Below are 72,089 nucleotides of genomic sequence, written 5' to 3'. Positions count from 1 at the left end.
GGCTAAAAAGGAGCTTCCACTTTGGGTTCTCTCTGGATGTTAAAAAGTTAAGTAAAAACGTGAAGAATATAGTAAAAATAACCGTGTAGTAGTCTTGATGTTTACATTGACAAACGGTTTTGGACTGACATCTTCAAAGGATGCTGGAAACCTCATGTACTTTAAATTGAGGTGGCATCTGCATCTTGCTGTGACTTCATCATGAGTTTCTGCTGCCATGTACTCATCCTGGCTTTGGGCATTGCCTGGAAGCCAAATCCTGCATGTGTTGGTGGGACCATATGTCTAGCTCACCACAGACTGGAAAGCTTTGAAATTATAGTAAGCAAGTGCCCAGGTGTGACTCAGAACTGATTCGCAAGTTGAGCTTGCCATAAGGCAGACTGGATAACTTGCTTCGGAGTGCAGGTGGCACTGAGCACCACACAGGTAGATGGATATTCAAAATTCAGCACAACAGGTACCACTTTTTAGGACGCTTTTGGTTTCTCCTGTTTTATGTTAAAGCGCCAAGATGCCCAGAAAGCTCCCATGCGGACATCCTCTAAATAGCATTGGACACCATTCAGATACCAGGACCTCTCAGGCAGAACCTCATCCAACAACTCATTATGACAAAATAACTTGGCACGCACTTTTCAGGGCTGTAGATTTTGCCAAGCACTTTTCCTTTGCGACGCACATGCATCGTGCCGCATTTAAACTAATTAAAAAACACTTAATATTCTAAATATTGAGTTTCCCCATTTCCTTTCAAAAAGGCTCTGGCTTTATTAAATCTATATTATTTCCTAAGAAGTCACTTTTTTTAAAAAAAAGATTTACTACAATTCTTAGTTTTTGTATTTTATCCCTACTTTTTCATTGCACCCCACTCCTCCACCTCCCATTTTTTGTGATTTGTGTGTGTATTGAATGTGTCTGTTTGTTCACACCCACCCCATGAATTTAAATTTCCGAACTGGCTTGATATACATCACACAATATAAACCATTCCCCTAATCTGAGAAGAAGCACAGATGAAACAGACCTCTTTCTTGAAACGCTATGATATGGAGGTAGTTTGTAGCCTCTCAGCAATATTTTTACTGTTCTTAAGGGACACACACAATTTCTTCTGCTTGGAGTGTTTATATCACAATATCTGATTGGTGTCTATGAGGCTAGTGTGAGGGAATGTTTCTTGTGATTTCAAACATTTTTAGATTGCATATAAAAGTGTAAACAGATCAGGTTTTCTAAGTTTATGCAGCATAGTCAGAATAGGGCTGGAAGGACCTGTCACTTTTGGTTCTCTCGGTTTCTCATCTTCCCAGTCTTAAATTCAGTTTTCAACATTCTTTCCTTTCCTTTTCCTTCCTTTGAACTCTGGGCTTTCTAAGCACATACAACAATGGGTAGTGTTCTGGCCTTGATTTGTTTTTCAAGCCCAGTGAACAGGTATTGTGTCCCAGCAACTTTCAAATGAGAGTACAGTGGTACCTCGGGTTAAGTACTTAATTCGTTCCGGAGGTCCGTACTTAACCTGAAACTGTTCTTAACCTGAAGCACCACCTTAGTTAATGGGGCCTCCTGCTGCTGCTGCACCACCGGAATTTCTGTTCTCATCCTGAAGCAAAGTTCTTAACCTGAAGCACTATTTCTGGGTTAGTGGAGTCTGTAACCTGAAGCGTATGTAACCTGAAGCGTATGTAACCCGAGGTACCACTGCATTTCCAAGTAGGAAATGAGAACAGCATCCGCAAAGCAAAACCAAGCCAAGCCAAACCAAACCAAACCAAAACCAAAACCAAAACCAAAAACAACAATCTCTCTCTCTCTCTCTCTCTCTCTCTCTCTCTCTCTCACACACACACACAGACAGAAGGGCTTTTTTTCAGCCGTAACTCGCTAGAAAAATAGCACTGCACACAAGCATCTCAAAAGGCAAATGAATTTTTAGCTAGTCTGAGCTGTTAATATACAATGATAACCAAGCCGGAGACAGAAATGAAGTAGATGTCAGCGATGCCTCTTGGGAGCAGGAGTTTATCAGCCTCTTCTCTGGTCCTCCTTTTGCTTTTAGCTATTGCCAAGTTCTGGCCTGGGTAGACTGGCCTTCTCACCCAGTTGCCTTCTTCCACTTCTGCCCCATTCTCCTGGTTTGCAATTTTTTTGAAAAAAAGAAGAAGTCTTCAGGAAAATTGTTCAGTATGTTAGTGTGAATTTCTTCTAAGACACACATTGCTGCGTTAAATTTTTCCTGATATAAACATTTTTGCAAAGCAATTTCCCCTAATATAAAATGATATTGGTTGTTTTTTTATTAATATATGCATTTACACTGGTACCTTGGGTTAAGTACTTAATTCGTTCCAGAGGGCCATACTTAACCTGAAACTGTTCTTAACCTGAAGCACCACTTTAGCTAATGGGGCCTCCTGCTGTCGCCGTGCCGCCGGAGCACAATTTCTCTTCTCATCCTGAGGTAAAGTTCTTAACCCGAGGTACTATTTCTGGGTTAGTGGAGTCTGTAACCTGAAGCATATGTAACCTGAAGTGTATGCAACCTGAGGTACCACTGTATATGAATACTTGACCCTAGTATGCACATTTGGGATCACACAACTTGGCTGGAGAACTACCTTGCAAAATCCGGAAACATTTTGAACGCTGTGTTTGAGTTCACATACAAAGTCTGCCATGTTCATTTTGAATGCAAACTGACTAAAAGATTTCTGCAATATCCTTTCCTAATACCATGACCTAATATTGATGTGTCAGCTGCTTAGCGTGGCTGCCTAGTGTTCTTTAAGTTTATAATTATCTAAACTGAAATTGAAATGGTTAGGCTTAGTAGATGTGAAAATGGCTTGTTTTCCTTGTTTTATTTTTTTCTAGTTTCACTAGGATTGCTTTTTTCTAGCTGATGCTTCTTCCCTCTGGCTGATTCTAGCCAACCACAGATCACACAGTGAAAAACATGATGTCACAATGCTATGTAGCCAATCAGAATGGGCGAGCCAAGTCATTTGAGGAGAAAGGCCATGCTCCCTATATGAGTCACATCTAATCAGGACAGTGGGACGCGGGTGGCACTGTGGTCTAAATCACAGAGCCTAGGGCTTGCTGATCAGAAGGCCGGCGGTTTGAATCCCCGTGACGGGGTGAGCTCCCTTTGCTCAGTCCCTTCTCCTGCCAACCTAGCAGTTCGAAAGCATAAATAGGTACCACTCTGGCGGGAAGGTTAATGGCGTTTCCGTGCGCTGCTCTGGTTCACCAGAAGCGGCTTAGTCATGCTGGCCACGTGACCCGGAAGCTGTACGCCGGCTCCCTTGGCCAATAAAGTGAGATGAGCACCGCAACCCCAGAGTTGTCCGTGACTGGACCTAATGGTCAGGGTTCCCTTTACCTTTTAATCAGGACAACAATACCTCAAGGACTGCCTCTCTCCATATGAACCTTCCCAGACCCTGAGATCATCATCTTGAAGCCCATCTTAGTGTGCCCCCTCCACAAGAAGTCTGGAGGGTGGCAACACGAAAAAGAACCTTTTCTGCAGTGGCTCCCCATCTGTGGAATGCTCTCCCCAGGAAGGCTCGCCTGGTGCCTTCATTATACAACTTTAGGCGAAAAATTTCCTCTTCAACCAGGCCTTTGGCTGATTATAATCCTATACCTTTTAAAATGTGTTTGTGGAAGGGGTTCGTTTGTCCTTGTTTTTATTATGTATGCTGTGTTTTTATCCTTAGCTAGCCCTGGGGATTATCTAAAGCTTATTTCCCCTAAACTGATTTTTGATTTTTGAATTTTATTGTTATTCATGTTTTTATACTGTGTTTTCTGCTGCTTTTATAATTAAGTGTTTTAAATATGTTGTTAGCCGCCCTGAGCCTGGTTTTTGAACCGGGAAGGGTGGGGTATAAGTAAATTATTATTATTATTATTATTATTATTATTATTATTATTATCATCATCATCTTGAATTTTTACATTGTGAAGCACCCTTTAATGAAAGGTGGTATACAAATTTAATAATAATAATAATGATAATAATGATGATAATAATGATGATAATAATAATAATAATAACAACAACAATAACAACCAGGAATCATGCAGTTCATACATGAAGGGTGTTGACTTCCTGGTCATCTCGAACAATACCAATTGAGTTCTTCAATCGCTATGGTGCGCTTTTTAAATATTATTTTCTTTCCTTGTGTTTTGTACTTAGAGAGGACACCTGGTTACAATTATAGACAGCATGCCTCGCTTGGTGTCCGCAACGCAGAATTCTCCCGTGTGAGGAGCCACATTTCCAAAAGCCGTCGCGGCAATACACTTGCTTATTGCAATTCTTGGATTCTTCTTTGAACTCAATAATCATCTGCAGCCTGTTTCCCCCTCCTCCAGATTTGCCCATGATTACTGGAGGGAGCAGGCTTCCTCATCCTTTCTCCATGGTAATTGGTCTCAGTGCAACCAGGAGAGGGGAAGGAGAAGGAAGATTCCTTCTTTTCCTCCTACCTTAAATTGATTCTTTTGTCTCGGAGGCTAAGCAAGCCTCACTTCCTGCGATGCCCCAGGGCTTGGAAGATGGAGGCCGCTTGATTGATAGGCTCAAACAGAGTAATGGGCAGTGGTTATACCAGACATGACACAGACACAAAAAGTAGTCTGCTACAAGCAGCTTCTGATGGATGTCAACATTAATTATTCACCAATCCGGATGTGCGTTCGACAGTAGCTTTAGAGCAGCACGAGAATTTCATAATGAAAATATTCTGGGTTGTTTTTTGGGGGGTGCGTGTGTATGACTGGTGTCCATTTGTTCTTTGCTGTTGTTGTTGTTTAGTCGTGTCCGACTCTTCGTGACCCCATGGACCAGAGCATGCCAGGCACTCCTATCTTCCATTGCCTCCCGCAGTTTGGTCAAACTCATGCTGGTAGCTTCGAGAACACTATCCAACCATCTCGTCCTCTGTCGTCTCCTTCTCCTTGTGCCCTCCATCTTTCCCAACATCAGGGTCTTTTCCAGAGAGTCTTCGCTTCTCATGAAGTGGCCAAAGTATTGGAGCCTCAGCTTCAGGATCTGTCCTTCCAGTGAGCACTCAGGGCTGATTTTCTTCAGAATGGATAGGTTTGATCTTCTTGCAGTCCACTCAAGAGTCTCCTCCAGCACCATAATTCAAAAGCATCAATTCTTCGGCGATCAGCCTTCTTTATGGTCCAGCTCTCACTTACCAGGAGCCAGAAAATAATGTCTTTCTATGGATCCACCATCTGCCTGACGCACAGGGAGCTTCTTAGTGCATTTCTTAGGCATCAGTGGTGGCTGGTGCTGACTAGACCTGGTGCACTGCTCGGAGGTCACAGGGCCATGGCGAACGAGGGGTCACAGGGGTGTGGCCAAGATCTGGCTCCTCCCCCACCTTCCTCCCTTGCAAAGCTACCATGGGCACTTAAGCATTGCAATCTTTCAACTAAACTGAAAAGTGTTTTTCCAGAAGGGGTCCAGACCCTCACAAGTGTCCCTATTTTCCAGGGACAGCTCCGGATTTACAGAAGCCATCCTGGTTTCTGATTGGATCCTGGAATGTCCCGCTTTTCCATTGGACATCCCTATTTTCATCAGAGAAATGTTGACGGCTTCGGTAGGACATCCCTATCTTCTTTGGAGAAATGTTGGAGAGGATGGAGTTACGCGACTCCTGAGCCAAGCAGATAAGTAACCATGCAACCTTTAGAAGAAATCTGAAGGCATCCCTGTACAGTGGTACATCAGGTTACAGACGCTTCAGGTTACAGACTCCACTAACCCAGAAATAGTACCTCTGGTTAAGAACTTTGCTTTAGGATGAGAACAGAAATTGTGCGGTGGCAGCAGGAGGCCCCATTAGATAAATTGGTACCTCAGGTTAAGGACAGTTTCAGGTTAAGAACGGACTTCCAGAACGAATTAAGTTCTTAACCCGAGGTACCACTGTATAGGGAAGATTTTAGAAAAATAAATAATGTTATGATGTTTTTATATGTTGGAAGTTGCCCAGAGTGGTTGGGGCAACCCAGTCAGATTATTATGGAATAGGATGTTCCTATTTTCATTGGAGAAATGTTGGAGGGTATGAGATATAGACACAGACATTTAATGTGGCTGGGGTGACGCAGTCAGATGGGCAGGGTATTATTACTATTATTACTATTATTATTATTATTATTTAGGACACCCCTGTTTTCATCAGGGAAACGTTGGAGGGTGAGGGATCCCTGTTGTTGTAGTTGCAAAAGTTTCTGTAGCCTATACCTGTTCTGGTTTTCACCCAATCTTTCCCCTTTGCACAGAAACAATGGGCACATTCTAACTTCTCTGCTGTCTTCATGTGCTTTTCAAGTGGGAACCTAGAGATGACCCACAATCAGCTGGTTGGAAAAGCAGTGATTCATTCATTTCCCAGAGTCCCTCACTTCATGAGCTTGGATCTTAAGGCTCTCATTCTATTTGGCACCCGCCCATTCTCCCTTGTTGCAAAAAAAATATCATTTTATCAATCTATTTTAACATGCTCTTTCCTGGTTACGAAAGGAAACGTTGATCAGCTGCCGATTACCCTCTCCTCCTGCTCCAGAACCTCCCAAATAAATGTGTTTGGTGGTCAAGGCTGATGTGGAAGTCCAGGCAGGCATAGACATCTATTCACCCAACTATTCATTCCACAAGAAAAGCAAAATTGGAATGCTTATTACAAGGTTGTTGACTAAGCACCCCAGGGGGCAAGCTCTGTGATTCAGTTACAGTCCAAGAGGTCAACCCTCACATAACTGGCTCTAGAGTCATTAGCTGAGTCAATGTGAGAGATAAGTAATTTCCTATTTCTATTCACATGAAAAATGACAGTGAAGTGAATAATAATAATTTTTTATTTATTTATATCCCGCCCTCCCCAGCCGAAGCCGGGCTCAGAGCGGCTAACAACAGTAAAATCATTTCATTCTAAAATCAATTCAAATCAGATTAATGGCAACCATTGGGCTAGAGTTCTGTGAGGATTGCCAGAGGAGGGGGTCAGGCTGTGCCTTGGCCAAAGGCCTGGTGGAACAGCTCTGTCTTGCAGGCCCTGTGGAAAGATGTCAAGTCCCGCAGGGCCCTAGTCTCTTGTGACAGAGCGTTCCACCAGATTGAAGCCACAGCCGAAAAAGCCCTGGCTCTGGTTGAGCCAGCCTAACCTCTCTGTGGCCCGGGACCTCCAAGATGTTTTTGTTTGCAGACCGTAAGGTCCTCCGTGGGGCGCACCAGGAGAGGCGGTCCCGTAGGTATGAGGGTCCTAGGCCGTATAGGGCTTTAAAGGTTAAAACCAGCACCCTAAACCTGATCCTGTACTCCACAGGGAGCCAGTGCAGCTGGTATAGCACTAGGTGAATGTGATCCCGCACCAAGGATCCCGTAAGGAGTTTCTGGGTCAGTCTCAAGGGCAGCCCAACGTAGAGCGAGTTACAATAATCCAGTCTGGAGGTGACCGTCGCATGGATCACAGTGGCTAGGTCAGGGCGAGAGAGGTAAGGAGCCAACTGCTTAGCTTGGCTTTTTTCACTTTTTGGGATGTTCAGTTTGCAGTAAATTCCCCCATTATTATTTTTTAAGCCATTGAACAGCTGATACAGTTGCAAGCAAGTATAAGGTGCAACACAGAAGAGGCTAGTGGGATGAGGTGTGTCAATTTTGTTTCTGATTTATCCATCCATGCTTAAGAAGAGAAGAAGAGTTTGGATTTGATATCCCGCTTTATCACTACCCTAAAGAGTCTTAAAGCGGCTAACAATCTCCTTTTCCCTTCCTCCCCCACAACAAACACTCTGTGAGGTGAGTGGGGCTGAGAGACTTCAGAGAAGTGTGACTGGCCCAAGGTCACCCAGCAGCTGCATGTGGAGGAGCGGAGACGCGAACCCGGTTCACCAGATTACGAGTCTACCGCTCCTAACACCACACTGGCTCTCTAAGAGTTTGGTTCTCCACATTTATACACCCGTTTCCATTTTTAAAAAATCCCTCCCAAAATTCACCAGCGTTTGGGAGAATCCTTCCGACTATACACATTTGTTATGCAATTCTGCCGCATGTATGTTTTCAAAGCAATTGCCCCCTAATATAATGAGTTTGGAGGAAATTTTGATAGTTGGAAGAGGCATTAACTAAGAGTCCTGATTTCATGTCTCAGTACACACTAGTAAAAAAAAAGATAAAGGACCCATGACAGTTAAGTCCAGTCGCAAATGACTCTGGGGTTGCAGTTCTCATCTCGCTTTACTGGCCGAGGGAGCTGGCATTTGTCCGTAGACAGTTTTTCCGGGTCATGTGGCCAGCATGACTAAGCCATTTCTGGCGAAACCAGAACAGCGCACGGAAACGCCGTTTACCTTCCCGCCGGAGTGGTACCTATTTATCTACTAGCACTTTGATGTGCTTTCAAACTGCTAGGTTGGCAGGAGCAGGGACTGAGCAACAGGAGCTCACCCTGTCGCGGGGATTCAAACCACTGACTTTCTGATCGGCAAGCCCTAGGCTCAGTGGTTTAGACTACAGCAGGGGTCAGCAAACTTTTTCAGCAGGGGGCCGATCCATTGTCCCTCAGACCTTGTTGGGGGCCGGACTATATTTTGAAAAAAATAAATGAATGAATTCCTATGCCCCACAAATAACCCAGAGATGCATTTTAAATAAAAGCACACATTCTATTCATGTAAAAACACACTGATTCCCAGACTGTCTGCGGGCCGGATTTAGAAGGCGATTGGGCCAGATCCGGCCCCCAGGCCTTAGTTTGCCTATCCATGGACTACAGCACTAGCCGCATCCCTCTACACACTAGTAAAAAGGTAAAGGTACCCCTGCTCGTACGGGCCAGTCTTGACAGACTCTAGGGTTGTGTGCTCATCTCACTCTAGAGGCCGGGAGCCAGCGCTGTCCGCAGACACTTCCGGGTCACGTGGCCAGCATGACAAGCTGCATCTGGCAAGCCAGCGCAGCACACGGAAACGCCGTTTACCTTCCCGCTATAAAGTGGTCCCTATTTATCTACTTGCACCCGGGGGTGCTTTCGAACTGCTAGGTTGGCAGGCGCTGGGACCGAGTAAAGGGAGCGCACCCCGCCGCAGGGATTTGAACCACCGACCTGATGATCGGCAAGTCCTAGGTGCAGAGGTTTTACCCACAGCGCCACCTGCGTCCCTCTACACACTAGTAGGTATTGGCAAAAACTGTGACACCTGTGGCACAAAACTAGCACAAGACTTTGGCTTCAGTTTCAAGGGGGTGGAACGGCTTTTGGAGTACAGTCCTACCTTGGTTGTCAAATGCCCTGGAACTTCCCGCCGGAGTGGTACCTATTTATTTACTTGCACTTTGATGTGCTTTTGAACTGCTAGGTTGGCAGGAGCTGGGTCCGAGCAACGCTGTAGATCTTTCAGCAACTGAGCAGGCCTTACTGCCTGTTATCATGTGCTGAATGGTCATTCCTAGGTAGAATTTCTATCTCAGCTTAAATTGGTTTCCCTCAGAATAAATTTGTAGATTAGGATCTGTCTGCTCTAAGCTTTTTTGCCCCCCCCCCGGACTGTTTCATCTGCCAGTCAACCAGGCCATAAATAAGTTGCACCATAAGGATGAATGTCTCAAAAACAGATCTAAAGAGCTTGACTCTCTCTCTCGCTTTCTCTTTGGGCCTGCAGATAATTAGAGAGTGGGAGTTAACAACGCATTAGTGAAGAGTGTTTGCCCTCGGGTTAGTTTCTAATGAGTTTTGTCTTTAAGTTCATAGTGTCTGTTTTCTCATGTTGTTGAGAATTTCGCTTTGTCCTAAAACGGTCTCTGCCTTCCTCACTCATCAAGTTTCCACTTGTCCTTTAGTCTGCAGAGAAGCTGCAGCTCATAAGAGAGGAGAAGGCGGGAGATCAGACCAGAAGTCCACCTAGCCTAGTATTCTGTCACTAACAGTGGGCAGCCATCTGGAGAGGATAGTAGAGACAACCACTCCCTGTTGTTTGCCCCGGTGTCTCCTTCACAGTTTCCTCACCTTCTCAGATTCCAGCACAGGTTACTTTGCCAGCCTACTCTAGAGGATGGGCAGCCTTATAATAGGATTGATAGACATGCATGGAACACCATAGTGTAGACTTGCAGAGCTCTTCAATCATGGGTCCCCAGATATTTGATGGACTACAACTCCTATCATCCCCTGCCAGGTTAGCCAATAGCAGGGGTGATGGGTGTAGTTGTACAACATATGGGGACCCAAGGTTGAAGCACTTAGTTTCTAAAATGACATGGCAGGACATTAAATATTCCAGCTGGCACTCTTATTCCTTCTCCCACCTGTGTGTTTACTGCTGGCAATTTCTCGGGGCTGAGGAACAGCACATTCTTCTTTTTCCATATATACATTTTACTTTTAATTTGAATGCAGCCTTTCTATATTGCAACACGCAAGGCAGTTTACAAGCTGAAGAGACAACAAAATAGACAGCAGAGACCACACACCTAATAATCTGATCTAATACAAAAATGTCGTAATAAAAATGTAATTTTAAAATAAACATATCAGATAAAGCAATACAGTGGTGCCCCGCAAGACGAATGCCTCGCAAGACAAAAAATTCGCTAGACGAAAGGGTTTTCCGTTTTTCGAGGTGCTTCGCAAGACGAATTTCCCTATGGGCTTGCTTCGCAAGATGAAAACGTCTTGCGAGGTTGCTTCCTTTTTTATAAAACCGTTAATACCCAGGGAATCCGCTCTCCGCAAGACAAAAAAATCGTAAGACGAAGCAACTCGCGGAACGAATTAATTTCGTCTTGCGAGGCACCACTGTATTCAATAACCCAATAGAATGTAATAGCAAACCGTAAAATACCAGCAAATAATAATTAAACAGTTTTCACTTAACAATTGCAATAAAGAATTACTAAACTACAATCAATAAAAATCACGGCACTTCAAAATGTGTAAAATACAGTTGTATCTTGGAAGTTAAACGGAATCCGTTCCAGAAGTCCATTCGACTTCCAAAATGTTCAGAAATGAAGGCGGAGCTTCCGATTGGCTGCAGGAAGCTCCTGCAGCCAGTCGGAACCCACATTGGACGTTCAGGTTCCAAATAACGTTCGCAAACCAGAACACTCACTTCCGGGTTTCCGGCATTTTGGAGCCAAAACATTCGAGTTGCAAGGCGTTTGACTTCCGAGGTACAACTGTACCACAAAACATACACATCCATGTAAAAGGTTGTCAAATTGAGAAACAAGGGCACACAACTTACATTCTTATTATTATTAATAATAAAAATCCCTGAAGTCCTCTCTTCCCAGCTGCTTCTGCTGTTCCTAAAGCCATGGTCTGGAAAAGTCTCCTAGGGTCGGAGGGTAGGCCAAGGCAGGTTCAAAAGGTCATTGCCTGGTGTCTAGCACAAAGTCTCTCTTCCAGTGCCGGGGTCTGGAACCACAAACTGGTCTCATGACGGAGTCTTGGCTCACATTTAATCTTGTCAACCTCTTAGAATTGATGTGGACAACCTCCTCTGCTTGATGGGGCTACTTCCTTTCCTCCTGTTTCCTACCAGAGGGTGTTGTAAACAAAATCTGCCCTTATAGAGTCTTTCGTAGGTTCTCCATCGGTAGGAGAAAATAACAGAGGCCAACCAGAGAATATTGAGAAGCAAAGCAGCTAGTAAGCCTGATCTTTATTAAAGCTGTTGCAACAGGGTGCTGCCCTCACACACAGGAGAGCGGAGGAGGACCCAGCACAAAGGTGTGCCCGCCTTTACGTATGTAGACATTTTGAAATTCCCTGCCCTGGAGCTCACATCATCCATCCATCCATCCATCCATCACAGAAGAGGTGGTCTACAACAGAAATTTGAATGTTGTTGTTTTTCCTGTCTGCCAGGTTATCTGATAATGTCTTATCTGATTGCCTTTTCTGGTAGTCTGGTCATTCCTTTGAGATGGTAATTACTTAATTCTTGAGAAAATGGGAAGGTTCCCTCACCCCCTCCCTCCTTGCACACAAAATTTGGTCACTTTGGGAATCAAAATGGTTTCAGGCCGGTCTTCCTGTGCTGTCGGGTATAAAAGATAATGAAATTTCTAAAACTTTTATTGTAACATGAAATTGTAATCACAATTTTTTGTCATAATTTTTATCTTAATAACAGATTGTGTAAATTTCATTTTCTTTCCTTTTCCCTCCCCTCTTAATTTGTACCCCGCTTTTCAGTATTGTTTCCTTTTTTTGTATATAATAAGCATGGAAATAAAATAAAATAATAATAATAATAATAATAATAATAATAATAATAATAATAATAATACAAGGGCCTGCTGAAATCAATCCTGTACCTAACCCACCTTTTCTGATGATGGCAAAGGGCCCTCTGAAGTTGCAGCCCCGCCTTTGCCCATGCAGGTGAGGTGAGCCCTACCACATGGAGCTCAGATTCGACTCATCGGCTTGGACGTTTGACTGGAGACTTTTCTTCCCATTACTTTCTTTTGTTGTAGCAATGCTGCTGACTAAGCACCAGTTTATTCTTTGTTCTGTTTCCCCTCCACCCTTGCAGGCTCCTGGGTCATTGCTGAGCAATCAGTCAGACTTGCTAAAAGCCATTGCCTCCATTCCACGTGGCTTTCCTACTTCCAGATGGGGTGAAGAAGGAAGGGGAAAAAAAAAAGCTATTTCCAATGTTTATCAAAGGGCTGAGCTACAGTGTGCAAGCAAACCATCATTGTGCTTTATTGAGTGTGGGGCTCATGGGATTTGACATCACTGCAAATTCACGTCTGGAAGAAAAACCCAGTTAGCGGAGAGAAAAAGGAAAGAAACACACACAAAAGAAACACGCACATCACAGGCTAAGCAATTAGTGTGATGCTTTGAAGCCTCTCAGGATTTTATTTTATTTTTTGTTAATGAGGGGTCAGGAATGGGGCTACAGGGCAGAGCCCTGGGTCTCATCTCTTATGCTACTTTTATGAGCTGCTAGACTAAGAAGTCAGCAAAAATGCAGAGCAGAGCAATCATATCCAGGTACCGCTGGTCCTGGCTGCTGATCTTTCTTATCAGCTTTGTTAAAGGGATAGCTGCACTGCAAACTTAAGCAGGTTTTCCATCAGCTTAATTCTCACAGCTTGCTTCCCCCGCCCCCCGAGAATCCTGGGAATTGTAGTTTAGTGCTAATTATCTGAGAGAGTTGCCTTCAAAGAATCACGACTCCCAAGTTTCTAGGGGGAAAGGGAAGTTGCTATTAAATACAATCCCTATGTCGATTTAAGACTACAAAATCCATTATGCACTGCAATGGTGGATGGAAACATGCATTAAAATATGTATAGTGTTATAAAAGATGCTGTTCTCATTTCCTACTTGGAAATGCTCTCTTTTGAAAGTGGACGGAATAGAATACCTGTTCTCTGGCTATGATTAGTTAAAGGTAAAGGTAAAGGGACCCCTGGCTGTTAGGTCCAGTCGTGGCCGACTCTGGGGTTGCGTGCTCATCTCATTTTATTGGCTGAGGGAGCCGGCGTACAGCTTCCAGGTCATGTGGCCAGCATGACTAAGCCGCTTCTGGCGAACCAGAGCAGCGCATGGAAACGCCGTTTACCTTCCCACCAGAGTGGTACCTATTTATCTACTTGCACTTTGACGTGCTTTCGAACTGCTAGGTTGGCAGGAGCAGGGACCGAGCAATGGGAGCTCACCCCATTGTGGGGATTCGAACCGCCGACCTTCTGATCGGCAAGTCTTAGGCTCTGTGGTTTAACCCACAGCGCCACCCACGTTTAATAACTAAGAAAGGTCTAGCTCAGAGGTTTTCAACCTTTTTGAGTCCCTGGCTCCCTTGACCAACTACATTCTTTCTGCGGCACCCCTGTGGGGCTCAGGAGTCCAGTTATGTCAGCCCTTGCCTGCAGAACCGGCAGCCCCCTGTGGAGCGTTCTCTCAGCCTTCTCTCCTCTCCTCTCTCATTGGGAGTTCTCAGGGCAGCCACAGCTGCCACCCTGGTCCCCTGCCCCAAAGAGAGGTGCCTCCTCACACTGCCCCACAGGGGCTTGGGAAGCACCCGCTAGCCAGCCCCAGAGACACCATTCACCCAGGGAGCTTGTAGCCAGGGCTGCTGCAACAAACCACTGTGCAAGGCTTTGGGAGGCAGAGGCGCAAGAGGGCATCAGAGGAGGGAGGGAAGGAAAGAGGGACAGAGGCCAGTGTTGCCCGCGGAACCCCTGACTATCATTCAAGGCACCCCAGGGTGCCATGGCACACTGGTTAAAAACCACTGGTCTATCTAATACAGCATGGTTTGGGTGTGTTGAGGGTTACATGCAAACCTGGACCTCAAATCCTTTTGTCTGAGAACACCTGCAGGCACTTATTGGCATGTTTTAACCAGCTAAAAAGAGGGAGGAAGGCTTGTGCAGAATGCCATTCCCTCCTCTCCCAAAGAAACCCTAGCTATAATCACTTTCCAGCAACCCAATTTTACCCCTTTCTATTTTGCAAAGCGCCCTGGAATCTGCTTTGACTTATTTAAATGTTAAATCAATATATTCACCTAAGTTAAACGATTCTACCCTCCCCTCCCCTCTGCAATAACCTGTGATTTTTGCTAAACCAAGAAGAAGGGATTTAATTTGAGTCAGGACTCAACAGGATGTGTAGCACCAGAACCTGTTTAGCATGCATTGGCTCTGTTGTCGAACAGGAGCCAGAGCCTGACTGTCTTTCACGGCCGTCCTCCAAAAACAGCCTGCGTGTATTCTTAGTAACAAAACATGAATAGCTCTTTACAAAGCTTAATCTGCCTTTAAGGGAGAAGTACTGTAGTCATATCTGCATCCACCCATTGGCAGCAGCTATATGTATACACACACACACACTCGTATTTGGTAAAGTTTAGCACATCGAACATCTGCACTCTTTAGTGGACCTTTGATTTAATTGTGGCACAGCTGTTATGTTCTTAAGAACAGAGCAGGTACACACCCAAATTGCTCCCAGCGTAAATGAGTCTGAATATATGTTGCGCTTGAGCATGCCAAAGGATGAGGCAAATATATACCAGGGGACCTGCAACAAGAAGTTGCAGCGTGAAGTTCTGGTTTTCAGGATTCCAGCCATTTCGATTCCACCCATAGGCACCAACTCCTAGGAGCTAAGGTCCCTTAGACCTCCCAATAAAATATTTGAGGGGGCTAGGCCCCTCTAAAATTGATAGGCATTGCCATTAAAATTGTGTGCATGTGCCACATCATGTGATCGATTATGTGGGGCAAACCTTAAAGGTAAAGGGACCCCTGACCATTAGGTCCAGTCGCGACCGACTCTGGGGTTGCGGCGCTCATCTCACTTTATTGGCCGAGGGAGTCGGCGTACAGCTTCCGGGTCATGTGGCCAGCATGACTAAGCCGCTTCTGGTGAAACCAGAGCAGCACACGGAGCGGTATTAATTTATCTACTTGCACTTTGACGTGCTTTCGAACTGCTAGCTTGGCAGGAGCAGGGATCGAGCAACGGGAGCTCACCCCATCCCGCGGATTTGAACCACCGACCTTCTGATCGGCAAGTCCTAGGCTGTGTGGTTTAACTCACAGCGCCACCCACGTCCTGGGGCAAAGCTGAACCCCTCCATATTTTATTAAAGTTGGCACCCCTGATTCCACCTCCCCTTGATTCCACTCTTCTCTATTGCCAGTGCTTCCCCATATTTTGTGCTATTTCCAAAAGGACCAAAACAGCGCCTCTCTCTCTCTCTCTCTCTCTCTCTCTCTCTCTCTCTCTCTCTCGTGCCCTGGCAATTTAAATACAGTGGTACCTTGGGTTACATACGCTTCAGTTTACAGACTCCGCTAACCCAGAAATAGTGCTTCAGGTGAAGAACTTTTCTTCAGGATGAGAACAGAAATCGTGCTCCAGCGGTGCAGCGGCAGCAGGAGGCCCCATTAGCTAAAGTGGTGCTTCAGGTTAAGAACAGTTTCAGGTTAAGTACGGACCTCCGGAACGAATTAAGTACTTAACCTGAGGTCCAACTGTACTGACATTCTGAGCACACCTGAACTAGAGTATACGCTTGCACTGGTGGCAGGGCACATATTTTGGGGTGCAATTCAATCACATACAGGCAAATTCCTGTTGCACAATTAAAGTGGATTTGGAACTCTAGCAGAGCGACTCTTTTTCACCCAAAGATTGGACTTGTTGCGAGAAGGGAAGTGACAGGAAAATGGAAAGTTTTAGGATAATACTTGCTCCGCTGCGATGTAGCCTCTAATCTCCCTGAAAACAATGCTAACTAAACTGGTTGTCTGGAACCATCCTGACTTTGGAGTAAGCCCCATTGATCACAGCAGGACTTAGTGTTTAGTAAACATGCTTAGGATCATAGAATCGTAGAATCGGATCACAGTCTATGTCACGTAGAGGAGGAAATGACCATGTATTTGAATGGTAATCCCACCTGAATGCAGTTTTACTCTTCCCATTCCTCAAGCAAAAAAACCCCATTTATCCTCCATAACGATGTGTAATGGGGTTTCTGCTGCAGAAACAGCCAGGGCAGAATTAAGGGACATTCAACACGTTGAAAAATAGGGTTTGCTAAAGAGAGGAAAAGCAAAGCTTGATTGGGAAACACAGCACAACATGTGTTCTGTAGCTTCGCTTTTAGGACAGCAATAAAGACAAATGCAAAGTTATGGGATGGGAAGGCTAAATGCGGCATAATAGCTCCATTTATTTTCCTTTCACCCTGTACACATTAAATGTTGGCACCTAGAGCTGACAGCTAAACAAACTGTGCTCTCTTTTAGAGAAGACTCGGAACAGCATTGCACGTTGTCAGCTTTGCGGGCCAAAAAATAACAAACACAGATGTACGAGACAGAGAGAGAAGAGGTGGGTGGGGGGACAGCCTCTGAAATCGAGAATGAGAGAAAGAAAGAGTCAGGGGGGCTGGGTGTGTAGTGCTGAAATATGGGCATTCCACCTCATTTATTAAAGCTGGTCTAGCTCGGTTGCTGTAAGGCAATGGTGGTCATCGATATACACAAGGAAAAGCCAGCAAATACATTTCGAGGGCTTGTTCACAAACTCCAGCCTGAGAGGTTACTGTCGTAACCTTTGTCTGCACTGCCAAAACAATCAAACTAGGAGTCGGGTTCCAGGGTCTCAGAAGTTGCGTGGGGACCCTGTGGGTCCTTGGTATGGGTGCTTCGTATCTATCTATCTGTCTGTCTGTCTGTCTGTCTGTCTATCTATCTATCTATCTATCTATCTATCTATCTATCATCGTAAAGGTAAAGGGACCCCTGACTATTAGGTCCAGTCGTGACTGACTCTGGGGTTGCGGCGCTCATCTCGCTTTATTGGCCGAGGGAGCCGGCGTACAGCTTCCGGGTCATGTGGCCAGCATGACTAAGCCACTTCTGGCGAACCAGAGCAGCATACGGAAACGCCGTTTACCTTCCCACCAGAGCGGTACCTATTTATCTACTTGCACTTTGACGTGCTTTCGAACTGCTAGGTTGGCAGGAGCAGGGACCGAGCAATGGGTTCTCACCCCGTCGCGGGGATTTGAACCGCCAACCTTCTGATCGGCAAGTCCTAGGCTCTGTGGTTTAACCCACAGTGCCACCTGCGTATCTATCTATCATCTATCTATCTATCTATCTATCTATCTATCTATCTATCTATCTCTATCTATCTATCTATCTATCTATCTATCTATCTATCTATCTATCATCTATCATCTATCTATCTATCTATCTATCTATCTATCTATCTATCTATCTATCTATCATCTATCTATCTATCATCTATCTATCTATCTCTATCTATCTATCTATCTATCTATCTATCTATCTATCTATCTATCTATCTATCTATCTCTATCATCTATCATCTATCTATCTATATCTATCTATCTCTATCTATCTATCTATCTATCTATCTATCTATCTATCTATCTATCTATCATCTATCTATCTATCTATCTATCTATCTATCTATATCTATATCTATCTATCATCTATATCTATCTATCTATCTATCTATCTATCTATCTATATCTATCATCTATCTATATCTATCATCTATCTATCATCTATCATCTATCTATCTATCTATCTATCTATCTATCTATCTATCATCTATCTCTCTCTCTCTCTCTCTCTCTCTCTCTCTATCTCTATCTCTATCTCTATCTCTATCTCTCTATCATCTACCTATCTATCTATCATCTATCTATCTATCTATCTATCTATCTATCTATCTATCTATCTATCTATCATCTATCTATCTATCTATCTATCTATCTATCATCTATCTATCTATCTATCTATCTATCATCTATCTATCTATCTATCTATCTATCATCTATCTATCTATCTATCTATCTATCTATCTATCTATCATCTATCTATATCTATCTATATCTATCTATCTATCTATCTATCTATCTATCTATCTATCTATCTATTATCTATCTAGAAAAAGAGGTGCCAGAACTCACCATGAACGCCTCCTTTGTTCTTGTATAATGGCAGTGGTCCCCACCTGAGAAGTGTCGGAACTGAGTTCCAGTGACTTCCTGCTGAAAAAAAGCCATAGTGCTTGGCCACCCAGAGCCCCCGATGGTTGGAGCCCCTGCCAACTACATCTGAACCATTAAGGAAATGAAAGCCACCCATAGACTATTGACCAGAAATTTGCCAAGTAATGGAATGGTCAGCCAGAGGCCTGAGCTACCTATACCACCTTGAGGTCTGGATAAAACATGCACTAAACCTTTGTTGTTGCACAAATATAGTTGCAAGAGAAATGTAAAGTACTGTAAGCCATAGTGAGCTAGTAAGAAAGTCTGGAATAGAACTTAGCTTTTCTGGCTCCCAGGAGCCATCTCCATATGTTCTTAATCAGAAATTATTTCAGTACAAAAGCACTAGTTAAAAATTATGCGAGGTCTCAAATAGAGCTAAGAAAAATGATGTTAATTAGGAAATCATTGTGGCACAGTTATTTATCCCCAAGTATAAATGCAATTAAAATTTTAATCCCCGCCCTGCTATATTTGCGACACATAACAAATCGCAAGTTGTCCCTTTTTATAATTTACCACCCAGAAGATTCTAAATATTTTACTTAGACCATGCTGAGTCGGAGGTTTCATTTATTTTTTAAATGTATCCTGCCTCTTTCTGGGGGAAAAAGAAAACTAGAAAGAGGGAGGCAGAAAGGAAGGGTTATTTTAACTTCTGAATATGTGTCATCTGGCCCTGATCCTACCTATGTTTACTCAGAAGAGTGGGCAGTAGCCAGTGGAGTCATTCTGCAAGGAGTTAGTCTTCAGACCAGCCCTCTGCTAGGAAGCTGGACAGCTTCTTAACATGGTGATGTCAGACCTTGATGGAAGGTTTAGGTTACAGGCTCCACTGAGCTCACAACTCTTGCCTGGATAATTCCCACATCAGGGCTTGCTGAGACCTTAGCTTCTTAGAAGGAAGTTAGCAGCCAATTCACTGCTGGAAGGTGGGTGGTGACTTGCAGCGGAGCCGGAGATAGTTTAATTGGAGACAACATGTCTCTCATATGTCACTGGACTTTTTAAGACATATGAGGCTGAGGCCAAAAGCAGCAGACGATATCCTATGTATTCTGGTAGAGTACAGAGCGAGTGTTTCACATGTTCTTGGGAATCTTAGGAATAATAATTAGCAGCATTTCTCCCATGCCTACTCAGGCACTGAAGATATTCTCCATGCCAGCTGTTTTCCTGGGGACGTGTCTCTTGACATAATGGGAACAGCTGGTGAAGTCAGAAGCTTATCCACAGAGAACTCCCCAACTAGGGCTCCCCTTCCAGGTTGCATGCTGGGAAAGTCAGTGGTGTTCCATGATGTGTGTGTGTGTGTGTGGGACTAATTTCCTAGAAATGCTCCTCTTAATATCAAGGCATAAACAACAAGGAGCAAGGGGCATTCTCTACCCATTAGAAGATAAAGTTGTACAGTGGTACCTCAGGTTACATATGATTCAGGTTACATATGCTTCAGGTTACAGACTCCGCTAACCCAGAAATAGTGCTTCAGGTTAAGAACTTTGCTTCAGGATGAGAACAGAAATTGTGCTCCAGCGGCGCGGCGGCAGCAAGAGGCCCCATTAGCTAAAGGGTGCTTCAGGTTAAGAACAGTTTCAGGTTAAGAAAGGACCTCCGGAACGAATTAAGTACTTAACCCGAGGTACCACTGTATGTGGATGCTTCCAGATGAATGTTTGTTGTGGAATCAGTGCTACTCATACACATGAGTTTTTCACACCCATCATCAAAATGCCAGCCCACTACTGTGCTATAAGATCCACTATCGTGTAACATTACATATGGTATGTACAGTAGTTTAAGGTTTTTTTTAAATATTATTTTTGCTGAAAAATGTGTGAGATTATGATATTGTATTTATTTGCATTACCTAGAGCCTGTACTACTGATGAAGCCTAGGATGGCGAAATAAGGCTAATATTCCGGAAATCCTTGTCTTAGACTCTGTGAAAAGATTCTGTGGAACTTTAACAACTCTTCATGTGGATTATTGGACTCTATGAACAGACAGGTGGAATAGATACTTATACATGTATGGACCTTATGCGTGAACTGACTAGAAAATGAACTGGGCCTTCTTCTTTTTTCGTTGAACTTTATGAGACTTCCATTGAAATCTACAATCTGATACAATGAATAGTATACCTTATTTATTCAGAAGTACAGCTGGTTACGTCTTGTGTGTTTCTTGAGTATGTTTCACGTAATCATAGGTTTGTTGTTGTTTTGCTGATGTGCCTGAACAGCATGGAGCATGCAGTGGCAAGGAATGACATTTCAGGTACAGCACCCATGCTTTGGGAGATGCACGCTTATGACTCCTGCCTGAATGCTCTCTGGCAGTGAAAGCAGCTCTTCAATGGAGCTGTAACAAAACTGATTCTGTGAGGATGCTTTTGGATTTTTTATTTTTTAATAATCAGTATCCTCCCCTGTAGTCCACATGTATGGAGAGATGGTTGCTTGTCAGGAGATGTGGGCATTTTGCACTCGCTAGCTTTGTTTTTGCAGTTGTCTGCTGTTCACAGAGCCTCCCCGCACCCCTCTGTACGGTCACATTGTCTGTTCGTGCGCAGACAACTGTCTAGACTCCGCAAGGGGAAAAAATATTAATGCATCTGCTACACCGTAGTGAGTCTCACAGGGGGACACAAAGCGCAGGCAGAGATGCATGAAGGCACGGCGTGGAAAAGATGTGCGAAACCCAACAGCTGCAGAGGAAACATGCCGGTGGCCAGGCAAAAGAATAACAGTGCAGCTAGTTAATAATCAGGCCTTGACTTATCCATTAGTCTTTGCTAAGCCGCATTTTTTAGTCAAAGCTTACCTCAGGTATTCCATTTCTGATGATTCACTGTTGGCAAAGAGTCAACAGTGGCAGGGGGTTTTCCCAACGGAGAACCGCTGGGATGTCAAGAGTATCCTATAACATCGGTCCTTTTTCTGTGGTGTTCTGTGGAGGAGCAATGTTTTGTGCTGTGTTGGGAAAAAAGTAGAAAAATTAAGCTGGGATCTGATGCAAGGGCATTGTTACAGGGGCCTAAGCTCTCAGTCTTTGGCACCAGGTCTCCTGCAATTTCCCCTTCCTTCCTTCCTTCCTTCCTTCCTTCCTTCCTTCCTTCCTTCCTTCCTCCCTCCCTCCCTCCCTCCCTCCCTCCCTCCCTCCCTCCCTCCCTTCCTTCCTTCCTTCCTTCCTTCCTTCCTTCCTTCCTTCCTTTTTCCCTAGCATAGAAAGCTACACTGCAAAGTGCAGTCCTGAACAGACATTCACCATATTTCATACAAATTGTTTCACAGCCTGCATAACAATACCTCACAGTGCTCTCGCTGTGGTGACACGCAGGCCACAACCAATTTGGCACCAATCTGGGCATGCGCAGAGTAAGACCTGTATGTGGGGCAAATTTCATTAGCTTAGCGGGTAGCACCGTGGTCTAAACCATTGAGCCATTGAGCCTCTTGGGCGTGCCAATCAGAAGGTCGGCGGTTCGAATCCCTGCGACGGGGTGAGCTCCCGTTGCTCTGTCCCAGCTCCTGCCAACCTAGCAGTTCAAAAGCATACCAGTGCAAGTAGATGAATGCATACTGCTGTGGCGGGAAGGTAAATGGCATTTCTGTGCACTCTGGTTTCTGTCACAGTGTTCCGTTGCGCCAGAAGCGGTTTAGTCATGCTGGTCGCAAGACCTGGAAAGCTGTCTGTGGACAAACACCGGCTCCCTTGGTCTGAAAGCAAGATGAGCGCCGCAAGCCCATACAGTGGAACCTTGAGTTGTGGACGTAATCCATCCCAGAGGCATATCCAGAACTCAAAGCATTCACATCCAGAATCAATGCGTCTGCACACATGTGCAGCATGATTTAGCGCTTCTGTGCATGCGCGAGTGGCGAAACCCGGAAGTAACATTAAGTACTTCCGGGTTGTCGTGGGATGCAACTTGAAAGATGTAACCTGAAGTGGACACAACATGAGGTATGACTGTAGTCGCCTTTGACTGGACTTAACCACCCAGGGGTCCTTTTACCTTAAATGACTATTAAACCAGTTTTCACTTCTACCAATTTTCTAGTGCATAAACAGCACATGTTTTTCATCTCTCTCTCTCTCTCTCTCTCTCTCTCTCTCTCTCTCTCTCTCTCTCTCTCCCCTCCAGGTGAAAGAAGTCTCTCAAACCATCTAGAAAATGCTTTGGTCACTGATACTCTAAAATAAACCCCAAATGTATCCAAACTGTTGCAGTGGGATTAGTCAGATGACCTTCTTAAAACTCCTGACAAGCTCTGTATACTCTTAATCCATGCAGATAAACAGTTCTGGCACCGATTAGATAGCAGTGCCGCTTCCACGAAGAAACGCCCCCCGATCTGGTTTGCCTGTTGGCTTTAGGCCTTGATGAATCAGCAAGAAAGAACACAGCTCCTCTTTATGCACATGTATTCCCACCCCTTCTGTTTTTGCATGCATTGACCTTCTGCACCTTTGGAGTCACAAGATTTATTGCACACTCACATTGCAGCGTTTGGGCGTGTCTGTTTTCTGGCATCCTTCATTCCTTTCGCATAGGGGGAGTCTGGATTTCTGTGACTAGAGAATCTGAATTTTTGGCTTATTTGTGCCGTATAAAGTGTTTTTATTTAGTAAAATAAAACAAGGTTTTTAAAAAACCTGATTTTTCATTTTTATTAAACTACTTGAACACTGGATGTGACCTTGCTTTGGGGCTGCGTATGAGTTGTGAGCCATGAAGTGGCCACTTGGGTATAAAGCCTTTAAGAGTGTTTCTAGCATGATGGTCTAGGGACGCGGGTGGCACTGTGGGTTAAACCACAGAGCCTAGGACTTGCAGATCAGAAGGTCTGCGGTTCGAATCCCCGCAGTGGGGTGAGCTCCCGTTGCTCGGTCCCTGCTCCTGCCAACCTAGCAGTTCGAAAGCACATCAAAGTGCAAGTAGATAAATAGGTACCGCTCCGGCGGGAAGGTAAACGGTGTTCCGTGCGCTGTTCTGGTTCACTAGAAGCAGCTTAGTCATGCTGGCCACGACCCGGAAGCTGTCTGCGGACAAACACCGGCTCCCTCGGCCAATAATGCGAGATGAGCGCCGCAACCCCAGAGTCGGTCACGACTGGACCTAATGGTCAGGGATACCTTTACGTTTACTTTAGCATGATGGTAATGAGCCAGCAGTGGAAAGTGGGAAATGGGGACTGCTGAAAGTAGAAGCTGGGATTGGGGTACACCAGGTCGCCATGTGCCCCACCTTATAGAGGACAATCCTCTGTTTGAAGATGCCCTCTATTTGAAGGTCTGTCCAGTCCAAGTCCAGATTTTACCTTTAATCTGGATGGTGCTGGTATAGCTCAGTTGGTAGAGCATGAGATCTCAGAGTTGTGGGCTCAAGCCCCACCTTGGGCAAAAGATTCCTGCATTGCAGGGGGTTGGACTAGATGACCCTCGTGGTCCCTCCCAGTTCTATGATTCCTTCAAGCCAGACCAGGAAGGGTCTTGAAGTTGCCCATTGACGGTTAGCACATGAATGAACAGCAGACTGAATGGGTGCACAAGTCATCTAGTCAAAGTCTTTCAGTGAAGCTGAGATGTGCAATATTTCCACTGCAATGATAGATATCAAGGTTATTTCTACCTTTGCAGTTGTACATGAAAATTAGCGTACAGTCATACCTTGTGTTGCGTCTGCTTCATGTTGCGTCTTTTCGCGTTACATCCTGCGGCAACCTGGAACGGGTTACTTCCGGGTTTCACCGCTTGCGCATGCGCAAAGTGCTTAATCGCGCCATGCACCTGCGCAAAGCGCAGTGCTTCGAGCTGCGGGCATTTCACAATATGGACAGGCCTCTGGAACAGGGTCCCATCTGTAACAGGAGGTACCACTGTAAGCAGATTTCATGTAAATCACGGTCCTCCTTTTGGGAGATACATTAAGTGGCTACTGTAGGGAAGTGCAGGATAGTACTGTTTGGTCATGGCAGCAGAAGTGTGAGAATGCAGAGATGGATCTTCAACCAAGGAACAATTTCAAATTTCATTGGTAATTTCCCTTAGCAAGCTGTTAAATAGCAATATGTTTGACTTGATCTCCATCCTCTGGTTCTCTCCTGCATCTCTCTGCTCTGGATACTTCCCCCTGTCCTCTCCTCACCTGGGCTATTTGGCTGCCCACTGGCTCAGCAGCTCATCACACGGTAGCTCACAGTGCCACCTGTCTGTGGCCAAGCGAACTGCAGCGTGGCGACATCCTTATGATTTTTTTATATATATTAGAGAGACATTGGCAAGGAAGTGTTGCTACTCTTATAGGTATGCCAATGTTATTAAAAAAAAAAATCCTTATTGTTTGCTTCTTTCCTTTTATTGACATCTCTACTGGAAAAAAGAGAAAAGATGACGCTGTTTTTCCCTTCTCCCCTGCCCTTCTCTTTGGTTTCTATTCCTTTGTTCTTTGAAATAAAAGATTAAAAATTAACCCCAGTAGTCTTTAGAGCTGAATATGGAATATTGTATGATTATACCTTAAAAAAAAATTTTTTTTATTGATACAGCAAGAAAAAAGAAAAAACACAACTACCAAATTACACATAATTTTCTTAACAGACAAACATATATTGGTCTTAACACTAAAGACCCAACCTCCCGTCTATTCCATATTTCAATTTCATATTACTTATTGCCAATACACACTTTTATAATAATTAAACTTTTTCTTAATATATCTAATTTCTTATATCTACCTTGCAACTATTACTGAAGTTCCTCGAATGCTGCAACAGAACTTAAACTACTATATTTATTTTTCAAATATTCTTTGAAAACCTTCCATTTTGAAACAAATTGCTGTTTTGATTTATTCTTTATTTTTTCTGATAGATCGTCTAATTCGGCATATTCTGTCAGCTTTTGGATCCAATCTTTTATTATACCCATTTTATTGGAACAAAGGGAAATTTGAGTTTCAACAGATTGCTGTTGGCTGTGATTCAGCAGTAAAGAGCTAGGTTTTGTGGGGAAAGCACCAGGGCAGAAAAAGAAAAGTGCTCAGATAGAGAGCTTTAAAGTGCTGTTCTATGCCTAGAAGCACCGAGCAAAGATAAAGGTGGATGAGCCCATCTGTGCAAGCCATATTCTATGATTGCACTATATTTGCTGCTTCTAGCTGCTGCATCAAGCATTAAGTGACACACTCGTGATGAAATCTTTGCTTTCCAAAGTTCATATGAAATTTGAACTATTGACCACATATATCCACACATTGAGGATGCTGTATGTCACCCGTGTTATGCAATGCAGTAATAACTGGAAATTCCCTAGAATTACTGCATCGGACAGATCCATCAATCTTTGGAAATATCCAAGGATTTCAACAGTCTCTGCACCGTTGTAGCTTATTCAGTTCCTCAACTAATGCAGTTAGAAACTGGAATCACCACCGGTTGATTTTCTTGAATTTCTGTCTAAGGCTTAGAAGATGCTTTGAATTTAGAGGACCTTTCTGATGAGAGAAAACTCTAGATTTTATTTAGACACAATATGTCCTTAAAATCACAAAGCCTCTGGGTAAGACCTTTAATGGCAGCAAAACTGTTTATAGCCACCAAATGGGGCAAAAATTGTTACAGCCACCAATATATCTTTTCATTCTGGCCTTCAGAACTTCTTGAGGTTGTCACCAGATTTGATCTGTGGAGCAGTCTATGGAATTGTTCCCTTGTTGCTGTTTTAGGATTGAAGACGGTTTTATGGTTTTCTTTTTGTCTGTTATGGACTGTGTGATTGCTGAATCACTCTGGGAATATTTTTTTTTTAATTTAAGGCTCGTCTATAAATGCATTTCATACATAGAAATAAATAAAATATCTAGCATCCCAACATTAAAGGAATGGATTAATAGTAAAATTCCTTCAGTGGTAAAGCTAACAGAATTTGTTTATGTGAAAGTAGACAATAACCACTCACACCTCTGACTGTGGGCGCCATTTGCGAACCAGCGCACAGCACCTCCGATGCCCCTTGTGACATGACAGGTTTGTTGGAGCTGGCCTGCCTTCCCAGTGCCACAGACCATTGGGGTTCCCGCCAAACCCCCATTCAAATGAGCCAATCTGTGGCACCGCTGGGGGCAAGGCCAGGTGAGAGGACCAAAAATGAGTCAGCTTCACTCCGCTCCGCTCCAGGGATTTATAAGCGAGGCAGAGAAACAAAAAGTTGCGCAACTATGCCTGCCATTTACAGTGGTACCTCGTGTTGCGTAACTTCCAGGTTACTGAATCTTCAGGTTATGGCTGCAGCAAACCCAGAAGTGTATACTTCCAGGTTTTGCCGCATGCGCAGAAGTGCTCTGCGCATCATGCACTTACACAGAAGCACTCTGCATGCCGTGTGTGCACATAGAAGCACTCTATCACGCCAAACGCATGCATAGAAGCAGCGCCTCTAGTTATGGATTTTTCTGGGTGCACACAGCACCCCAGAATGGATTAAATCCGTAACCAGAGGTACCAATGTATTTAGCATATGAAACAGCTCTGTAATGTGGATATTTATAAAATAAGTTGAGCTTTCGCCCTCCTAGTATGATCTGGTTGCTAACATAACAGCTTAATGAGTCATCTGTATATCTAATTGTCTACATGCAAATTGAGTAGGTAGCACCCATTGGTGTTAACTTCCTTTATGACTATTACCCAATATCGTTATATACTGTGCATTATATATAGTTACAGGTATCACCATGCTATGACATTAGCCTATGGTGTGCCTACAGATTTAGAATATTGCGGTCAGCTGGATGACCGTCTCAACATGGATGTTGAGGATTTAGAAGAGATCATGGAAAAGGATGACAAAAATGATTAAGGGATTGGAGCATCTTCCCTTTGGGAACTGCAACGGTTTTGAATCGGAATAAAAAACTGTGTCAGCCAAGGAAGAAAGAAGGAGTAATGGGGAAATTTACAGCTTCATGCTATATTATCTTGCATTCAGTATCCTTAGATTCTATACGAGAGAAAGAAAAAGGAGATGCAGGAATGTTTTTTTTGGCTACAGCCTTGCATGTCCTATTAAATTTAATTCATCAGCTTTGGAATGTGCAAGTTCATAGTACAAAGTGCTTATTGGTAGCATAAGACTGGGAGGGGTCTGTACAAAGACAGTTAACAGAGCCAGATGTACTGCTGTATTAATATGTATTAAGATTCCCTTTATAGTTCTGGTAAAGTTGCCAAGTACTTCTTTTCTTTAGGAGATTGGCTGATAGGTCTCAATAGTTGGATCTTCATCAGGTCATCTGAATATTCTGTTATCATGCAAGCTGTTTCTCCCACAGCAGAAATCAAAGGCAAAGGACCCCTGGATAGTTAAGTCCAGTCAAAGGCGACTATGGGGTTGCGGTGCTCATCTCACTTTCAGGCCGAGGGAGTCAGTGTTTGTCCACAGACAGCTTTCCAGGTCACGTGGCCAACATGACTAAACTGCTTCTGCTGCAACGGGACACCGTGACGGAAACCAGAGTGCACGGAAATGCCGTTTACCTTCCCGCCGCAGTGGTACCTATTTATCTACTCGCACTGGCATGCTTTCAAACTGCTAGGTTGGCAGGAACTGGGACAGAGCAATGGGAGCTCACTCCATTGCGGGGATTCGAACTGCTGACCTTTTGATTGGCAAGCCCAAGAGACCGCAGCGCCACCCGTGTTCTGGAACACAGCTGGCTGGTGGGAATTTAGCTCAATGGGAGCAATGGGAGCAATGGGAACCATTCCCCACTGTACCCTTGGCTCTGTTCTCCTGGAGCACAGGATCTCGCCCACAAACTGGCACCCCTTCCTTTTTTTTTAAAGTTCTATTTATTAAGCTTTTACAAAATACATTATACAGAAAAAGAAACAACAACACACATTTTAAAAGACAAAGACAAGGTAAAAAGAGAAAAAAGAAAACAAAGAAGAATTCAGAGAAAGCAAAAAGAAAAGAGACTGAAGAACAAAACAAAACAAAAAAAAGAAAAAGAAAAAAACACACTCACATTTCGCCATAAAACAAGCATATTTACAAACTGGCACCCCTTCCAACGCGGGTGGCGCTGTGTGTTAAAGCCTCAGCGCCTAGGGCTTGCCGATCGAAAGGTCGGCGGTTTGAATCCCTGCGGCGGGGTGCGCTCCCGTCGCTCAGTCCCAGCGCCTGCCAACCTAGCAGTTCGAAAGCACCTCCGGGTGCAAGTAGATAAATAGGGACCGCTTACTGGCGGGAAGGTAAACGGCGTTTCCGTGTGCAGCTCTGGCTCGCCAGAGCAGCGATATCACACTGGCCACGTGACCCGGAAGTGTCTTCGGACAGCGCTGGCCCCTGGCCTCTTGAGTGAGATGGGCGCACAACCCCAGAGTCTGTCAAGACTGGCCCGTACGGGCAGGGGTACCTTTACCTTTACCTTTACCCCTTCCAATATCAAAGGAGCACAGCATGAGTGACTTCAGATCATTTAGTCAAGTATTGGAGTGTCCTTGTAAAGTATTCAGGGAGCAGAAGAGTGAGACCACTGCTTCCCGACAAATGGAGTTTTATTGAGAATGAATAACAAAACAGCAATTTGATCGGTAACTGCAAAGGCTGTCCTAGAGATCGAAGGGAAATCTGGAGAAATGTGGAGTGAGGCAGCTGCTGGCCATAGAGGCCGCTTGGTGGGTTGTTTCCAGGGAAGAAGAAGGGGAGAATTGATGCTGAAATTAAAAGCTGACCAAAGTGATTGTTGGGGGGCGGTGGTGGCGAGCTGTACCTTTCCTTCTATATGCTGTGTCCACACAGCAGAGGGTCTGAGGATCCTTTGTATCAGAGTGAAGAAAAAGAAGATAACCAACCAATCAACCAAACCCATTTGTTTCTGAGAGTATTATCAAGTGCAGTTCATTGGAAGTGGGAATGCAAAATGTAGCATGTTGGGTTGAAATAAACGACAGACGAATGACAAGTGTCATATGGGAGGCATCTCTTGAGCATGTCTTGGGGAGTTTCTTTTATTGAATATTACAGCATTGCCACATATGTGCTTGTTGCTGATTGGTTAACACAAATACAATGCAAAGGTTACATACAGGCATTAATCATCAATAGATTAAAGGTTGGGAAAGGGAACACAGAATTGGACAGGTATGAAAACCTCCTTATTAAACTATTACTAGTGATTGATATAGCAAAACTTAAAAGAACATAACTATCGCATTCCGTAGATGTGGTCAACCATGCATTAAGAACAGGTCAGGGTACGATGTTTCATGAACTCAATGTGAACTGAACATTCTAGGGTGGGTGAGGAAGGAATGCTTCAGCTTAGAGCGGTTTGCCAGAGTCATGTGCAGAAGCAAAACTTCCTTTTTTTAAAAAAAAAAAATTATTGAAGTTTTTAAACAATAAACAACATACATAAAAACATAATCTTTTTCAGTAACCACATTTCATTCTCATCTTTGGACTTCCTCACATCTCTTGTTCCTGCAAGCTGACCTCATAAATTTTTCTAGCAAATTATTTACTTATTTCAATTTATATCATATAGTTATCCAATATTATTTCTCCAATTTTAGAATTTAAAGCACTCTTTTAAGAACTTAATTTTAAGATATAATATATCCAAAATTTGTCTTTCCTTTCAACTACATTTAAATTTGTATTCCTTATACTAATTTGTTGGAGCCATATTAATACAGATCTTACATCTTTCTTAACATTCATACAATTTACAGTGTTTTTGTAAGTAGTCCTTAAATTTCTTCCAATCCTCCTCCACCAGTTCTTCTCCCAGGTCTCGGATTCTGCTAGTCATCTCTGCCAGTTCCATATAGTCCATCAGTTGCATCTGCCATTCTTCCACTGTGGGCAAATCTTGAGTTTTCCAGCCTTTAGCAATGAGTATCCTTGCTGCTGTTGTGGCATACATAAAAAAAGTTCGGTCCTTCTTTTGCACACTCTGGCCAACGATGCCCAAAAGGAAGGCCTCTGGTTTCTTAGGCAAGGTATACTTAAATACCTTTTTCAGCTCATTATATATCATTTCCCAGAAAGCCTTCACTCTAGGACAGGACCACCAGAGGTGAAAGAATGTTCCATCAGCTTCTTTACACTTCCAACATTTATTATCAGGCAAATGGTATATCTTTGCAAGCTTGACTGGGGTTATGTACCACCTGTAAATCATTTTCATAATATTTTCTTTCAAGGCATTACATGCCGTAAATCTCAAACCTGTGGTCCATAACTTTTCCCAGTCAGCAAACATAATGTTATACCCTATGTCCTGTGCCCATTTTATCATAGCTGTTTTAACCGTTTCATCCTGTGTATTCCATTTTAGCAGCAAGTTATACATTCTTGAGAGTATCTTAGAGCTGGGTTCTAACAATTCTGTTTCTAACTTTGATTTTTCCACCTGGAATCCTACCTTTTTATCCAACTTAAAAACTTCTTTAATCTGAGCATAATGTAACCAATCTTCCCATCAGTAGCACTCAGAGCCAGGGGTGTAAAGTCAGTCTGGCTGAGTTGATCCCGGCAAGAGCTTTCCAAAATCAGTTTGGGGGTTCAGAGTTGCAAGAACAGGTATCCAGCCAGAAAGTCTAAAAAATTAGGCCGAGTGTGTGCCAGCAAACAAAGGACACGTGGGGGAAACTTGGGGGAAAGAGAGTAGTGGACGCCTCAAGGGAGACTCTGAGCTCAGGAGTTCTGGGTCTACAGTGGTACCTCGGGTTACATACGCTTCAGGTTACATATGCTTCAGGTTACAGACTCTGCTAACCCAAAAATAGTGCTTCAGGTTAAGAACTTTGCTTCAGGATGAGAACAGAAATTGTGCTCCGGGGGCGCGGCGGCAGCAGGAGGCCCCATTAGCTAAAGTGGTGCATCAGGTTAAGAACGGACCTCCAGAACAAATTAAGTACTTAACCCGAGGTACCACTGTATTGAGGGACGCAGGTGGCGCTGTGGGTAAAACCTCAGCACCTAGGACTTGCCGATCATCAGGTCGGCGGTTCGAATCCCCATGGCGGGGTGCGCTCCCGTTGCTCGGTCCCAGCGCCTGCCAACCTAGCAGTTCGAAAGCACCCCCGGGTGCAAGTAGATAAATAGGGACCGCTTACTAGCGAGAAGGTAAACGGCGTTTCCGTGTGCTGCGCTGGCTCACCAGCTGCAGCTTCGTCACGCTGGCCACGTGACCCGGAAGTATCTGCGGACAGCGCTGGCTCCTGGCCTATAGAGTGAGATGAGCGCACAACCCTAGAGTCTGTCAAGACTGGCCCGTACAGGCAGGGGTACCTTTACCTTTACTTTACTACCACTGTATTGAGAAAGACTCTCAAAATATCAGGACTCTCCATAGACAATTGATATATAATTGCTTTGATCAGATGAGGAACGATTTCAGGAGGTCCAGTGCTTCACAGTTTGGACAGGAAACATTCAAAGTGCATTTTGTCTCTGTTTGTTAGATCCTTTCTAGACTAATTAACTTTTCCAGAGGAAATGCAGGCTTCTGAGCCAAGATGCTCATAAGGGGATGCCCAAGATAGTTGCAGAATAGTGCTCTGGCAACTTCTTTCCAAAGAAATTAAACCTGAGACAGAGCTGGACCCCAGGAATCTCTCACCGCTTGGAAAAGTGGTTCAAGCATAACAGTATATTGAGATTCTGTAGCTAGTGAGGGTTTAAGTCATGATAGGCAAGCTAAGGCCCAGGGGCTGGTTTGCCTTCTAAATCTGGCCCACGGACGGTCCAGGAATCAGCGTGTTTTTACATGAGTGGAACGTGTCCTTTTATTTAAAATGCATCTCTGGGTTACTTGTGGGGCCTGCCTGGTGTTTTTACATGAGTAGAATGTGTGCTTTTATTTAAAATGCATCTCTGGTTTTTTTGTGGGGCATAGAAATTCATTCATTCCCCCCCCCCAAAAAAAATAGTCTGGCCCCCCACAAGGTCTGAGGGACAGTGGACTGGCCCCCTGCTGAAAAAGTTTGCTGACCCCTGGTTTAAGTCAACCAGTGGATCCATGGAAGAGTTAAAGCACACCACAGTTGATTGGCGAAATAAAATTTAAATGGGTCGGTGACAATTTAATAATAACATTAAAAAATGGCACCTTTAATGGTTTTCCCCAGGATTCCTTATTTTTCTCTGCGAACAAGGAGAAATAGACACGGTTTGCTGCTATTTGCCAGAAGAGCTCTGAAGGGGCTGGCTGTTCCTTACTAAGTCTGACTAAGCCAAGCATTCCTGTACTGTCATTTATGCAACCTTTGGGAATGGAAGCGGATGGCCCTCCAATGGTGTCGTTCAGTAGATGTAGCACCTTTCCCTGTACAAATAACAAGCCGAAAACCTGGCACAGTAAAAGTGAGATATGCCGAGCTGACCCCAAGTCCTTATTATGCAACATGACTTGATCTGGATGTTGCTGAGCTGCACTGTTAAAGAGAGCAGAGAGGGACCTCTGGAACAAATTAGCAGTTCGCATCCCAGCTCCCAGTTCCCAGAAATGCTGCAGCGGCATCCCAGCTCCCCTTAAAGGGGACATTTGCACGCTTCCCCCTTTGATAGGCCAGATGTTAAGGCTGCGAATCTGAGTCGTGCAGATAGCCAGGTTGCCAAGGCCCGTCGCGAGTCTCATAATATCATTCATGGTTTTCCCTTGTTGGAGCCCGGTTCACTGAGTCATGCGAAAAAAATCTCTCGGCTTTCAGGCACTTCCTAGTTTCCATGGCTCAGGAGGCTAAATAAATATGAATCCTCAAAGCTCTCAAATCATGGTTAAAAAATAAAAATTAAAAAAAGCTAACTGCACCAAATAGAGCCAGGTTTCCTGTCGTAGAGCAAAGTACGGTTTGCTGAAATGGAGCTATGCAGCAGCAAGTCATGTTTGCTAATCCTGCACAGCAGTGCTATGCAGACCAGATTTATGCAGCTCAGGTGGGTCAGCTGGAGCCCCGTGCAAAACAGTGACTCAGGGGAGCGGACGTGGATGTTTGCTGGAACACTTTACCAGCTGTGCTCCAGCAGTCCCAGTAGCTTCAGGTCTTTATCAAAGCTCCGAAGACCTGTAGCAAGAAAAATGGATGAGTTATGCAGAATTGACTAAATTGACATATAAACTGCCTGATAAGGACAAAGCCACTTCCGAGCTCGAGAGGAGGGGGCATTGCGGACCATCCCCTTTCCCACGCACATGGGGGCTGGGTTTAGCCCCCGCGAGAAGAGGGAATCCCCGGGAGTGCCCGAGACCTGGCCCACCAATCGGCGGGCTGGGGAGGCGTGGCCTGGCCTCATTTAAGGCCAGGGCGCCTGGGGACCGCCCTCTTTTCCCCTGATCCTGCTGCCCGGTTTTCCCATCCCACCCACCCTTTAGGTTTAGCTAGCCTTGACCTTGCTATGGACTTCGGTTGGTCGCTGCAAGGGGCCTGGTAGGAATTTTTCCAACTTGGCGCACTTTTAGCCTTTTGGTTTTTTCGCCTACCTCTTAGCAATCGTCACAACTTCGGTATTGGCGGTTAGGCATTGGCAGGGGTAATTGTTATGCAAATGAAGGGGGAAGGAAGCGCCATCACCTTCCCCCAATGGAAAGGGGTAGTCCGGTAGAGGACTCAGGGGGCGTTGCCTTGTCCGAAACCTAGGGAGGTAAGGGCCTCCAGCACGCCCCCAAATGGTGACACCCGTGGGATCCTAGTTGGCGTATTTCAACAGGACCCCCACGGCTTGTGGATAACCCTTCCCAGTCTCCATGCTGGGTAGTCGATAGGAGCCAATGCCTAAGGCCAATACCTTCCAATTCCTGTAATCAATAAAGTTGTGGCCTTTTTGTGCCCATTAACCTTATATAACGTGTCCTGTGTCTTCATTTCTTGCGGGGAGGGGTTTCGCTACGCAACTGTGACTTTAAGGGACAATGGGAACTTTTTACAAATTACACTGAAAGCAGTCAGCATGTTGTTGACAAGTTCTGCGTAGTTTCTGGCCTTATTGTTGCCCAGAAAGTTCTTCACTACCAGAACTAATGCCTTCCACCCTTCCAGTTCCACTTCGTTCATTGAGTTTCTGAACTCTGGATCTCTGATGAGCTGACGGATCTGAGGACCATCAAAGATGCCAGCTTTCAACTTCTCCATGGTCAATCCTGGAAAAGCCTGGCACAAGTAAGTGAAGCAGTCACCATCCTTGTCCAGAGCCTTGGTGAACTGCTTGATTAAGCCGAGCTTGATGTGCAGCAGTGGGAAGAGTATTCTGTCTCTGTCCACCAGAGGGTCGTTGATGACATTCCTTTCTTTGCAAGGCACCAATTCCTCCCGCACAGGCCAGTCCTTCTTTGTGTAATGCTGAGCACGGTCCCTACTATCCCACATGCACAGAAAACATGGGTACTTGGTGAAGCCAGACTGTTGTCCCAACAAAAAGTTCACCATCTTCAGGTCAACACAAATAAACCACTTATGCTGATCATAACCAATTTTCTCCAGCACATACTTCACCGTTTCATAGTTCTCCTTCAGTGTACCCGAGTGTGCCAGGGGTATAGAGGCAAACTGGTTGCCGTTGTGTAGCAGAACACATTTCAGTGATCACTTGCTGCTGTCAATGAACAGTCTCCAATCTTTGGGTTCGTACTGTGGCACTCCAAGCTTGAGCAGAAGCTGGGCAATATCTGCACAGTACACCAAGTCCTTCTCTTCCAAGAAAAACAAAGGTACTCTTGATGCCTGTTGCGGAAGAAGCTGATGCGAGCACTGTCAGAGAGGAGGTTTTTTCCCCTTCAATCTGGATGCAAACAGTTCGGCAGAGTCCTTTGACAAGCTGAGGTCACGAACTAGATCATTCAACTCCTTTTGGGAAAATGGATGTGGAGCATCATCTTCAAGAATGACTTCTTCTTCATGTCCTTCAACACTGGAGGCATCTTCGTCACTAATGTCAGGAAGTTCTCCGAAGATAGGCACTGGAATTTCATCACAATGAGCTACAGGACGACGTGCTGATTGAAGATCAGGATACTTCGTGGGGCGGCTGCCCCATTAACTTAGTTTTGATCCCCCAACTTTATGCTTTGCCGCACCAATTTATGGAAGATTTTGAGGTTTTATGACTTCAAACCGATCCCTTTTCGGCATAATCACCCAGAACTATTGGACCTGAATACTTCTTGTCATTAAAATAATCATTTCCAATCAAAACAATTATTCGACATGGCATTTTACCTCCACCAACTTCTTCTAAAATGCTCCACACAAGCATACATGTGAACAAAAACGTAAAAAAACGACATGTGGCCATAGCTCAAAAACTTGACCTGATTGAGCAAAACCAATGTGAATTTTGGATTCAGCGCATCAGATTCGTCCTAAATCAACTGAATAAAATGCAGACAACAAATTTGTTGTTGACCAGTGTTATCTAAAAAGACAACAAAATGAACTGGACTCCTTGGCAGGTTTTGAATAAACATACACAAATGTATGGTTGATTACATGATAGATAAGGCAAGGATATATATAATTTTATAACATGCAGAGAACAATATGTGCAGAGAAATCAGAGAGAGGAGCTGAGGGAAGTCTTGGGGGGGGAGGGAGGGATTGAAGGGGGGAAAGGGGGAAAATAATGTATGTGATTATATGGATTGACAATTTGTTATGTTGGAATTGTTTAATAATATTTTTTTTTAAAAGAAGCTCTGAAGATCCCATTGTGTTTGTCTGCTTTTTTCTTGAGTTGTGTTCTGCTGACAGTTTATTATTATTATTATTATTATCATCATCATCATCATCATCATTTTTGTAGCTACGTACTGCATTTTTCTATTGTCTGGGCTGCATGCTTACGTTTTATTTCTACTGGCTTTTATGGGTTTGAATATCGTGGCTGTATTTTAATGGTGCACTGCCTTAGGAGCGTCTCCCCCCCCCTTAAAGTCGGCGTGAAAATATTTTAAATAATTAAGCAAAATACAGTTAGACTGTACTTAAAAGTGAGCCCGACTGTGTTCCAATAGGGTTGCACACTTGAATGGGTAAGATCTATTGAGCGAAGAGGCATTTGCTTCTGAGAAAACATGCTTAGGATTGCACTGTGAGAATTAATGAATAGGGTCGTCTGAGACATTCTTGGTCCCAGGAATTTGTTTTCAGCATGAGAGCTGACCTCACAACATTTTTCATGTAGAGAGCGCCATTCCCAGTCACTCCACAAAATGATAACACATTTTGAAGCAGAAATGCCACCTCTGGCGGAATGATCAGCAACAGAGAGATGATGGCCAGGGAGGGGCACAAAACCCTTTATACAACCCAAGCTGTTTCCCTTCCCATGGGGATTTAAACAGAGAAACACATTAAAAACCACCGCAGGGTAGTAGTGTGGCTCACTTGTTTGAGTTTGAGGCATCTGCTGGTACTTTGTAGTGCAGTGCACCTTTGTGTGTCTGTATTGCACTTCTCCTCTGTGTTAAAAATACTGTACAGCATCAATTTAAAAGTATCATATATCAAAAGGGCAGAAGCATATTTGCTAGGAATTTTGAGTAAGGATATCCCCAAAGACAAAATTAACATCTTTCTGTATGCAACAACAGCAGTGAGAATGTTGGTAGCCAGTCATTGGAAAGGAAATTATATCTCAACGAAAGGGGGAATGGTTAAGTAAACTATGTGAGTACCTGGAGTTAGCAAAATTGATGGATTTAATAAGGCATAAATCCAAAACTACAGTTCAGAAACAATGAGAATGCTTAAATGAATATTTATTCAAGCAGGGCTCAGATATGGAAGTTTGGTTGTGCTTAGACTAACCTTGTGAAGAATATAGAGAACATAAAGATTTGACTGATTATGAAAGAACCTAAGGAAGGGAAATGATTGAAGAACAGGTGGAAAGGCGAGCAAGATAACTAAGAGATATGCGGTGAATGCAGTCTTTTATAATATTTTAATTAGGATTTATATATTGTAAAGTTTGAAGCATGAATTTGGTAATATTATTGGTTATGAAAAGTATATTTTTTCCTTTTCTTTTGACTTTTGTCTTTTTTTTTAGTTTGCATTTTGGAAAAGATGTATATAAATGTGTTTACAGTGTTATGTATTGTTCTTTGTTTTTCTCTTTCTCTTTTTCTTCTTGTAAAATTCAATAAAAATAAATTTTTAAAAAGCACCAATTATGTGGGTTAATCAAGGCCAGGAGACTTGTATTTGCAGCATCACATTTTTGGAGAATGCCTTTCCTGGCCTGCTTTTGTTAATTTTTTAAAAATAGGACCACACTGTTGTAACTGTACTTCTGCAACCTTCTGCACCCTTGCTTGCTACTCACTCCCCAGGAGTAAGTTCCACTGAACTCAGTGGAATTTACTTCTGATGGAAAAGGACTGAGCAACACTATGGACAGTTCACTATACCATATAGATGCTGCTTCATGTCAATATATGTGGCGGCATTCTCACCCCCTGTAAACAAGCCAAATATTGAGACTTTACTTTTTTGGGCTCCATGATCATTGTAGATGGTGACAGCAGTCACGAAATTAAAAGACGCCTGCTCCTTGGGAGAAAGGCGATGGCAAACCTAGACAGCATCTTAAAAAGCAGAGACATCACCTTGCCAACAAAGGTCCATATAGTAAAAGCTATGATATTCCCAGTAGTGATGTATGGAAGCGAGAGCTGGACCATAAAGAAGGCTGATCGTCAAAGAATTGATGCTTTTGAATTGTGGTGCTGGAGGAGACTCTTGAGAGTCCCATGGACTGCAAGAAGATCAAACCTATCCATTCTTAAGGAAATCAGCCCTGAGTGCTCATTGGAAGGACAGATCCTGAAGCTGAGGCTCCAATACTTTGGCCACCTCATGAGAAGAGAAGACTCCCTGGAAAAGACCCTGATGCTGGGAAAGATGGAGGGCACAAGGAGAAGGGGACGACAGAGGACGAGATGGTTGGACAGTGTCCTGAAGCTACCAACATGAGTCTGACCCAACTGCGGGAGGCAGTGGAAGACAGGAGTGCCTGGCATGCTCTGGTCCATGGGGTCACAAAGAGTCGGACACGACTAAACAACAACAACATTACTGGTACAGAACAGGATATTTCACAATGTCGGGTTAATTGCTTGCAGTCATCTCTCATCTGTTTGCTCAATGAAAATTCTGCTCCTACCTCACCGGTTCCCTTTGCTCCCCCAAAGCTGTTTTGAGTGTCCCCCAAACCTCTAGAACAGAATTGGGGGGGGGCATGAAATGAGAGTAGCAGAAGGGGAAATTCCATTGCACAAATGGAAGTCCTTGTCTGAATGGGAGCGCCTTTGCTGGCTGCAATGCAGTACAAAACCCATGGGAACCCACACCTGTATTTTACCATATATACCCAGAATGGGAACCCAAAATGAGCTGCAGCTTCAAAAGGTGTGATCGCTTGCTGTATGCATAGCTGTAACTGTCCCTGACTGATAGTGTACACAAGGGTTTGATAAAGGTACCTATTTATCTACTTGCGCTGGTGTGCTTTCGAACTGCTAGGCTGGCAGGAGCTGGGAAAGAGCAACGGGAGCTCGCACCGTTGCGGGGATTTGAACTGCCGACCTTCCGATTGGCAAGTCCAAGGGGCTCAGTGATTTAGGTCACAGTGCCACCCACTCCCTAACATGGGTTTGAAATTATTTATTTATTTACATCCTTTCCAAACTGCTTAATATATTAAAAATACCCCTAAGTGGTGTACAGAAAACTGAAGCCACAACTGACAACTTATAACAAAATATTGGAATTACAGTCGTACCTCGGAAGTCAAGCGGAATCCATTCCAGAAGTCCGTTCAACTTCCAAAACCAAAGGGCAGCTTCTGATTGGATGCAGGAAGCTCCTGCAGCCAATTGGAAGCTGCAGAAGACCTATCAGGCATTCGGCTTCCAAAAATAGTTTGCAAACCGGAACAGTCACTTTTGGGTTTGCTGCGTTTGGGAGCCAAAATGTTTGAGAACTAAACTGTTTGAAAACCAAGGTACGACTATATTACGTAAGTACATAGATACAAATAAAAACAAATAAAAAATATTTATTATTTACTAATAAATAAAAACTGACTATTGATTCCTTCTCTTTTAGCCACACCCCCCCTCTCAGCCTGCTGGCTCTTATCCAGGCTCTAAAAGAACTCTCAGCTCACCCACAAATGTCTTACAAAGGGAAGGGTTCCTGGAAACTGTTGACATCTCTCTGGTTTCTCTAGGCTTGGTTTAATGGGCAGACACAAGGTGAATGGAGCTTCCTTAAACTGCCCAGCTATGTCCCAGTCAACTGCACTTTCCACACCCATTTCCATGTGCAGTAGGTGTGGGGAGTGTCCTAGGGGTCCCCAAGGATGGGTAAAGCCCTAAACATCCCTGGTCCTGTATACCTGAAGGAGCATCTCCACCCCCATCGTTCTGCCCGGACACTGAGATCCAGCTCTGAAGGCTTTTTGGCAGTTCCCTCACTGCGAGAAGCCAGGTTACAGGGAGCCAGGCAGAGGGCCTTCTCGCTAGTGGCACCCTCCCTGTGGAACGCCCTCCCACCAAATGTCAAGGAAATGAACAACTATCTGACTTTTAGAAGATATCTGAAGGCAGCCCTGTTTAGGGAACTTTTTAATGTTTGATGTTTTATTGTGTTTTTAATATTCTGTTGGGAGCTGCCCAGAGCAGCTGGGGAAATCCAGCCAGATGGGCGGGGTATAAATAAATTATTATTATTATTATTATTATTATTATTATTATTATTATTATTATTATTAACACCTCCACTTATAGTTTTTTCTCCAACCTCTGACCTCTCCTCCTTCTCCAGTTGCTGATATGACTTCTTACACTTGTGAGCTGTAGAAATAATGCAGCATATGACTTCTGAAAACTCATGAGGCTACCACCTTGTAGCAGCTGAGCAGATATGGATCTGGTCATTGACTGGACCTTATCCACGTGTATGCTACCTTGTGTTCTATGGTGGAAGAAAGGTGAAACATAATGTAAGATAATAAATAGTAAATTCATGTATGTAAAATAAGTTGAGACCTTGGGTGTCCTTTTGAGGAGAGCTCTGTGATTATAGTACAGTCAAATCTGTGCAGGGCAATTAGAGATGTAAAGGCCTGGTAAAAAAAGCCAGAAATTTGGGAGTGGGGGTGGTCCTCTCCCTATTTTTCCATTCCCTCCCCCCACCCCGGTCCTTCACACCTCCAAGACCAATAGATAATTTCAAAATCAAAGGGTGAGTTTCTTTGCTCATTTCATGCACCAACATACACATTTCATTTTAGGGGCATTCCAACCTTCTTTGCAATGTAACAGGAGCTCTCCAAAGTGCTGATTACCCCCACAAGGTAACCAAACACCACCGTAGGCTGCCAGGACTTAATGATTTGCAAAGTAACAATGTAAACAAGGCAAATGTCAATCTGGGGAAGTGATAATCTTCCCTTTGAAGCTGTCAGCTGTGCAGCAACACACAGAAGCAGATTTTTAAAACCTGGTCAGCTTAATTGATGCTAAAGAGAACCGAAAAGATTTCCGAATTCTAGGAAGCACTTAAAAAACGTTTAAAGGAAAAATACAATGTAGGTTGGATGCTCACATAGCCATAAGTCCCCACTAGGATATAAGGGAGCAGGTCTTAATATTTCTGTATATATCTTGGTGGTCCCTTCCATTGCTGTTCCTTCTCTCATTTGGTGCCTAGAGAGGGACATAAAACTGAGTTCACTGTAGTATGACCAAGAAACCAAACCTAGTGTTGTGCTGGGCAGAGAAAGGGGTGGGGCTATGCAAATAACTGAACACTTAATTGGATGCAGACACCAAGGGCAGGGAGTCAGTTTAGTCCCAGTGTACAGGGTATTCTTAAGCACTCATATCATAACATCCATATAAATGGATACCACTCACTGCTTTAGTAAAGGTAAAGGGAGCCCTGACCATTAGGTCCAGTCGTGGCCAACTCTGGGGTTGCGGCGCTCATCTCGCTTTATTGGCCGAGGGAGCCAGTGTACAGCTTCTGGGTCATGTGGCCAGCATGACTAAGCCGCTTCTGCCGAACCAGAGCAGCGCACGGAAATGCCATTTACCTTCCCTGGAGTGGTATCTATTTATCTACTTGCACTTTGACGTGCTTTCAAACTGCTAGGTTGGCAGGAGCAGGGACTGAGCAACGGGAGCTCACCCTGTCACGGGGATTCGAACCGCCAACCTTCTGATCAGCAAGTCCTAGGCTCTGTGGTTTAACCCACAGCACCACCCACGTTCCATTCACTGCTTTAGGGGATAGTAAAATGTGACACTTGGAGCAATGTTGTTGTAGAAAGAAAAATGCACTCTACCTTTGACTCTAGGTTTGAGCTCCATTATAGAGACCCTATCCTGGTCACGTAACACACAAAGATGCACAGCATCCCAACAGTTTTTGTGATACAGAAGCCTGCCACCCATGGGCATTTTGCTGGTATAATATTAAATGGACACCATCCCATTGTATTAGTGGATAACATGAGAATGTACGGGCATCAATGCAGTTTTAAAAATGCTATCACAATGAAACTCAGAGGGTTGTTTACCACTCTTTCCAGGTCATGCTACGGTACCCCATGTGTACCGTGTGACACAGATTGCATGGGATCCTTTCCCACTTAAAAGGGGGGAATAAATTATAGAGGTTGTCCTGGATCCCACCCCAAACACAAGCAGACAGAGGCTCTTAAAGGTAAAGGTAAAGGTACCCCTGCCCGTACGGGCCAGTCTTGACAGACTCTGGGGTTGTGCGCCCATCTCACTCTAGAGGCCAGGGGCCAGCGCTGTCCGGAGACACTTCCGGGTCACGTGGCCAGCGTGACATCGCTGCTCTGGCGAGCCAGAGCCGCACACGGAAATGCCGTTTACCTTCCCGCTGGTAAGCGGTCCCTATTTATCTACTTGCATCCGGAGGTGCTTTCGAACTGCTAGGTTGGCAGGCGCTGGGACCGAGCAGCGGGAGCGCACCCCGCCGCAGGGATTCGAACCGCCGACCTTTCGATCGGCAAGTCCTAGGCGCTGAGGCTTTAACCCACAGCGCCACCTGTGTCCCTTACTTGTAAGTAAAAAGGAGTTCTTTATTCAGGCAAGTCTTGGTACAGGTCTGGCAATAAACACTGTGTTAAGGAATCACGATTCAGGTGTTGGGGAGGGGAGGGCAAGTAGTTTGGAACTGGATGGAGATGACAAAGACGTCCCAATAAGTTTCCCTGACCCTCCTGCCAAGCGTTTGAAGATGAGGCACATTGCAGTCACTCACGAGGCTCGCTCGCCTTGCGGGAATACTGAGATTACAAATGGATGCTCTGTTGGGGTGAGAAGGTCTGAACCCATCTGAGAAGGTGGCAATTGGTTCTCGGCAACAAACTTGCACCCTCCGGTTTAGACACTTGTTCAGATACTGCCACCTCCAGCTTCCCCCCTTCAGCTGACCAAAGTCCTCCCCAGCCCACATTGCTTTGCAGGAAGGTTGGAGGAGAGAGCTGGCATGAAGTCAGTATGGAAAGAGGAGATACCCATCTCTTCCATCCACCATTGAATCCCGACCCCCTGTTTCTTGTTCCTCCTCCTCCTGTGTCAGAGCCTGCCAATCAAAGCCCGACCCCAGCAGCACTGTGGGGCTCATGGCACACATGTGTGCACATGTACCTTGTCCCGTTGGTTGCATTGGTCACATGGTGGTGGTCACCCTAGTGGTGGTACCCTCAGTGGCGTAGTGCGAGGGGCCCACAGGGGTGGTTTCCCCGGGTGCAAAATTGTTGGGGCGCAAAATTTCAACACCCAGTGCTGCTGCTCACTTCCATTGCTGGGCTGCATTGCAAATGGCTTCCCCATGCAAACCAGGAAGCGACCTCTCCAGACTATGGAATGACTCTTCTTTTCTTATCTCTGTGGCTGTGATTTCCTGGGTGACATGGACTCTGTTAGGCAATGGAATGTGCTTGTGTACTCTGTCTGTTTCCCACCCACCCCCTTCTGCACTGCCCCGGGTACTGTCAACCCACGCTACACCCATGGATACACTCACACCCTGCATCCAAAGCGTCTAATGCAATAAATGTCTGAACCCCAATGTAAGCCAGTGAACAGGTGGGCTGCTCATTCCACAGGTGACTGCTGTTTCATCTGCCCTCTTATTCCATCTTGTTGGTGAGTTTCAACGAGGAAATCAGCATTCAACAGGAGTCCAAAGTTACTCTTCTCATAAAAAGGTCCTTTCAATGACAGGCACGTCATTATTCTATTTATGTGGATGACTAACCGTCCTAAAATCCAATTGTAGGAATTTGGTGTTTTTTTTTATTCCTTGAAATCTAACACCATTTGCGCCTGTAAATCAGCACGGCTGCATTTACATAATATTGCTCATCCTTCGCCTCCTCTTGACTTTGCTACTGAATCACCCAGCAATGCTCTGAACTGTGTATCACACTCGTCTGCCTCGTATATTTGTCAAGGTGAAGAAATAAGAACTTGAACTTTGGCTGATCTGGAAGACCTTGAGATGGGAATTTCTTGATTCTCAAGTGAGGAGTTCGGAAATATATATTCATTCTCTACAATGGATGAATACTCTCCCGTTGATGCTGAATATTCATGCGGCTTGTGGAAACCTACCAAGATGTGCTACAAAGTCTTCCGTTAATATATTTATGGGTCAAAAACATGCTGCTGCTGTCAGTTTCGCATCAAGCAAGCACCGACACTCGAAAACTGGATACTCAGCTTTCATATTAAGGGCTTTTACATAGATCCTTGAAACAGACAGCGCAAAGAGCTGTCTAAGAGAAGACTAATGGTCAGAATGACAGGCAGAACCCAGCTGGCTGTGATGCAGAAGCCAGCAGCTGGATTGGTTGATGGGAGTCAGAGAGACATCCCATGGTCAAAAGACACAAGCAAAGGTCAATGTCAAGGAAAACAGCTGTGCGGCAGTCATAGAGGCAAGGGAAGCTAGATACTAAAGGCTATGAGAAAAAACAAGTGAATGGGCTATTTATTTAGTAAATTTATTATTAAGAACATTCCCACCACTGATTTATTAATCACATTTTATCCAACCATCTTAAAATGATGTGTAATAAAACAACTAGAAACAGAAAAAACAGGTGTGTTTTTTTAAAAAAACAACAACATTGAAAACTATATACTACATTTTTTCAGCTGTGGAACTCAAGGCAGCATACATGTGATCAGTGCTTTTTTTCAGCAGGAACTCACTTGAACTCAGTTCCAGCACCTCTCCTGACTGGCTTGAGGACTCCTGAGGACTTGCTGAAGCTAAACACCTCAGACACTCATCAGTTTCTGAATGGGAGATTACAGTACTTGGGAATCACATGTGGTGCTGTTTTTCTAGAAAAAGAGGTGCTAGAACTCACCACGAACGCTTCCTTGTTCTCTTATAATGCCTTCTTTCCTTGCCTTCCGACATATTGGTTAGGGGGCGCAGAACCAGTGCTGCATGGGGCCTCTGGGTTTGGGGGTTGGCTGCCCCACACATACCAACTTAATTATTCTGCACACTTTGTGAGTAACTGCACTGTGTGTGTGTGTGTGTGTGTATTTAAAAGTTTAATTTGTACCTGTTCCCAAATCCCACCACACATTTTAAACATTGCAGATCCTGCCGAGCAGAATAGCGTTTCGAAAAACAGCAACCTGTCTCTTTTTTGAACTCTCTACAGCCTCGTGGAATCTATCATTGCCTCTTGCCATGGTCCCGTTCCTTTCACGAAGAGGAGTTGTGTCAGATTTTCTCGTTAGGGAAACCGAAATTCGCCCTCTGAAGCGAGAGACTAAACTCCTTTTTCTTTTTGCTTGTTCCTTTGCACTTTGGCCCACACCAGCTGAACTGGTCAGGACGAGACATTCCATTTCACTGAGATTAATTACAGTGCTGGCATGCATATTTGGAAAAGTTGGAGCAGGAGGGATGTTTTCAGCCACCAAACCTGCTTGTCACTTGACTCCCTTCCCTCAACTGGTTCACCAGGAGGGAAAAAACACACACACTTACCATCAGATCTTCTTCGGATATCGGTTACAAGCCAGTGGCTGTGAGTATTTCGAGGGCTTTTAATGGCCAACCAAGAACCCCCAGAGTAGAACCTCATTAGCGAAGGCAATACTGCAAGCGCCACTTAATGAATAACCTGCATGCCATTAAAGTGTCAGGAAGCAGATGCTCCGAGGCAGGTGCTGAGAAGCAGATTGCATTACATTTTAGCAGTTTATTAATACAGTCTCCTGATGTAACGTCGAGGGAAGGCTTCCATAACTCTCCCTGTTCCTGACAACAGATGGGGACTGAGCGATGAGAACACAGTGGATCTCTTTTCATTCTCATTGTCTCCGGGGAGTATTCAGTAGCATAATATGAACTGTACAGTTGCTGCAAGCATTTGAAATCTGGAGAATGCTATACGTCCCTGTAAGCAGGAGCGCAACCCAGCAAGATAATAATCTTCCCTTGTTTCTACGGGGCTTCGAAGGAAACTGCCTCAAAGGGTCAAGATATGGGTTTCCCTCTGACACACTCTTTCCTGGACACCATCCCAGCCCCTTTTAAAAAGTTGCTGTAGCTGTCACTGTCATTGATGCTGTATAACCTAAGACATGGGTAGGCAAACTAAGGCCCGGGGGCCTGATCTGGCCCAATAGCCTTCTAAATCCGGCCCATGAACGGTCTGGGAATCAGTGTGTTTTTACATGAGTAGAATGTGTCCTTTTATTTAAAATGCATATCTGGGTTGTTTGTGGGGCCTTCCTGGTGTTTTTACATGAGTGCAATTGTGCTTTTATTTAAAATGCATCTCTGGGTCATTTGTGGGGCATAGGAATTCATTTATCCCCTCCACAAATATAGTCTGGCCCCCCACAAGGTCTGAGGGACAGTGGGCCGGCCCCCTGCTGAAAAAGTTTGCCTGACCTAAGATGTAACCTGAGATCCATGGGCTTGCTCTGAGCTCATTACCATAATTCTGAATTTTTGCTCCCTGTTTGCTGAAGCTTATCCAGAAGGAATGCTGGCATGGCTTGGAGGAACTTCAAAGTCAACAATTATGGGAAAGTGGTCATGGTATGCCATAGGGGAGGTGCTTGCTGCTATTGTCGCTGTTTATGGTGATTCCACACTGCCTGGCAACAGAGAACAGCATTCGTTCCACCAATCTTCTTTTTTTTAACAAAAAAGTTTTTATACTTTTCAAGTCTAAACATTTCATTAGTTTTACAATAAATTTAACATTTCAAAGTTTGACTTTCTTCCCCCTCTTTCTGTGGTTCCTTAAATTTATTTTTAAAGATCTTCTGCATATCCAAATTCATTTAATTTGCTCATTTAATTATCTACTTTAAATATACTCTTATGAAGCGGCGGGTTATTACAATAACCCTGCCAATGTTTTTATCTGTTTGCAATTTATATGTAAATATTCAATAAACCATTTCCATTCCTTTATAAAAAGTTTGTTATTTTGATTTCTTATTTTTCTGGTAAGTTTTGCCATTTCTGCATATTCTGTACGTTTTTGTATCCATTCTTCCTTTGCTGGGACTTTTGGGCAAGTAGCATTCTTGCTGCTGCAGTCTATAGAATAAATTTCTGTATATGTAGTCTATAGAAAAGTCTATATGTAGCCTATAGAATAAATCTATAGAATAAATTTCTATACAATTTAGGTTGTTCTGTCCCTATAATTCCCCAAAAGAAAAGCTTCTTTTTTTGGGTTTTTTTAATATATAAAAGTTATTTTGAACATCCTTTTCAATTCATTGTATACCATTTCCCAGTAAGCTTTAACCTTGCTACAAGACCACCATCCACCAGTCTTCTTATTAGATACCTGTATTGGAACACATAAGAAATACAATGGAACCTCAGGTTACATACCTTCCTCCTTATGAACGCTTCAGGTAACAAGCTCTGCTAACCTGGAAGTAGATGCTCCCGGTAGCGAACTTTGCCACGGGATGAGAGTGGAAATCATGCGCCGGCGGCCTGGTGGCAGCAGGAAACCCCATTAGTGAAAGCGCGCCTCAGGTTAAGAATGGTTTTGGGGTAAGAACGGACCTCCGGAATGAATTAAGTTCGTAACCGGAGGTACCACTGTATTTAAAAACTGTACCAGCAAAACAAAAAAAATTCCTTCCAGTAGCACCTTAAAGACCAACTAAGTTAGTTCTTGGTATGAGCTTTCGTGTGCATGCACACTTCTTCAGATACACACATGTACAGATACACACAGATACACATGTGTATCTGAAGAAGTGTGCATGCACACGAAAGCTCATACCAAGAACTAACTTAGTTGGTCTTTAAGGTGCTACTGGAAGGAATTTTTTTTGTTTTGACTATGGCAGACCAACACGGCTACCTATCTGTAACTGTACCAGCAAAGGAAGAGTGGCAGGTGAAAATGATGGACTTTGCGGAGCTGGTGAAGCTGATGGGAAAAATCTGAAACTAGCACGATCAAAAAGACTGGAGTAAAATTATACAAAATAGTGGTACCTTGGTTTGCATATGTTTTGGATTACAAACACGTCAAACTCGGAAGTGCGTGTCCCGGTTTGCAACCTTTTTTTTTTGGATTACAACCCATTTTTGGGGGATTATGAACAAATTTTTTTGGGAGGCCCCATTGACGAAAGCGCGCCTTGGGTTACAACCTGTTTTGGTTTACAAACGGACCTCCGGAACGGATTATGGTTGTAAACCAAGGTACCACTGTATTTGAAAGATCATTGTGAGCAACTAACAACACTAGTAGGGTTATCTGAAGACTTGTAATGAGAATTTTTTTACCTTTCTATATTTATTTAAATTTTCTATATTTATTTAAATTTTGAGGGATTTAGTAATGAGTTATATTAGAATTGGGAAATATATATAATGCTGTGATATAAAGGTTAGTTTTGAAAGCCAAGAGGTGGGAGGGAAGGAAGTCGACAGGCTCTAAAGAGCCAACGAAGTAAGGTCGATAATAATTATGTGATTATATGTGTTTAAATGGAAAATTAATAATTTTTTTTAAAAAAAATGAAAAAAGAAAAGAAATATCTAAAAACTACTGAAATGTGGGATGCACTGTATGCAGAAACAGATACCAATAAAAAAACAAAACACTAATACAACTGTGCAATATACTTATGTATATGTGTGGGCCCCCTCCATATGTACTGCATATATGTATATTGTTATAAATTTGAGGGGAGCCCCCTAAACCCTATACCACATTGGTTCTCTAATTAGGTTGGGCCATGTATCCGATGCTGCAGTTCCATTGGCCCAAGGGACTGCTATTCATACAACAGTTTCCTCTTCCTCTCCTGTTCCCTCCCCCACCCCTATTTATTTATTTATTTATTTATTTATTTATTTATTTATGTATGTATGTATTTATTTATTTATATCCTGCCCTCCCTGGCTAGAGCTAGGCTCAGGGCGGCTAACTCCAGTAAAATTACAATAAAAACATAATAGCGGGGGGGGGGGGGGGGAAACAATTTAAAATACGGGTTAAAATACAATTTAAAATGCAGCCTCATTTTAATAGTAGCCCATAGATCAAAACCATAAGGGGAGGGAAACATAAGGGTCAGACTGAATCCAAACCAAAGGCCAGGTGGAACAGCTCCGTCTTGCAGGCCCTGCGGAAAGATGTCAAGTCCTGCAGGGCCCTAGTCTTTTGCAACAGAGCATTCCACGAAGTCGGGGCCACTAATGAAAAGGCCCTGGCCCTAGTTGAGACCAATCTAACCACCTTGCAACTTGGGACCTCCAAAGTGTTGTCATTTGTGGACCTTAAGGTCCTCTGTGGGGCATACCAGGAGAGGCAGTCCGGTAGGTACGTGGGTCCTAGGCCGCATATGTAGCTTCATCCTGCCCTGTTCATCCTCTTGCCCACTCCGCCTGCTGAGAACAGAAGTGGACCTCTCTTTGCTACACCAGAGGGGTCTAGGAAGGCTGTGGGTCAGAGGAGCAGTGCCATATTTAATTTCTTAACCCCTTAAGTTTGGAGACTCACAAGAACTGTTCAGCGACAAGATTTCCTATGGTAAATAAGGTGGTACCTCTGCCTTGCCAAATAAGAAGAAATTGATGACCAGAAAGGAGGACACAGAGGTGCATAAGACTTGCATCTGCTTGTTTGTATGAATAGGTACAAATTTGGAACTGATTACTCTACTTTAAATAGAAAGACAGTGCTGCTCTTCAGATACTGCTGGACTACTAAAAAAGTTGGAGAGCCATCAGGTTGGGGGAAGTCTGCCTTAAGGAATGAGGTTTCACCTGTCTTCTGAATGGCAACATGTACTTCCAGGCTGCTCTGACACCAGTAGTTTGAGGACAGGACATCAAAATGATCCATGGCTTCCCTTTGCTTTGCCACTAGAGGGGAAAAAAACCTGATTGCTGTGCGAAACCAACCGGTTCTGTTTTCTGAAATAGATTTTGGGACCCAACCCAACGTAGCAGTTCTCCAAGCTGAATGGGATACGCTGGGAATGCTTTGCGAAGCAAAGTTCCCAGGCTGTGTGCAGAAGATTTACCACTCTTTTAATTCAACCTGAATGAAAACGCAGTGAGCCAAGTTACTTAGGAGACTTGTTTCTGGAGGGACATTTGATCCCTTTAACTGTGCACGGAAATTTTAGACGGAGATTTGGCTTGGGGCAGGTGGGTGGCTTTCCAGATGCAGCTTTTTCAGATAAGAAAGACGCAGTCGTTGCGTGGGATCCAGAACTTTTGGGAAATTCTTGCTTCTGCTCAGAATTAAATAAAACACAACAGTCACTTCCAGACAACTGATTTATTGAACATTTATCCTCAAGGCCAGTTCATCTACGGTGCAAGTTGAGTAATGTACTCAGGGACCATACCTGCAAAGGGGCCCAGAATCTGAGCTTCCGTTATTTTCTTTTTTAGAAAGGTGAGTCTCTATGCCTTCCAGAAGGTGAGTTAAACTCTCATTGGAATCAGCTGAGCCCAAAGTGTGTGGGGTTATGGTTGCAGCCTAAATATTTGAGAATCTGAGTAATTTACAGTATGAAAAAAAATGACATTCTATCTGCGTTTAGTTCTCAGACTTGCTCTTGGGTGGATCATTTTTATTTCTTGTTCTGGGTCTGAAGCAAGCAAGCATGCAACTTTTGGTTGTAGAAGGTGGGGCTGTTGGAGCAATGATCAAAACATGTGCTCTTTTGCCCTCCTACCTGCCCGTTCGACCTGTTTCCTGCTGTTGTGCAATGTACTGGACACATTTTCTTGTTTACTAGGGAAGGTGAGGCAATCTGCTCTATTTGTCAATAGCTCCCCCTCTCAATGTGTGTGTGATAAAATGACCATGCCAGAATGTAAAGATAAAGGTAAAGGGACCCCTGACCATTAGCTCCAGTCATAACCGACTCTGGGGTTGAGGTGCTCATCTCACTTTATTGGCCGAGGGAGCCGGCGTACAGCTTCCGGGTCACGTGGCCAGCATGACTAAGCCGCTTCTGGCGAACCAGAGCAGTGCACTGAAATGCCGTTTACCTTCCTGCTCTGGGGTTGCGGCACTCATCTCGCTTTATTGGCCAAGGGAGCCGGCGTTTGTCCGCAGACAGCTTCCGGGTCATGTGGCCAGCATGACTAAGCTGCCTCTAGCAAACCAGTGCATGGAACACTGTTTACCTTCCCGCCGGAGCGGTACCTATTTATCTACTTGCACTTTGATGTGCTTTCAAACTGCTAGGTTGGCAGGAGCAGGGACTGAGCAATGGGAGCTCACTCCGTCGTGTGAACTTCTGATCAGCAAGTCCTAGGCTCTGTGGTTTAACCCACAGTGCCACCCACGTCCCTATGCCAGAATGTACAATTGTGTAAATGTTTAGACTACCACAGTAGTTACATAAGTGGCAGCCTTGGAAGATGGTCCAGAAGCTTCACTTAATCCAGAATGCAACTGCCAGGAGACCAACAGGGGCCAATTGTTGGGAATATACCTCACTGGTGTCACAGGTTTCCTTTCTACTCCGGAGCTGCCTTCAAGATGCTGGTGCTTACCTACATTTGTAGGTAGTAAAAACCGGCAACTGGGAAACACTGGCCTGCGAGCTCTCCAATTGGAGAACAGCCTTGACCAAAGGTGTCATGGGCTTTGAAGATGCTCAAACTCAGAACAAAAGGGAGAAACGTGCTAAGAGGAAGGCATGCTTGGCAAACCCTCACTGTGATCAACTCCTGCCCGGAAACCTATGTCCACACTGTGGAAGGACGTGTGGATCCATAATTGGCCCCCACAGTTACTTACTGACTCACAGTTAAAACTGTGTTCACGGAAGACAATCTTACTTGGCTATGAGTGATTGAAGAAGAAGAAGAGGAGGAGGAGGAGGAGAAGGAAGAGGAAGAAGAAGCTTACCTACAAAGCCCTACGTCAGCAGGGGTGGGGGACCTATGACGCTCCAGATGTTGTTGGACTACAATGCCCATCAGCCCCGGCCAGCATGACCAGTGGTCAGGGATGATGGGACCTGTAGTCCATCAACATCTAGAAGGCCATAGTTGCTTGGGGAAGATGAACTGACAGTTGTCGGTTCCTTACAAGCTCTTTGTTGGCTGCAGAGTTTTCTTGTTCTGTTCTCTCTTAGTATAACCAAACAGACCTTCCAGGGCCGTGTCTTACTACTAGCATGCAAATCATTCTCTCTCCTCCCACCTGGCCTTGTGTGCAGGGATGTGCCAAAAACACATGCCAAAACACAGTCTTCCCATTGACTTCATTCACTTTGGGATGAGGCAAAGTTAATGCATTCTCTGTAGGGGCTACATTATAAATCAGAAACCCAATAAATATCTTTCAACAATGGGGCTGATTGAGGGGAGGGGAATGCCAGGAGTGAGTACAATAGGCTCACAGTGTCGTCCACACAAATGGTTTTGACTCCTACAAAGCCTTACACAGAGAAACCCTCAGTCAAGTCTTGGGCCTGTATTATGTTTTGCTACTTGACTACCGTACCAATAGGTAACTTGCTCGCTGCAGCTCTTTCACAGATGTTATGTGAACCAGTTGGTCTTTCACCACAAATCTGGTACTACTTCACCTGCTGTTCTGGCAGCGATCTCCTCTCAGTGCTTGAAGTTCTTGGATCGAATGCCTATCCTGGTGACTTCTCACCAGGCTGCATTGTATTGGGGCGACATCACCAGGCCTCTGACCCCTCGAGATTGGGGGAGGGGCCCTGAGCCCCATCCCAATGGACATTGGGGGCCTTCTCGGTAGTGATGACTGCCCTGTGGAAAAGGACAACAGGTCACTATCTGACTTTTAGAAGACGTCTGAAGGCAGCCCTGTTTAGGGAAGTTTTAATGTTTGATGTTGTTGCTTTAATAATAATAATAATAATAATAATAATAATAATAATAATATACTGTTGGAAGCCACCCAACAGTATAATTATTATTATTATTATTATTATTATTAGTAGTAGTAGTAGTAGTAGTAGTAGTAGAGGCCTTAGCCACATAGAGTTGTCACGCCTGCTACTGAGGTAACCCACTGCCTAGACTTGTGCTGTTTGCTGTTCAGAGTCAACTTCCACTAGGAGTGCATTGAAATAGCTTGTTTGCATTAGCTCTTTGGGGCTCATTGGTCCTTAGAACTTTTGCCTGGATCTTAGGCTCTGAGGAGCTGCCGCTCACCTCCCCATGCAAATACCAAAATGTCCAGAGTCTTATTAACGTCCTTCCCACTCTCTTGTTCTCCATTAACGGCCTCGTCAGCCTCAACTGTAAAATTTGACATGTGGTTTAAAAATAGCTGCTCCAGAAGAGCTGAGAGTTCCTCAGCACAGTTTGCCGTGGGGGGGGGGGGGAAGGGAGGAGGAAACCCTGGGCAACTTTGCAGCGCTAAAGGTTTCCAAAATTAATTTTCCATGTCATGGACTCCTCTTCCTTCCCCCTCTGCTGTTTAAACAGCCGTGGAACAGGGGACAATGAAAACAACCCACATTTTCAAATTGTTATGGGAAGAGAGGTGGTCGCTGATCTGGTCTCCAGTCCAGAAATGCACTGATTGAGATCTATTTATCTTAGTATAAAGGCAATGTACGCTTTATACACAAAGTTTAAAGTGGGAGGGGTATTTGTGGAGAGGTTGGCACTAGAAGGGCAGGGAGAGTTCTGGGAATTTCTGGAGAGCTCTGGGGGCCTCTGTGTGTGTCAGAAGTTGTCCTGAGAAGTGATGTCATTAAAAGACAGGTCATACCCACACTATATATTTACAGCACATTTAAAGTACATTACCTCCCCTAAGGAATCCTGGCAACAGTAGTTTGTAAAGGGTGCTGGAAACTGTAGCTTTGGGAGGGGTAAGCTATAGTTCCCAGATTTTTCTTTGGAGGGCATGCACTATAAAAGTGTGGTGCGACCTTTGCTGGGGAATGGAAGAATTTCAGGTCTCTCTTGGGAGAAAGAACTGCTGTTTCTTGTCTTGTCTTGAGCAACTTTCTGAAACTGGGGGGGGGGGATCATAGAGGGGAGAGAAATGTTATAATGATCCCAACCTCCATGACAAAGCAATTCAGTGGTTGAGCGGTTGGAGGATGGATGGTGGCTAACAGATGGAGGTTGAATTCTGACAAGAAGAAGTACTGGTTTTGGGGGTCAGGGGGTGGGTGGGGTGGAGGACGCCCTGGTCCTGAATGGGGTAACTGTGCCCCTGAAGGACCAGGTGCGCAGCCTGGGAGTCATTTTGGACTCACAGCTGTACATGGAGGCGCAGCTCAATTCTGTAGCCAGGGCAACTGTCTACCAGTTCCATCTGGTATGCAGGCCGAGACCCTACCTGCCCATGGACTGTCTCAGCAGAGTGGTGCATGCTTTGTTTGTCTCCCGCTTGGACTACTGCAATGTGCTCTGCGTGGGGCTACCTTTGAAGGTGACCTGGAAACTACAAGTAATCCAGAATGTGGCAGCAAGACTGGTGTCTGGGAGTGGCTGCTGAGACCATATAACACCGGTCTTGAAAGACCTACACTGGCTCCCAGTACATCTCTGAGCACAATTCAAAGTGCTGGCTGACCGTTAAAACCTTAAACAGCCTCAGCCCAGTATACCTGAAGGAGCGTCTCCACCCCCATCGTTCAGCCCAGAAACTGAGGTCCATCTCCGAGGGCCTTCTGGTGGTAACCTCACTGCAAGAAGTGAGGTTACAGGGAACCAGGCAGAGGGCCTTCTCGGTAGTGCCTTCCTGTGGAACGCCCTCTCACCAGATGTCAAGGAAATAAACAGCTATCAGACTTTTAGAAGACATCTGAAGGCAGCCCTGTTTAGGGAAGTTTTTAATGTTTGTTATTTTTTGTGTGTTTTTAATATCCTGTTGGAAGCTGCCCAGAGTGGCTGTGGAGGCCTGGCCGGATGGGCAGGGTATAAGTAGTAGTAGTAGTAGTAGTAGTAGTAGTAGTAGTAGTAGTTGTTGTTGTTGTTGTTGTTGTTGTTGTTGTTGTTGTTGTTGTTGTTGTTGTTGTTGTTGTTATTATTATTATTATTATTATTATTATCCACCCACTGCTTTCTATGTGGATCAGCTATTGTGCTACAACCCATGAAATGCTTATGTTTGGTAGGGAAGCCACAGTTCCCAGGATTCTTTGGGGCAACCCTTGACTGTCAAAGTGGTATAAATGTTCTTTAAATATATGGTGTGGATGTGAATATAAAGAGGCCTGGACTGCATAAACAGAAGTTAATAAATAAAGTGTCTGTTGTTTTTCTTAAACTGGGTCACTGCCTTTTTCACTGCCTTTTCCGGATGATACCGACCTTGCTGAGTTGCTGGTAGAGGTGTCCAAGATTTAGGGCGGTGGCTGGATCTACACAGATGTAAAAAGCGCTATAAAAAAGCTATTAAAAAAAGAGAGCTCCCAATGGAAATTTGCATTGACTTCGGATTGCTGCTCTATAGCGCTGTCTGGTGTCACATTTTTATAATGCATTTATAATGTTGTGAATTTCAATAATTCATATTGGAGTACTACAATATATCCAAAACAATGGGAGAAATTGGAAGGATATCAAAAGAGAAGATAGACAGGGACTGGAAGGTGTTTAAAGGATACTTGCAAAACCATATTGAAAAATCAGAACTCCTATTAGAATAAACAAGTTCTGTTTTAAATACTGGAATACTAAATAAGATGGATAACAATGTGTAATAGAAAAAGAAGTATGAAATTAGGTTAAAGGTGTGTGAAAGAAAGTAATAGAAGTGGAAAGAAATTGCAATTGAGTAGATTGGAAGTCTAACACAAGGTGGGGTGAGGGATGGTGATGGGAAAAGGAATTATCTGTGGGACTGAATGTAGGTATATTTGAACATTTTAAAGAATTGTATGAAATGTATGTTTGTATATTCACAATATGTGTGTATTAATGCTGAATTATTTTAACAATAAAACTTTTCTAAAATAAAAATAATAAAAATATAATGTTATGAATTGACCTGTATAGCTGAGTTTAGTGTTTGCCAAACTTGGGTCTCCAGCTGTTTTTGGACTACAGTTCCCATCATCCCTGACCACCGGCTAGGGATGATGGGAGTTATAGTCCAAAAACAGCTGGAGACCCATTTTTTTCAAACACTGCTTTAGGGTGTGCACAGGGGAGAACTTTCTGTTGTGCAAAGAGAAACCCTTGGACTGATGGAACAAAAGATTTAGAGCTATGTTGGAATCCACCCAGAAAACCACAAGCTATTTGCAGTTTGGAAAGTGATGGCGAAATGGGCTGAAAAGTAGAGGATGAATGGAAAGATGCGTTATGCTCATATAACTACCGTGTCAACAAATCAGGGTGAAAGCTGAACAAAATCAGATTGTCTGGCGGAGCCCTTGGGAAGGTTTTCATGCCTTTTAATAACCGAACAGGAGTGAAGAATTCAGGTGTGGCATCTCCTGTTGTGGTAATGGGGGAACCACACCCGACAAACATCTCCCTACCTCTCTGCTGTTAGGGCAAGAAAAGAATTCAAGGAAAGGAACTGGCAACCCAAAGACTCGCGCCTCTCCCTCCCTCTCCCTCCACCCTTGCAACTGTATTGTGGTCATGAGAAGTACAGTGTGTGAAATGGTATCGTAATAAAGTTCTTTCATGCACATTTTTGAATCTCCTCCAGTCCGAAGCCTGAAAATTCTCCTGTTCCTGTGAGGAATGTTCTGCCCTGCAGGTTGCATTCAAGCTAAGCAACGCCAAATTCCGACGCAACACTCCCTTCCCATGGGAAACTTGGGAATCAGAAAGATCCTGGACTTGTTGGCACCTCACATTTGGAATGGACTTCTGCCCACATTCTCTCCAGCAGGCGGAACTATAGTATAGCATCTATATCAAGGGAAGGAATAGTGCCACTGTATTCTGCTCTGGTCAGACCTCACCTGGAGTACTGTGTCCAGTTCTGGGCACCACAGTTCAAGAAGGACACTGACAAACTGGAATGTGTCCAGAGGAGGGCAACCAAAATGGTCAAAGGCCTGGAAACGATGCCTTATGAGGAACGGCTAAGGGAGCTGGGCATGTTTAGCCTGGAGAAGAGGAGGTTAAGGGGTGATATGATAGCCATGTTCAAATATATAAAAGGATGTCACAGAGAGGAGGGAGAAAGGTTGTTTTCTGCTGCTCCAGAGAAGCGGACACGGAGCAATGGATCCAAACTACAAGAAAGAAGATTCCACCTAAACATTAGGAAGAACTTCCTGACAGTAAGAGCTGTTCGACAGTGGAATTTGCTGCCAAGGAGTGTGGTGGAGTCTCCTTCTTTGGAGGTCTTTAAGCAGAGGCTTGACAACCATATGTCAGGAGTGCTCTGATGGTGTTTCCTGCTTGGCAGGGGGTTGGACTCGATGGCCCTTGTGGTCTCTTCCAACTCTATGATTCTATGATTCTATGATTCTAACTGCCATGTTGAAATTTTCCGTTCTGTCCTACAGGCGTCTCTGGTGTTTGTGCATCTTCAAAACCATCTAGCTCCTTCTCTGTGTAACTTTCTGCTTGTAAGAGATGGGGGGTGGAGGAGGCTGGTGCAAGCAAGCTTGAGACTTCCAACAAGGCAGGGGTGGGGGACTCATAGATCCCCAGATGTGGAGGGACCATAGGTACAGCACATGCAAGATGGTCCCAGCTCCGATCGCTGGCATCTCCAGGCACATCTGGGAAGCCTTGGAGAGCAGCTGCTGGTTAGCGTAGACAATACTGCGCTAGATGGATCATTGGTCTGACTCCAGTGTGGTGTAGTGGTTAAGAGCGGTGGACTCGTAATCTGGTGAACCGGGTTCAATTCCCTGCTCCTCCACCTGCAGCTGCTGGGTGACCTTGGGCCAGTCACAATTCTCCGAAGTCTCTCAGCCTCACTCACCTCACAGAGTGTTTGTTGTGAGGGAGGAAGGGAAAAGGAGAATGTTGGCCGCTTTGAGACTCCTTCAGGTAGTGATAAAGCAGAATATCAAATCCAAACTCTTCTTCTTCTTCAATGCAAGGCAGCTCCTGTTAAGTTCCTCCTCAGAGCACTAAACCAAGGAACAGGTGCTCCGTAACCTTGCAGGCCTTGTATCCATGACTAAAACGGATTTTTAAAAAAATGTTTTGAAAAAGACATTGAATTTGGCATAGCTCACTTTTGCCATCTAGTGTCACATTTGTATATTTCACTTTACAATACATTTAAAACTTTTTATTTGAAGCTGTATAGCTGAGTCCAATTTCTCACTTGAAGATCATAACAGAGTGCAAAGAGATAGTGGGATTCTGGGAAAATATCTATAACGAACTGAAAAAGATGTTTAGGTTTTTGTTTCCTTTCCCGGGAAAATCAGAGGCTCATTATGTCAGGTTCCTATTGGAAGACCGGATAAATGCTAGAACATTAGCAGTGGCGAAGTTTTTATCGGTGATTGGAAGAACCAATGATCCCTGTCTTTAAGTCTGAACAAATGCTTGTTTAATCTGGAGGTAGGCTGTCTGAATTGTGCATTGCTTTGTAACAATTTGTTGGTTCTCTGGACCGTAATAAAGATTGATTGATTGATTTGAAAAAACAAAACCAGAACCCTTTCTCCTAGGTATCATGTCAGAGGAAATAAAAAGAATGGTCAGACCAATATTTATGTATGCAACTATGGCGGCAAGGTTATTGATTGCCAAAAATTGGAAAAGCAGCAGCGTCCCAACCAAAACAGACTGGTTATCTAAAATGATGGAATACTTCCATACTGCCGAACTAACAGGGAGGATAAGAGGAGATATGGTACAAAAAGTGAATAAGGAGTGGGCTATCTTTAAGGAATACATCAAAATCTAGGTGGGAAAAGTAGAATTTCTGACAGATTTTGAGTGAATCCAGAAAATGAGTGAAAGGACAGTAAAGTCGAGATAGAAGAAGAGATTAAAGAAATAATGAAATGTGTTTAAGATAGTGGGAAAAATAAAGTAGCGTAACAAGAATGGCTGGAAGTCAAGTCACTTGGTGGGTGTCTGTGTGGGGTAGGAGTGTAGGTATGTTGATATGTATAGTATAGGTAGGTATTATATAGAGTAATGTAGGTATGTTTTATGTTACAATAATAAGGTAGTGTGTTGTGTATGTGTATTGTGTAAATGTATATGTATGTGTTTTGTGTGTGTGTGTGTGTGTGTGTGTGTATATATTTAAATGAAGATCATAACGGGCGAGGAAATTGAGAAGGGAGGATCGCCTAGGAAACACCAAATCACAGTACTTTTATATGTAGGGAAACAAAACAAAATGTCCTGGGATGTCTCAGTAGGTATCTGTGGACAGGAGTGTGGATAAGGTATGCACTGCAGAGCTCTTGATTTATTGGACTAGAAATAATAATTAAAAATTATTTACTTTCATTTTAATTTACACCCCCCCCTTTTAGTATACTTTATTGTCTGCCAATCCTATATTGTGTCAGTTTGTTTCTATGAAGTGCATAATTGTTTTGACAGCTCGATATTTTTTCTGTTTCTTTTTTCCCTGTGTTTTAAAATTTAATAAAGATTAATTTAAAACCAAAAATGATTGTCATTAGCCAGAAAGCTAAGAAAGAAGGACGTTCAGCATCAAGTTAAGACACATCTTTTCCTTTAGGCTTATGAAGATGGATGATTGATGTGTGTGTGTGTGTGCAGCTGGATTGCTTTTTTATGGTATTTATTGGTTTTGGGGTTTTATATTAGGAGTTAAAATGTTGTATTTTAAGGAATTGTTTGTGTATTACCCTGGGAGCCTTCGGGTAGAAGGGCAGGATGATGATGATGATGATGATGATATGATTCTAGATGTGGAAACTGGGCACAAAAACCTTCGACAATGATGATCTCTTGAGTGCCATATCTGATTTCAAGCCTGTGGCTGGTCCAGTAAACCACAGTAACAGAGGGGACACAATTCAGCTGAGATTAATGCTTTGTTGCATCGAAACAAGAATGTACAGGACAGGTGAGAAGTTTTGGTTTTCACATGTTTCAGGCTGAAATCTGCCTGTTTGATGAAGGAGAACAGTTTTTGAGCATCTAAGCAAAGTGCATTAAATAATAAGATGTCACAGCTTAGCGAAGCCTCTGAAATTTGGAGCAAAGGAGCTGTGAAGCCCTGATAATATCTATGTTATGTACTGAAGTTCTCACCCTGAGCCAGCAGGGGGATACTGCAGATAGTTTTCACTTAGGTCCACATATGCAAATAAGGGATTGAAAGTGACATCCAGTGATTGGATAGTTACAGGAAGTTGTTACAGTTGCGTTGTACTGGAGCTCTTATATAAGCAGACTGGCTGAACCCTTTAGTTCAGTTCTGTTCTGGCCTGTGAATAAACAAGAGCTGTTTGAAGAATTGCTGTGTCGTCTGATATGTTCACCCACAACTTAACAATCTAAGTTTAGGAAAACTCCCGAAATGAATTTCTTTGTGGGTGGGGCTGGGGTGGAGCTGTTACCAGTCACATGAGCTGGGCAAGGCTTACAGGAAGTACAGATCCTCCAAGCGTCCTGGATTTACAGTCCTGGATTTACAGAAGCTGTCCCAGTTTCTGATTTGATCCTGGAATGACCCGCTTTTGCTTAGGACATCCCTATTTTCACTGGAGAAATGTTGGAGGGTATGGAGTTATGCGACCTCTGAGCCAAGGAGATAAGTAACTATACAACCTTTAGAAGACATCTGAAGGCAGCACTGAATAGGAAAGTATATTTTTAATGTTTAATGTTTTATTATGCTAAATATGTTGGAATCCGCTTAGAGTGGCTGGGGCAACCCAGTCAGATAGGTGGGGTATCATCATGATGGAATAACTCATCCCTATTTTCATTGCAGAAATGTTGGAGGGTATGGAAGTACAGTGGTACCACCTCAGTTTTCAAACATAATCTGTTCTGGAAGTCTGTTCGAGTTCTGAAATGTTCAGAAACCGAAAACTCTATAGCCGACGGCTTGGCACAGGATCTTGTACTCAGTGGAAGCCACGTGGTATGTTTGACTTCTGAGGTGTGTTCGAAAACCGGGTTTATGGCAGCCTTGTTTAGGGAAGCTTTTAATGTTTAATAGACTTTTGTATTTTAATATTCTGTTGGAAGCCCCCCAGAGTGGCTGGAGAAACTATTATTATTATTATTATTATTATTATTATTATTATTATTATTATTATTATGGCGTTTGAAAACTGAAATGTTCATCAATGGAGACGTTCGAAAACTGAGGTACCACTGTATATAAATGGGAAGCTCTTGTCCAGATCTTGGACAAAAGAAGATGCATTTCAACAAAGAAAGGAAGTGAAAATGAAAGAGAAACTGCTTTGGTTCCACTTTGGTCTACAGATCCTCCTTCAGGGTCCTAGGGTTAACTCACCCTTGTTTGCTTTCCGGTGACAGCGACCATTAATTTGTACCATGAACGTTATTGAGGGCACACTGACCTACATGAAGCTATTTAGATGAGAATCTAGTTTCTCTGCAGACAACAGACTCCGATTCTCCCTCGCTCCACCCTACAGCGACACAAGGACATAGCAGCACATCATCAACAGGAAGAAGAAGAAGAAGAGTTTGGATTTGATATCCCGCCTTTCACTCCCTTTAAGGAGTCTCAAAGCGGCTAACATTCTCCTTTCCCTTCCTTCCCCACAACAAACACTCTGTGAGGTGAGTGAGGCTGAGAGACTTCAGAGAAGTGTGACTGGCCCAAGGTCACCCAGCAGCTGCATGTCGAGGAGCGGGGAATCAAACCTGGTTCACCAGATTATGAGTCCATCACTCTTAACCACTACACCACACTGGCTTTCATTTGATTTTATAGACAGGGATCATAGGAATATTAAATGATACAAACAAACAGACCAAGTTTTCAATGCCATTTGTACATCACAAAAATAGCACAACAAATCTGCAGTAATAGCGACAACATATTGTTCATTACTAGTGCTCAGTGTACAGGGTCTTGCTTCATGGAGTTGTTTAAATAAAAACAATAGCAAAGGGGAAACGGAATAGAATGGAGTTAACAGATCGCATTCAACGCTGCATAGCTAAACAGCTAAATCAGCAGCCCTTGTGGTTGTGCTTCGAATAAGCATGAGTAATAGTCATGTTTCCTCTTGTGTTACCAATGAAACAATGTAAAGTGCTGGCACATTGATGAATTTGGGAAGGTGGTTCCAAGTGAAGATAATAAATTTAGACCAACCAGATTGAGCCAAATGCTGATGGCAGGGATAGTTCATTTTCTGGAAAACTGGCATATGTTATGAAATTAAACCACAATATCTTTCTTGATCTGTCCACATGCCAACTGTAGCGTATTTGTTAAGGAGAACTATTTCCCAAAGTGTTTTGTACCAATTGTCTACCGTTGTGCCAGAAAGGTCTTTCCGGTGTCTGGTTATGTTGAAGACTGCACTTTTGACATGATCAACAGCAATTCCAGAAGGTTATGTCCATATTTATCCCCCTTATCTCTCCTTTGGTGTAGCTGAATAATATTTTTAATGGAGCTGTGGATGTTGCTGTTTAATGTCAAAGACATTGTCATTAGCCAGAAAGCTAAGAAAGAAGAAGGTGGAACAGATAAACGCTGATATCCCCTCATCTGTTTCAAACATACCTATGAATACAGATTAATATAATACCATTAAATATGCCTCTTCGCATCATGTTGATTGGAAATGTCTTCATGAACCCCTTTCAAATAACTCATGCACTTAGGAACAAAGAGCAGCAATTCATCCAATACAGCAAGGAACTTGCATAGGATACCTCGGTACCTGATAAATATGTGTGGTTTTTATAAATAGTATATGTTCTGAGAAGGGCACTCCAATTTTCATTGTGATGCCACACATAATACCAGGACACACATCTGACACCCTGTGTTGCTTCCTTCATTGTCTACCATGTGAGATCTCAGAGATTTGCACCCCGCCCCCGAATCTCAGTTCCTTAGCTACTTCCAGCATCACCAGCAATTTCCTCTCCCCTTTCCGTTCCCAACGGAATTCTCCAACATCACACCCTCCAACATTTCTCTGATGAAAATAGGAGGTCCTATTCCATCACCACCCTAATTTTCTTACATATACCCTGCCCATCCACCCAACCACTCTGGGCACCTTCCAACATATATAAAGGTAAAGGTATAGGGACCCCTGACCATTAGGTCCAGTCGTGGCCGACTCTGGGGTTGCGGCGCTCATCTCGCTTTATTGGCCGAGGGAGCCGGCGTACAGTTTCCGGGTCATGTGGCCAGCATGACTAAACCGCTTCTGGTGAACCAGAGCAGTGCACGGAAACGCTGTTTACCTTCTCGCCGGAGTGGTACCTATTGATCTACTTGCACTTTGATGTGCTTTTGAACTGCTAGGTTGGCAGGAGCAGAGACCGAGCAACGGGAGCTCATCCCTTTGCGGTGATTCGAACCGCTGACCTTCTGATTAGCAAGTCCTAGGCTCTGTGGTTTAACCCACAGTGCCACCCGCGTCCCTCCAGCATATATAAAAAAAAGTTTAATGTTTTTATATTATTTTTATATTATTATAAAAACATTAAACATTTTTTTAAAAGCTTCCCTAAACAGGGCTGCCTTCAGATGTCATCTAAAGGTTGCACAGTTACTTATCTCCTTGGTTTGGGGGTCACATGACTCCGCACCCTCCCACATTCCTCCTATGAAAATAGGGACATCCTTAGGAAAAGCAGGACATTCTGGGATCTAATCAGAAACCAGGCTGGCTTCTGTTAATGCAAAACTGTCCTTGGAAAATAGGGACACTTGGAAGGTCTGAAACATCCTTAAGCCCTGTTTTGCTGCAGCTGTGCGTGGTGCGAAGCTTCAGCTTGCGTACCTGGCTTGAATGGGAGCGAAACATCAGCGGATGTAGCAGATTCTTGCTCCGGCAACCAGCAAACATCAAGAGTATCTGGGGGCATGTCAGGTTAGAAGGTGACACGCCTTTTCCAGGGCCACTGGTGGCTGCTCTGGCATGGAGCTACTTGCCAGCATTCTGAACTGGCTCCATCCCTCTATGAGGTTATTGTGCGGGCAAAACAAGACAATAACTATTCAATGTACTTCAGGCTGTAAAGTGCAGCAGAACAGATTGAGCACATCTTGTAATGGGCCAGCGCCACCTTGGATTGAAAATGCTAATAATAATAATAATAATAATAATTATTATTATTATTATTATTATTATTATTATTTATACCCTGCCCATCTGGCTGAGTTTCCCCAGCCACTCTGGGCGGCTTCCAATCAAGTGTTAAAAACAGTACAGCGTTAAATATTAAAAACTTCCCTGAACAGGGCTGCCTTCAGATGTCTTTTAAAGATAGGATAGCTGCTTATTTCCTTCACATCTGAAGGGAGGGTGTTCCACAGGGTGGGCGCCACTACCGAGAAGTCCCTCTGCCAGGTTCCCTGTAACTTGGCTTCTCTCAGTGAGGGAACTGCCAGAAGGTCCTTGGTGCTGGATCTCAGTGTCTGGGCTGAACGATGGGGGTGGAGACACTCCTTCACGTATACAGGACTGAGGCCGTTTAGGGCTTTAAAGGTCAGCACCAACACTTTGAATTGTGCTCGGAAACGTACTGGGAGCCAATGCAGATCTCTCAGAACCAGTCTTATGTGGTCTTTGCGGCCGCTCCCAGTCACCAGTCTAGCTGCCGCATTCTGGATTAATTGCACTTTACGGGTCACCTTCAAAGGTAGCCCCACGTAGAGCACATTGCAGTAGTCCAAATCCAGCTCCCGTTCCCCTCTCTACTTTCGATTGCATGTGGTGGAATCAGGACAAGAAAGAAATGAAAGGCGTATAGAAAACTATATTTGCTTTTCTTCGCAGAGGCAACACTGACTCGCTTAGTTCCCGACACATTCGGTCTATGAAGGACTTTGGTCTCCTGCCAGGTTTAATACACTGATCTGTCGCCGGCAGTGTGGGCAATTTTAAACAAAAAGTTTACATTGCCGGCTCTATTACATGTTACATCGCTAGGCTGGGGGAAGTGGTTTTCAATTACCCAGTGTTCTGTAGTTGTGACCGCGGTTAGTCCGGGGGAACAGCCTCCTCTTAATGACACACTTGAGCTAAGTTTTGAAAGCAATTTGGAGAGCAGCGCAGCAGTAAGACCAGCCCTTCCATCTGCGCTACTGTGAAAGCAGGGCAGGAGAGAGGCACCATTTTGGTGGCGGTGGGGATTAAGCTGTTTGTTTTATGGATAAGTATAGTTACAGCTATTTCCTGCACATTCCAGCTACACAGAAGTCGCCCCCCCCCCCAATCACATCCCACAGTCTGCCCTGGCCAATTTGCTCTTGACATATTTACAGACAGAGAAAGCCACCTCTGGTCTAGTTCTTGCAAACATCGTGATCTGTTATGAAAATGTTCCTGAGGGGGCAAGGGCTTTGGGATACGGACAAAATATATTTCTCTGTCTCGCATGGCGAGAGCCAGAGAATATGCTCCAGCTCCACATTGGGGATAAACTGGATTAATCCTACAGCTTGCTTTTGTTCTTTTCAAAAGAGGCTGTGCTACACGTCCATTTGTGAGAAAACACACACACACACACACACACACACACACACACGGTTTTTCATTGGCATAACAGAAACCAGAGTCCTGGCTGGTTCTCTTCAGCTGGTGTCCAAAATGAGATTAAATGATTAATATTTCCAAGGAGGAATCAGCTTCAGAGAGGCCTTGGGTATGCGTTTCCTTTCCTAACAATGGATGCCTGGAGTCTGTAATGAAATCAACTTGTGCGTAGGGGCAGCGCCTGCACATGGATTTGTGGCACGGAGGAGAAGATGCACTCACTCAGCGCGTCTCCTGTTGGCTCCCCCACCAAAAAAGAGGGTTTTGGTGGGGCCAATAGGGGCCAGGGCACCTTTATTTATTCATTTGACAAGATTTATAAACTGTTTAATCAACAAAAGCCTCTCGGCCTCCCTCGGCCAATAAAGCGAGATGAGCGCCGCAACCCCAAAGTCGGCCACGACTGGACCTAATGGTCAGGGGACCCTTTACCTTTTTACAGTAGACCCTCGGGTTACGTTACTCTTGAGTAATGTAAACTTTGGGATGCGAAAGCGGCAAACCCGGAAGTATTTCTCTGGATTTTGCTGCATGTTCATCTGCAGAAGCGCTCTACTGAGCTGCGTGAGTGCGCAGAAGTGCACCTCTGGATACAGATTTTTGTGGGTGCACACGGACCTCCAGAATGAATTAAATTCGTATCCACTATAACTGAGAATGGATTTTTGTGTGGAAGGACTGTGAGTTCAGTTTGGTTCTTCTTTTTTAAAAAAATATTATTAAAACACATTTATTCTAAAGTTGCAGTACAACTTTGTCCACAAAATGGTCTCAATTCCTCATCACTGTCATTTTGGCTTGCCAAATACCCTCACTAGGAACCCAATTATCAATCTGGTTTGCTAGACATCTGCTTTGCTAGACATTTTCAATGTGGAGGGGATGCATTGATTGGAAATGCCCAGTTAAGTTCTGATATTCAGAATAAATCCCTGTGCTCAGCAGATGCTCACAGGCACTGTGTTCTTTCATTTTCAGAGTATGTCTCTTGCATCTGGCTCTAGTCGGTAGATCTTTGGGGTCATGGTGGTTATCCAACTTGTTCATTCCATCAGAACAAGGATTTACCCTTGAACAATAAAACTCGCCCCCCTCCTTTGCTTGCACATCCCCTAAATCTGTTCAGTGGGCTTCCACAACCCTCTGGAGCACATTTGGGGAGGGTGTGGGGAGAGGACAGGGGCACTGATGGAGGAAGAGGGGGTGGGGGAATGCACTGCCCCTGGCATCATGATCCCAGTGGGGTGCCATCATGGCTGCCCCCTCCCCATGCTGGGCGCCACGCCCCCGCAGGCACTGCACCACACCCCTGCGGGCGCCACACAACGCCCCCATGAAGCTCCACCACAGAACCGCCACAGGGGCAGGTTCTGTTGCACAAGGGTAATATTCTGCATTGACAGAACAAGTTAATGGATACAACCCTAAGATTCTAGCAAAAAAGGTAATCTTGAAGCCCTCCTTCTCCTCTTGCAGGATATGTGCTGTATGTTTGACATGGGATTATGCATAGTGGACTCTTGTCCTGCCTCCCTCTTCCTTTCCACCCTGTGAATATGGAGAATTCTTCCAGATCTGCAGGCATTCCTTCAGATTGAGTGCCTGTGAAATGTGGTTTCTGAGCTAGTTGACTGCGGTAAGACATCGTATAAGTCTCCCTGTAAATGGCTAAGTATACACACACACACACACACACACACACACACACACACACCATATTTGTGCCATGTAACTACTTGGAGTGATATTTTAAGAGTTTGCTACAGAGAGAAAAAAGGGGGGAAGAAAAGAAACAACACCCCACATTTGTAGCTGAGCCAAGACCTTGTCTCTGTTCAACTTCATCCCCCAAGTGAACCGCTTACAGCCAAGTTATAATCCCCTGGAAAACTGAATTGTAACAGAAGTGCTGCTAACTGCTAACATAATCCTAAACGTAAACCACATTGCTTTACTAAAAAAGGGCATGGCTACTTTCTTATTGAACATAGTCATGACTCAGCAATGTGGACTTTATAGCAACCTGATGTTTAAATTTCTCGCGCTCTTGGCAACAGGTAGATGTCTTGTCATCAAGGAACACAAACCTTATTTGCACCCATTCTATGCTTATATGCTCCATTCACAGCACTCATTCAGCTGTCACAAACGCCAGGGATGAGATTGCTCTGATGTGTGAGCTTGGCACGGCAGCTGCCTCCTTCTCCCTTGGTCTTTACATATATCCTTATAAGAGAAATGGCAGTTCTCTGAAATGAACATTGTGTGTGTGTGTGTGTGTGTGTGTGTGTGTGTGTGTGTTTAAAGGAAGCCTCTCTGAAAGAGTAGGATCACAAGTATCTTAAATAAACAGAAAAAAACAAATTAACTGATTAACTAATTAAAAGCCCAGAGATAGCGAGTCATATAATAATTTTGTTAGAACCTCAGTTTCTGGATTTTTCATAAATGAAATTATTTCCAAGCATCTGTACCTTCATTTCTAAGGTACAGACAACACTAATGATTAACTGTATTTTTAGATTATTGTGACTGTCCAAAGTTTGGTGACATTCACCAAATGTGGACATTCCCAGCTGAATTGTGTGAATGCTTCTATTCTATTCTATTCTATTCTATTCTATTCTATTCTATTCTATTCTATTCTTACAAGATGGCCTCCAGATATTGAGGAACTTGAACTCCCATGATCCCTGACCATGGACCATGCTGGCAGGGGCTGATGGGATTTGTAGTCCAACAACATCTGGAGGCTCCTGCCAACCTAGCAGTTCGAAAGCACGTCAAAGTGCAAGTAGATAAATAGGTACCGCTCCAGCGGGAAGGTAAATGGCGTTTCCGTGCGCTGCTCTGGTTCGCCAGAAGCGGCTTAGTCATGCTGGCCACATGACCTGGAAGCTGTATGCCGGCTCCCTCGGCCAATAAAGCGAGATGACTGCCGCAACCCCAGAGTCGGTCATGACTGGACCTAATGGTCAGGGGTCCCTTTACCTTAACATCTGGAGGGCAACTCATTAGCCACCCCTGATCTGTAGATACTTAGAGGCGTATCACACACATACACATTTTGATGATAGACAGACCATTCAGGCAATTGTCGCAACTGAGTGATGTTCTTTCATAAGCTTTCAGAAATCCACAAAGTTGACCAGGGATTGTCAATGTTCCCATGTGGACCAAAGTTTGGATGTTCACTGACACATTTGTTTCTAGTGTTCTTTTCAGTCTAAACAGTGGCTTGTTGCAGAGGCCATGCCCACTATGAGTTTTTTTGCCATTGCAGGCATTTTGTAAAATGCAGCAGTTGTGAACAAATGGATCGGCTTTATACAGTGTCAGACCATTGGCTTATCTAGCCCAGGGTTTGCCTGTTCTGACCAGTAGCGGCTCCTAGTGGTCAGGATCTTTCCCAGCCCATCTACCTGAGGTTCTTTTATTTGGAGACACTGAGAATTGAACCTGGGAACCTTCTGCCTGTAGAGTTTGCATTTTGCCACTGAACTGTGGCTCCTCCCTCTTCCTACAATTATAATTCCAGGTTTTATGCTTCCTATTATCAAAAGACCCCAGGACAGTATACAACATTGAAACACATTACAGAACACCAGTGATTAAAAAGGATAGTAAAAGCCTATTGAAAGCCTACTAATAAAACCACCATCATAACAACAGCCTTCTCTTATCCCCAAACGTCAGGTGACAGAGGAACCAATCCCATGGCAGGTTGCCAGGAACGGGCAAGACAAGGAAAATTCCTTACCATCGGGTTTTATTCAATATTCACAGAGAGAGGCTTGGGAATTGAAATTGAAATATTTTATTGTCACTTATATACAGTGAGATTACACGAGCACCCCCCAGCTCTCTTAGTCTTAATTCCCCTCGTTTACTGACACACACCACCATACCCGAAAGTCAGTTGCCCTGTTGTTATCTTTTCATTCAGCAGCCTAACAGCCCACAGATAGAAGCTGTTCTTTACCCTGTTGGTGTGACTAATCATGTTTCTGTATCTTCTGCCTGAGGGCAGAAGTGCCGGCCAGGGTGTGAATCATCCCTGAGAATTTTCCTCACTCTCCTGAGGCAACGTTCTTCCGCTATTTCATCCAGCGGATTCACGGGACAGCCCATAATATCTTGTGCTGTATTCACCACCCTCTGTAGGCCCTTCCTATCAGTTGATGTCAAACCAGCGTACCACACCGTGATGCAGTATGAAAGGACATACTGAATGTGGCCTCTCGGAATAATGGCGTTGCTCCGAGTGAAACTCCACCCCCTCTGTCTCTCCAACTTCCTCATGAGTCATCGCTACAGGTGCTGAAAATCTCCCTCTGCCTTTGAGCTCTTTGCTCTCCTACTTTCAAGGCCCGCCATGTTCTGGGAGAGAGGGGGAGTCTGGAATGCTTTCTAAAGACACTGAGTCCACCAGCTCTCTCTCTCCTGGTACTTCTTCTTCCTCCTTCTTCTTCTCCTCCTCCTCCTCTCCCATTATTTCCCAACTTTTTACCTCATCTTCCTCTGAGCTGTGTGACCTCCCTCAAACCCCTGTTGTAATTCTGAACTCTCTCCTTCTTATCTGGAAGGGTCAGGCTGGGGAGCTGCTCCCCACGGGTCCTCCTCTGCCCAGTCCCTGGAACGAGAATGCTTGGATAAGGGTTGTGGCATTAGCATGGTGTGAGTAGACAATGCCTCTTGCTGATACTGTTGGTCTTGCAGCTCAACCAATTCTCCTTTAAATAGGCACATATATCACACTAGCAGCTAGAATGGTGATTGGGAGCAGCTGCCGAGACCACATAACACTGGTTTTGAAAGATCTACATTGGCTCCTGGTATGTTTCCAAGCACAATTCAAAGTGTTGGTGCTGGCCTTTAAAGCCCTAAATGGCCTCGGTCCTGTATACCTGAAGGAGCGTCTCCACCCCCATCATTCAGCCCGGACACTGAGGTCCAGTTCCGAGGGCCTTCTGGCGGTTCCCTCACTGTGAGAAGTGAAGTTACATGTAACCAGGCAGAGGGCCTTCTTGGTAGTGGCGCCCTCCCTGTGGAATGCCCTCCCACCAGATGTCAAAGAGAAGAACAACTACCAGACTTTTAGAAGACATCTGAAGGCAGCCCTGTTCAGGGAAGCTTTTCATGTTTAACAGACCACTGTATTTTAATATTTTGTTGGAAGCCACCCACGAGTGGCTGGTGAAACCCAGCCAGATGGGCGGGGTATAAATAATAAATTATTATTATTATTATTATTATTATTATTATTACTACTTCTCATTAGCAGCCCCAACCCTGCTTTAAAGAGAGAGAGAGAGAGAGAGAGAGAGAGAGAATGAGCTAATATTATATATTAAAGAAAACATCTCTGATCATATGCTGGCTGGGTATAAACCAGATATTTAAAGCATACGGTTTCCTCCGATAAATCATGGAAGCTGTAGTTCGCTAAGGTTCTTGGGAATTGCATCCCTATGAGAGGCAAACTACAGCCCCCAGGATTCTCTGGGGGAAGTCATGTGCTTTCAATATATGGTGCGTATCCAGCCGCAGAATATTTCCCTGCTGGACAATGTGCTATTGCAGCCCATCTCCAAACTCTTAAAAAGGAGGAGAGCTGCCTTTCAAGACAGTGGGCAAGGTTCCCATATAATCCCAGAGTCTTGGAGACTGTCTTTTTGAAAAGTAAGCACCGATTCCCTTCTCCGCTTTTCATCCAGCAATGCTTTGCTGCAGCTTTGAAATTGAGCTAGTACAGATCATACCAAGTCGCTTCCATCAAGAGCTGCCTTCGATCAGGCTGAAAGCTCGCTTAATTCCAGTCTGTTCTATTGTGTGTGTGTGTGATGGTTAAATTGGAAAACATGATATACTATGCATGCTATAACTCAGAGTCAGTGAGTCAGTGGAACATTGGATTTTAATTAATTCTGTTGGTTTTCTTTAGGAAGGGAGACAGACAAGTCAGGCAATTCTGGCATTTATTTGTGAACGCTTTCCAAACAAGCAGACGTTTAAGAGCCAAAGATGAGAGAGTTGGCTGGAGAAGAAGGGGTAGGGCACCGGAGCAGCACATTTACATCACCTTGCTGCCTCCTAGTCAAATTCTTTCCATTTGAGCCCCGGTAGGGTGGTGCAAGGGGTGTTCTGGAGAACTTGGCAAGATCCTGCTTTACAGAGCAGTGGTGCAGACCTGTCTTCTTACTCTCAGGTGAGGAATCTTTGAGGGAAATCAGCCTCCTTACTTCCTTGCACCTAAGAACATAAGAATAACCT

The 72,089-nt window shown here is 44.2% G+C and overlaps 2 long non-coding RNA genes across 2 annotated transcripts in view; both read right to left on the bottom strand.

Moving 5' to 3' along the window:
- Positions 1-21,442: 21,442 nt before the first annotated feature.
- On the bottom strand, positions 21,443-44,946 carry LOC310839354. Its single transcript, XR_014561467.1, has 3 exons — positions 44,831-44,946; positions 33,648-33,702; positions 21,443-21,591 (listed from the first exon to the last, which is right to left on the bottom strand). It is a non-coding gene; the product is annotated as an uncharacterized lncRNA (long non-coding RNA).
- A 26,132-nt stretch (positions 44,947-71,078) lies between these two features.
- LOC310839317 overlaps positions 71,079-72,089 on the bottom strand; it is a 5,173-nt gene continuing 4,162 nt past the window's right edge. The window contains exons 2-3 of the long non-coding RNA XR_014561428.1: positions 71,899-72,068; positions 71,079-71,108 (exon numbers count right to left, since the gene is read on the bottom strand). This is a non-coding gene — a long non-coding RNA (uncharacterized lncRNA). The remainder of the gene's footprint in view (positions 71,109-71,898; positions 72,069-72,089) is intronic.

Source organism: Podarcis gaigeae, assembly GCF_964106915.1.
Source record: "Podarcis gaigeae genome assembly, chromosome: 2".
Classification (NCBI taxonomy): domain Eukaryota; kingdom Metazoa; phylum Chordata; class Lepidosauria; order Squamata; family Lacertidae; genus Podarcis; species Podarcis gaigeae.
The sequence above is the reverse complement of the archived record's forward strand: the minus strand, read 5'-3'. Positions and strand labels throughout refer to the sequence as shown.